Source organism: Saccopteryx bilineata, chromosome 3 (genome assembly GCF_036850765.1).
Source record: "Saccopteryx bilineata isolate mSacBil1 chromosome 3, mSacBil1_pri_phased_curated, whole genome shotgun sequence".
Taxonomy (NCBI): domain Eukaryota; kingdom Metazoa; phylum Chordata; class Mammalia; order Chiroptera; family Emballonuridae; genus Saccopteryx; species Saccopteryx bilineata.
In genome coordinates, this window is record NC_089492.1 from 311504723 (window position 1) to 311574444 (window position 69722).

The window sequence follows — 69722 nt, forward strand, 5'->3', positions numbered from 1 at the left end:
GGAAGTGGGGGTAGCTAGGAAAGGGAGTGACAAGGGATCCTAGTGATGAAAGCATCCTGTACCTGGACTGTATCGATGTCAACACCCTGGGTTTTGTAATGTCATTTTACAAGATGTTTCTACTGAAGGAAACAGGTTAAAGGGACACAGGACCCCTCTGTCTTATTACTTAATAACTGCATGGGAGTCTGCAATGATGTCAAAATAAAAAGTTTAATCTCTTTAAAGTGGAAACAGACAGTAATTTACAAACTAAAATGTCAAATTCCTCTGTGACCCCGTAGCCCGGAGGTACCCAAACAGCAATTCTCACCCTCGCCTTCAAGAGGCCTTCCTCACTCTTCTCTCCACAATCACATGCCATCTTTTTACTTAAAACTGTTTTAAAAAACCCATTTAAGGGACATTTTAACTTATTGTTTTTCTTGAAACCACCTCACTTACAAAAGCTTAATAGGTCCATCTACTTTTTATTTGTTCTAAACAATAATAACTTGGGAGATGCCAGTTATATTATTTTTTTCAATTCTCCATAAAATAAATACGTTCCTATTTTTGAAAGTTTAGAAGGCTTCCATTCCTCTGTATTCTGTGTCTCTAACGTCCTCTCTTCACCCCTTCTCTGCCTGCACCGACATGCTGCTGTCTGGGCGTTCTTCTGGTGTGTTGGTATCTCTTTGTTTTTCAAAGTCCTTAGATGAAGAGAAAGGTGTGTGGTCCCAGGAGGAAGTGTTTGTTGATCTTGGAAATGAGATGGAGGAGAAATCACTAAAACAGCTCCCCCAAGGAGGAGTTAAAATAAGCAGAAGAGAGTGGACCAGAAGGAAGGTGGAGCGGCAGGCAGAAGGTGGCCTGGGAGTCCTCCCCTCACACCATATGGCTCTTCTGGGCATTGGTGTCCCCCGTGGAGAGCGTGAAAGACTTGGACTCCCTGACCGTGGACTCCTCGGACAAAATATTCTGGAGCCTGGCAGGGAGGGACTTGAGGAACCGGGCATGGAAGCCCCGGGCGGCGACCACATAAATGATGGGGTTGATACAGCAGTTGATATAAGCGAAGGAGACAAACAGGGGATCCCATTTGGACAAGGTTTTGAACCTGCTATCCTTCCTGTCGAAGTAGGCCAGCAGCATCCCTGTCACCTGATAGGGCAGCCAGAAGACAAAGAAGCTGGTCACTACGGCCACCACCACCTTGAGCGTCTTGATGGAGCGCGTGGCGCTGCGGCTCCACGCCCGGATCAGAAGGAACGTGTAACAGATGCCAAGTGTGAGCAGCGGGCACAGGAAGCCCACGACCAGCCGGAGGATAGCCACCACCCTCTCTTTGTAGATACCACCGCTACCATAGTCAGTGACGCACTTTACCTTGTCTGAATAGGCGTCTACGTGCACCTTATGAAACATGAAGGAGGGTATGGTCAGCAGCAGGGCCATGCTCCAGGCCACACCGCAGGCCGCCCAGGCCATGCAGGGCCTTCGGTAGCTCTGGCACCAGATGGGTTTATACACCAGCAGAAAGCGGTCGGCACTGATGGTGGCCAGAAGCAAGATGCTAGTGTACATGTTGAGCAGGATGACCGAGGGGAAGATGTGGCAGGCAGCATTCCCAAAGATCCAGGAGTTATCCTGGAGGTTACTCACAAACAGGATGGGCAGGGCCAGGCAGGAAAGGAGGTCGGCCAGTGCCAGGTTGAGAAACCAGATGGCATTGATGGTTCGTCTGGCCTCCAACCCTGTCACCCAGACCACCAGGCCGTTTCCTGGTACTCCCACCAGGAAGACAGCTGCAAAGATCACCAGAGAAATCACATTTGGAGCACTCAGCTTTTTGGCGGGGGAATAATCCACTGGGGTGTCAGGCTCCATGCTGCCATAGGAACTGTAGTCGGGGGTGTTGTTACTCATGAGGTCCTAGTGGAATCAGAGAGGCAAGGAGAATTTGAGTCTGCACACAGGTGCCAGGGGGTCCATCAGAGCCACGGGGCTTTGAACCCATCACCCCACTTCTCTCAGCCTCAGGTTTTTTTCCCAGGAAATGGGGGACTGCTGAGGGCTGAGAGTCAGCAGGGGTGTCATACCACTTATTAAAATATTGGAAAGCCTTCCATGCTGATTGGACTCCCTGCCACCCTGCTGCCTCCCCATGAAGTCTCTGGACTTCCCCATGATTCAGCAATCAAATGATTAAAGCCTACATTTGCTGCAAGTTGTAGTCACTATCTGCCCCAAAGGGGCAGTACCTGCCTGTGTGATTTTTTTTTTTTTTTTTTTGTATTTTTCTGAAGCTGGAAACGGGGAGAGACAGTCAGACAGACTCCCGCATGCGCCCGACCGGGATCCACCCGGCACGCCCACCAGGGGGCGACGCTCTGCCTCTCCGGGGCGTCGTTGCGACCAGAGCCACTTCAGCACCTGGGGCAGAGGCCAAGGAGCCATCCCCAGCGCCCGGGTCATCTCCGCTCCAATGGAGCCTCGCTGCGGAAGGGGAAGAGAGAGACAGAGAGGAAGGAGAGGGGGAGGGGTGGAGAAGCAGATGGGCACCTCTCCTGTGTGCCCTGGCCGGTAATCGAACCCGGGACTCCTGCACGCCAGGCCGACTCTCTACCACTGAGCCAACTGGCCAGGGCCCCTGTGTGATATTTTTAATATCACCAACAAACTGAGATGCTATAACTAGAGTTACCCCACCACCACCGTCACCCCCTTCCTTTCTTTCCTAGTTAACTTCTTTTTTTTTAAAGACTTTATTTATTTATTCATTTTAGAGAGGAGAGAGAGAGAGTGAGAGAGAGAGAGAGAAGGGAGGAGCAGGAAGCATCAACTCCCATATGTGCCTTGACCAGGCAAGCCCAGGGTTTTGAACCAGCAGCCTCAGCGTTCCAGGTCGAAGCTTTATCCACTGCGCTACCACAGGTCAGGTCCTAGTTAACTTCTTGAAGCCCATTCCAAACCCTCGGTCTCGGAGCAGAGAAAAAATATTTGGGGACAACAAGAGGAAGAATAAATAATAGGCAAAAGAAATAGATCTTTACCTTGCTAGAGGGAGGACGGAAAGGATGAGAGGAATAGAGAAGGGTATGAGTTCAAGTTCAAGAACAAAGATTATGGTCATTACCATTGGTCATTCAAAGGAACCAGGATTCCTTGAAGAAGGGTTGACTCTTGTTCTGGGACAGGAAATAGATAAGATGAGCTCAGAACATTTCAGATTAGAAATTAAGAAAAATGTTAAGGGGAACAGGTCAAAGAAACAGCCTGAAAGGGCTCCCACTAGTCAAAGATGGGACAATTTGAGGTTCTGATAAAAATAAGAATTGCGATGGAATAAAACACTAATATATAAAGAGCTGAGTTCATAATGATAATAAAAACAAGCTAACCCATTAGTCACCATTTTGTTCTGGAAAGGGAAAGAGTCAAGCATTTATCCTGCCATCTCTATACAGAGTATATTTCAGAGAAATAAAGAGCCAGTGTGAAGGCCCTGGCCGAGTAGCTCAGTTGGTTAGAGCCTCATTCCGACAGGATAAGTTTGTGGGTTTGATCCCTGGTCAGGGCACGTACAAGAATCAACCAATGGTAAATAAGTGAAATAGCAAATTAATGTTTATCTCTCTCTTCTTTCCTCTCTTTCTAAAAACATCAGTTTAAAAAAAAAATTTTTAAACCCTCCAGCCAAAGAAAAGTGGGAGGGGAGGAAGGAAAGTATCAAGGAGGGAGGGAGACTCTGGATGACTGAGAATTATAGAATATTGATGACTATTGAAGCTGGGGGATAGGTACCCTCAGAATTCATAATATCAGTCTCTCTGCATTTGTATGTTTGAACTTTTCCATAACAAAATAAAGAACAGAGGGGTCCTGAGCACTTCTTCTCAGACAGAGCTCCCGGCAATTTCAGCCCCCCAAGACAGAAAAGGTACTGAGGTGGCAGCCCAGCTGGAGTGAGCCTTGCAGTCCATGCAAGGAAGGGAATGATCAAACTAAAGCAGCCAATATTTACTGAGCACCTAGTATGTGCCAGGCATGGCATTAACTCTTTCATTCCTGACCATCACCCTACAAGTGGGCACTAGTCATATGACCATGTTATTGATGAAGAAACAGAGGCCAGAGGGGAAGTAGTGTGTTCTGGGTCAAGTAGATAGGAAGTCAAACCTGGACAGGTGGGCTGCAAATCCAGGCAGACTGTCCCCAACCATTTCCAATGGGGGCTGTGGATGGGGTGCTTCTCCACAGGGGTGAGCTCTGTGGTCCTTGAAGCTAGTCCATCACTGGAGGCCACTTTTGTCACAAAGCCAGGGAAAGGAGACAGACATAGAAGTCACTCTTACAGAAATACTCAGAGCTGGATTTTTAGTGCACCTGAACTTGTGGGCTGAGGTTTATACCCACTGAAACACCCACCTCATGGATTAAATAACATAAAAAATGTTCAAGCAGGTGGCAGAGTGCCTGGCGTACTGTAGGGGACCAAGAAAGGGCAGCCAATGCTATTATTATTTATCAAAATTATGATTACTGAAGAACTGAGATCTTTCTCTGAACCAATAGTTTTTTATTTCTAGTCCCTTTGCACTACCCTAAAGTCAGGCAGGCTGATGGCCACGGGTACTTGCTGGTAGAGCCATACCAATGATTAAATAATTCAAGGAAGGATGCTAATGTCAGCAGATGAGCAGGGATGGAATATCTGTGCAATGGAATATTACTCAGCCATGAAAAAAGAATGAAATACTAATACAAGATTTGATGTGCTGTACCTTGAAAACATTTGCTGAGTGAAAGAAGCCAGACACAGAAGGTCACATACATTATAGGACACCATGAATATGAAATGTCCAGAAAAGTAAACTGATACAAACGGGACAGGTTAGTCGTTTCAGGAGCTGGAGGAGGGAGACATGGGGAATGACTGCTAATGGATACAGGGTTTCTTTTTTATTTACTTTGGGTTTTTTTAGTGAGAGAAAGAGACAGACAGACTGGAAGGGAGAAAGATGAGAAGTATCAACTCATAGTTGTGTGACCTTAGTTGTTCATTGATTGCTTTCTCATACGTGCCTTGACCGGGGGCTCCAGCTGAGCAGTGACCCCTTGCTCAAGCCAGCAACCTTGGGCTCAAGCCAGCGAGCATGGGGTCATTTTAATGATCTTACACTCCAGCCAGATGAGCCTGCCTTCCAATCAGCAATCTCAGGATTTTGAACCTGGGTCCTTAGCATTCCAGGTCAATGCTCTATCCACTGTGCCACCACCAGTCAGGCTTTATTGCCTTTGTAAAGAGAGAGGAAGGGAGAGAGAGAGAGAGAAAGAGAGAGAGAGAGAGAGACATACATCAATTAGTTGTTTCACTTATTTATGCATTCACTGGTTCATTCTTGTATGTGCCCAGACTGGGGATTGAACCCTTAACCTTGGTGTATTGGACAACACTCTAACCAACAGAATACCCAGCCTGAGCCTACAGGGTTTCTTTTGAGGATGTTGAAATGTTCCAGAACTAGCTAGAGGTGATGATTGCACAATATCATGAATGTACTAAATGCCACTGAAATGCAGACATTAAAAAGGCAAATTATAGCCTAGCCTGTGATACCACAGTGGATAAAGTGGTAAACCTGAAGCACTGAGGTTGCAGGTTCGAAACCCTAGGCTTGCCAAATCAAGGCACACATGACAAGCAATTAAAGTGAAACAACTATGAGTCGATACTTCTTGCTACCCCCTCTTCTGTAAAATCAATAAACAAAATCTTTTAAAAAATGGCAAATTACATATTATGTGAATTTTATTCAATTCAAAAAAAATGCCACTGCCATAAAGACAATAAAGGGCTAAGGGACTGTTCCAGATGAATGGGGACTAAAGAGCCAAGACCATGTCATGTCACATCCTGGTCTGAAGCCTGGAGCAGGAATAATGATTCACTCTAACGGGCATTATTCGGACATTGAGTTTGAATGTGGTCTGTAGATGAGATAATTGTACTGCATTGGCTGTTAAGTTTCTGACATTGATCATTGTGCTGTGCTCACATAGGTGAATTTCCTTGGTCTTGAGAAAAGACAAATTTACTCTCAAATGGTTCAGGAAAAAAAATGATAGACAGATGATAGATAGATAGATAGATAGATAGATAGATAGATAAACAGATAGGCAGACAGGCAGATAGATAGACAGGGCAAGCAAATTTGGAGAATCTAAGTTAAGAGTATAGGGGAGTTTTTTGTATTATTCTTGTAATTTTTTAAAAAGTGTGAAAATATTTCAAAATAGCAGTTTAAAATTGCTGAAATATTTCCATTGGTAAGTAGCCCTGCCCTGAGCCATCCACACTCCCCAGCCCCTGTACCCCCAGCACCCTGGCTTCCCACTCTCTACTCGGGGATCCTGCCCTTCCAGGCCCCCATGCTCCCATCAGGAAGGGTTAATGCCACACACAGCCGGAGGCCGACACCCTGCTCAAGGGGACCCTGCAGGTTGTTAAATATGTTGAATGTCCCCATGGGACACAATCCACAAAGCTAACATTTTCTCTCCCGGTTTCACAGACTATCTGCGATCCTTGGCTGCAGAATGAGTCAGACCCCAAAAAGGGAGCCTTCCTGCATGCTGACATCATCCTTCTTCTCATCAGATGACAAAGTTCACTCGTGAATGTAGAAAAAAATGCTGATTCAAACACCCTGTGGTTTCTACCCAGGACCTTGCACAGGGCTCACAAAGTTTGGCCATAACCGAAGTGTCCAGCAACAGGGGTCTGGCGAAATTAATGATGGCCCTACAGGATATGCTGTAGGCTTGGGAGCCTGACACTTGTATAATTACGTTAACCAGTGTCACTCCAATAAAGTCAATTTTGAAAAAGTAAGTCATATTAAATTTTAAAAAATTAAATGAATTAATAATGGCCCATCCAAGCAACAGAGTATTATGCAACTGCTAAAAACAATGAGGAAGTTTGTGCAATGATGTGGAAAGTGCTCTATGGTGTAGGTTAAATAGAAAAGGCAAGGACCACACCATGTGTAAAGCTACCAATAAAAGAGGAAACTAACTCTCTCTCTCTCTGCCCCTCTGCCCCTCCCTCCTCTATCTCTGTCTGTCTGTCTATCTATCTATCTATCTATCTATCTATCTATCTATCTGTGTGTGGGTGTGTGCGCACAGTCTAGCAAACAGAGGACTCCCGTAACAGTCGTCCCCTGGAAGGGGCAGTACTGGCCGGGGGCAGGCATCTGAAGGAAGCTTTTCACCATATAGTCTTTGTTCTTCTTGCATGTACAACCATACCAGTGAGTGCACTGCCCATTCCAATAAATGGACATTATATAGAATCTATGAACTAATTCATGATTCTAGGCCCTGACTGGGTAGCTCAGTTGGTTAGTGTTGTCCCGACATACCAAGGTTGCAGGTTTGATCCCAGGTCACGGCGCATATGAGAATTAAGCATGCCTGACCTGTGGTGGCGCAGTGGATAAAGCATCGACCTGGAAATGCTGAGGTCGCCGGTTCGAAACCCTGGGCTTGCCTGGTCAAGGCACATATGGGAGTTGATGCTTCCTGCTCCTCCCCCCCTTCTCTCTCTCTCTCTCCCTCTCTCTCTCCTTTCTAAAATGAATAAATAAAATAAAATAAAAAAGGCTTATCTTTTAAAAAAAAGAGAGAATTAAGCATGATGGCATGAAAAAGTGAAAAAACAAATCAATGTTTCTCTCTCTCCTCCTTCCTTTCTCTCTAAAATCAATTTTTTAAAGACTTTTTAAGGAAGAATTAGTGGTTCTACATTCTAGGAATTTCAGAAGATTCTAAGAATATGTCTTCACTGCATAAATATTAGCTGACACACCTGGCACCTGTCCCCAGAGAGGTTTCAGTCTGCTTGGGAGAGAAACTAATCCCAGGTGGCGAGAACTGGGGGTGTTCAATAGAGAAATAACATGACAGCGCCATCCATAGAACTTTCTGTGCTGATAGGAATGTTCCAGATGGGCGCTGCCCAAGATGGTAGCCTCCCATATGTAGCTGCAGAGTGTGTGAAATGTGGCCAATGCGTCTGAGGAACTGAACCTTTAATTTTGTCATTTTAATTAAATTTCAGGAGCCATATGTGTCTTCTGGCTGCTGTATCAATTGGTGCAAGTCTGGGGGCTACTGAGGCATTCCTAAGTGCCAGGTACTGTTCTAAGCACTTTCCAGGTGTTAGTTCATTCATTAACTAATTACAGTATTTATGTCACATTGACCAGAAGGACAGGGTACCGTTATTGTTTCTAAGTTCCCAGGCTCATTTTAAGAGCTCTTGTCTGTTGCGTAGAGAAAGGGTTCCAGAACAGGAACCAGGGAGAGGGGCTGTCAGGTGAGGTGAGGTGGTGGCCTGCCCTAGGGTGGTGGCAGTGAGAAGACAGGAACGGATCAGAGGACAGGGTGAAGGAGGGACACTATTCATAAGAAGAACAATTACATCTAACAAGATCTGTCCTAAGCCCTTTTCATGTATTAGCTCACCTAATCCACAGAACAACCCTCTGAATATTGTTGCTATTGCCACACCCATTTCACAGATGAAAAAACTGAGGCGACAGAGAGCTTAAGAGACCTTTCCAAGTCTTTGCAGTGAGCGGGTGGCAGAGAACTTCTGAGAGTCGAACACCACAACCTTCTCTGAGTGGCCACCAGGTCTAAAGTGTGATGGGAACGGGGTCATGGGTTCAAGGTCAGAGGGAGGGATTGGGCACAGCGGAAATATGAAAAGTCTGCGTGGCTGGCAGGTGGCCAAGATGAGATTGGAAGACCCACAGACACCATGTTAAAGACTTTGCCTTTATCCTGGGGTGATGAGCAGCATGAGTGGTCTTGGGGCTGCAGAGGAACTCAGCGTTCAGTTTAGAAAGCTCCCTCCGGCTGCTGTGAGCAGAGGAGACTAGAGGCTGGAGGACCAGAGAGGAGGCTGATGCAGGGATCCAGGCCAGCAAAGATGGCAGCTTGGAGTAGGGGTGATGGCCGGAAAGAGACAGAAAAATGGGAAGACTTAAGAGCACAGGGAAGAGTTAGGACTTGGCTTCTGTCCTTGAGCACCTGTGGGCTGTTTCTGGAAGGATCTACCTTGAACTAGTGTTCACTGTTGCCTTGAGGGTCAGTGACAAGGAGCCTGAGGCTCTGGGGAGGGCACATGACCTTTCACTCTATACCCTCTGGTGTTTCGAATATTTTGTAGAAAGAAAAAGAACTTGAAGCTAATGGTGGGCCTTGTTCTGAAGTCCTGTTGCCCAAGCTGGGTCTCACAAGTGGGATGAGAGGGATAAAGCAACAGCAGACCCTTCCGTGGTCCAGCCAGGGTGCTGTCCCGATTTCCCTTTGCCCAAGGTGAAGCAAGAGGAGACTGTTTAGCATAGCAGGTGCTAAATCACAGCCCTGCCTCAGCCTCCCGGGGCCTCGGGCGCAAGGGTGAACCTCAGGTAGCCTGGACAAGGTCTCCCTCTGACGCTCACAGAATCCATGGGACAGCCTGCTTTGGCCACTAACCACTGAAGGATCTGGGTGCTTAAATAGGAAGGACAAAGGTCTCACTGTCTAGGCAGTGCTTTCTAAATATTATTTTTGCTAATAATGTTAGAGAACAGCATTTAGAAGACTGGCTGTTAGCAGGGAAGCTTGACAGGAACCCCACCTGTTAAGTGGAGCCAGCTGCAAAGAAGAAATCAACATGCAATTGACCAAATAGTGTAGATAAGCGGCCCTTCCCAGAGGAAGAGCTTTGGATATAAATCGCATCTCCTTTACTTGCTGTAAGTAAATAAAACTATCTTGTGACAACCACATCTTGTTCTTGAATAGAGTACTCCCAAGCAGCAAACCCCTTGAGTTTAGTAACAGGGCCATCTCCACTCCTGCCTCAGTTTTCTCATCTCTGCAATTTAGAAGCCCTGAATGTCCGGCTGAGTAACTTAGCCATTCTCCCAAACTGGCTCTTTTCAGCCTCCCCACCTTCGCTCCTGCCATTCTTGTTGCCCAGAAGGCCTCTCCTGGATTCTCCACTGCAGGAAGAAAGTCACCTTATGAGACCCAAGGCACAAATTTCCTGCCTCAGGGACTTTTGGATCCCAGCCTCATGCATGGCCTTGAGGTGGCTCCTTGACAAACCCTTGACAGTCTCCTGAGCGCATCCCAGCCCAGGAGTGGGACAGATCGAGCTGAGGGCAATAGAAGGGAGGAGATGGAAGACAGGGAGAAGGAGAGAGTTGAGGGGGAGAGAGCAAAGGGTCTAGTACCCACTCCCCTTCTAGACTCACCATATTTAGGTCTCCCATGAGTTCTCCTCTGCTGATTGAAGGTCCTCCTGCCTGAGGGCTGTGGTTTTTAAAGCCCAAAGGGAGGGTGCAGATAGCCACGGAGGAAATGACCTGTGTTCTCCCTTAAGCTTCTCATTGGTCTGCACACTGGACACCCTGGCTGGGGTTCCTTCTGTGGGACAGAGACAGGAATCAGAGGAGGGAGATCAGGGCTCAGAAAACTGAGGAAGTTCCCTCCTGTCCAAGGTGGGAGAAAGCCAGATGAAAGGGATATCTGTCCAGATCTAGATTTGGCTCCTCTCGGCCTAAATTTCCCCATTTGAGACCATCTCCCTCCTTCCAGGGCCCCTGAGGGGAAAAGCTCAGGGATCCAACTGGCTTAAACTCCCCTGGGGTCCTGGAAAGTGGGGATGGTGAGCCCCAGCTTCCCAAATAGGTTGCTTGGAGGCCCAAAGAGGCTAAGCAGGTGTGTGGAGGTGGTCCAGTGCTTGGAGATAGTTATATCTCCCTCCCTGGGGCTTTGAACTAAGTATTCCCCCCTCCCCGAGGGCCATACCTTCCTATCCAGCCTCATTCTGGGCCCTCCTGGAACCGTGGGTTGAGGAAGGAGCCTACGTTAGTGTCCCATTGCTGCTGACACAAACTCAGTGGCTCTTAAAACAACAGAAATGTAATCTCTCCCATCTGGAGGTGGCAGTCCAAACACAGGCAGCCAGCAGGACCATGCTCCTCCCTCTGCAGGCTCCCAGGAGGCGGTTTCTGCCTCTTCCACTTTCTGGTGACTGTCAGCGTGCCATGGCTGGTGGCCATTACTCCAATCTCTGCCTCTGTGGTCACATCTTCCCTCCTGCTGTGTGTCACAAACCTCCCTCTGCTCCCCTCATATAAGGACCCTTGTGATGACATTTAGGGTGCCCTGAGAACCCAGGATTCGCTATCATTTCAAGATCCTTAACTTATCTGCCAAATCCCTTCTGCTGTATAAGTTCATGCTACAGGGTCTAGGAATTAAGTGTGGACATCAGTGGGGAATCCTATCCAGCCCACCACAGAGAGTATGGTCACAATGATGAGGACAGATACAGGCTCCTTTTCCCCACATTCTTCTGCAACTCAACAACCTGTCACCCACATCTTTCCAACACAAATAGTATTTTTCTACAGCAACCTCTAACTTTTCAAGATCTAGCTTTCCTTTTATAGCAAAGATAATTCATGCACCTTGCAAATTTGAACAATCAGAAATGCACTTCCCCTCATCAAAAAAAAAAAAAAAAAGCCCCTTCTGAAACTCCTCCCATTAGCAGTTTGGAGTGTGTTCATCCAGACTTTTTAAAATGTGGTGTTTGTGTTTGGGAATGTTCATGCAGTTTTACATTGTACAGCAAAGTTTAGGTCCACTAAATGAAGCCATGTAAGGATTTTGAAAGCTCATTTGTGGGGATTTGGTGCTGGTAGGAATGCAGTGTTGTTATACTGATCCTGACCTCAAGGGGGCGCTTGACTAGAAAGAGACTCAGGAGGCCAGGCCACATCCGGGATTTTTTGTTTGTTTGGTTTTAAGATTTTATTTATTCATTTTAGAGAGGGGAGAGGGAGAGAGAGAAGAGGGGAGGAACAGGAAGCATCAACTCCCATATGTGCCTTGACCGGGCAAGCCCACGGTTTTGAACTGGCTACCTCAGCATTCCAGGTCATCACTTTCTCCACTGCACTACCACAGGTCAGACCAGGCCACACCCACCTTGATATATATTTTAGGATTTGGGATCAAAGTTGAGTATTGCATTAATCATGGTTTCTTAACATTTGAACTGCTCTGGACTGTTGGTAAAGTTATGAATCGCTTCTCAGAATAATTTTTTTTGCAACTTCTTATTTTTATGTAATTTCAAACTTAAAGGAGAGTGGCAAGGATAGTGAAAGTGACTCCTGCATACCCTTCACCTAGAGTCCTTCATTGTTGCCTGTTTGCTTTAGTATTCTTCCACTGTATACTTGTGGGGGGCAAGGCTTTTTCAGAGAAACATAATCAATGGAGGATTGGAGGAGAGAGACAGAGAAAAATTTGTGGTAAGGAATTGGATCACGAAATTGTGGGGGCTGGCGACACCTGGGAAGCTAACACAGGAGCTCTATAGCTACATATCTATGTATCTCTTGGCATTGTCCCCTGAATCATTTGAGACTAAATTGGAAATATCATGCCCCTTTCCCATAAACTCCTCAGTGTGTATCTCTTAAAGGCAAGGCTATTATTATCTGTCATAACCTCTCTGCGATTTTGAAATAAGGAAATGTAATACTAATACAACACTTTTATGCAATTTGTAGTCCTTATTCAAACTTCATCAAGTGTTCTGATAATGCGATTCTATCACTATTTTTTTTTCAGAGTAACATTCTTTTGTAAATATATTTCAGAAACACCTCATTTTGTATTAACAGCATAATAAAAACCATTGTTCATTTGACAGCCATTTATTTAATCCCGGCCCTGCTGGTGGAATTTTAGGTGGTTTCCAATGTTTCTTTTCAGACCACACTGAGGCATCGGACATACGTCCCGGTGCCTGTGTACAGCAGTTATGGCCGCAGACTCTCTAGAGATGGGATTATAGCCTTTCTGTTGATGTCTCTTCATTCTCTTTGTCAAGACCCAGCCCACACTGGCCACCACAGCAGCCACGAGTCGCTGTGGCTACCGAGGAGATGAAATGTGGTGAGTCCAAAATGCGATCTGCCATGAGTATAACACACAGATTTAAAAGACAAGCCAAAAAAAAAAAGATTGTAAAAGATATCAATAATTTTTATATTGTATTACATGTTAAAATAATATTTTGGATAAATCAGGTTAAGCAAAATATATTATCAATCATATTGTTATTATTACATATGTATATGTCACTGTATGTAACAATATAATATAAATATGTAACATTAAAATTATTAATGACTATAATATACTAATATGTCATTAATATTGATATTAATCAAATATATAACAATACTATTATTAAGTATGTTACTATTATTATTTAATATTTCCTTTTACCTTTTTAATGCAGCAATTAGAAAAAAAATTTAGGATTTTATTTATTCATTTTTATAAAGAGAGAGAAGGGGGGAGGAGCAGGAAGCATCAACTCCCATATGTGCTTTGACTGGGCAAGCCCAGGGATTTGAACCAGCGACCTCAGTGTTCCAGGTCAACGCTTTATCCACTGCTCCACCACAGATCAGGCAGAAAAAAAATTTTTTTAATTTATTGATTTGAGGGAGAGAGAGAGAGAGAGAGAGAAACATCAATGTGCTCCTCCTGTATGTGCCCTGACCAGGGATCAAACCAACAACCCCTGCCTTGAGATGTTACTCTAACCAACAGAGCTATCCAGCCAGGGCCACTACTAGAAAATTTTAAATTGCACAGGAAGTTCACATTTGTGGCTTACATTAAATTTTTGTAGCACAGCACTGCCCTAGAGCTGCCACATGCCCAGCCAGAGCCTTTGTGTGAATTAAAAAGAAGTGCCCATGCCTGACCAGGTGGTGGCGCAGTGGATAGAGCGTCGGACTGGGATGCGGAAGGACCCAGGTTCGAGACCCCGAGGTCGCCAGCTTGAGCACGGGCTCATCTGGCTTGAGCAAAAAAGCTCACCAGCTTGGACCCAAGGTCTCTGGCTCCGGCAAGGGGTTACTCGGTCTGCTGAAGGCCCGCGGTCAAGGCACATATGAGAAAGCAATCAATGAACAACTAAGAAGTCACAACGCACAACGAGAAACTAATGATTGATGCTTCTCATCTCTCTCTCCGTTCCTGTCTGTCTGTCCCTGTCTATCTCTGCCTATGTAAAAAAAAAAAAAAAAAAAAAAGAAATGCCCTTTCTAGGCAGTTGAGTGTCTGAGCCAGAACACACATCATTAGACAAGGAGACTCATTTCTGACTGTTACCCTTAAGTTCATTTTTCTCTCACATACCATGTGCAACTCATGGGTTCCCCTTTAGAGTTTAAAGTGGCTGTTTGAGGTCTCACCACATGCCAATAAGAAGGGGGAAAGGTGTAAGAAGTACAGATGTCCAGTGTTTCAAGGGTGAAACTCAGAAGTGGCACGCTTTGCTTCCCACTAACAGCCCATTGACTAGAATATAGTCACTGGGCTGCCCAGCTGCAAGGGAGGCTAGAGAAACTAGTCTTGAGCTGGGTGTTCTTGTGTCCTATTAAAACTCTATTCCAAAAATTACCATGTGAGCCAGCAATTCCGGTCAGGTGCAAAGATTTTTAAAGTAGTTTTAGTAGCTGAATTTCTGGGCATTTTGGGAGCATATATTTTGTTTAATAAGATGAATACAGCCTGACCAGGTAGTGGCGCAGTGGATAGAGCATTGGACTGGGATGCGGAGGACCCAGGTTCAAGACCCCGAGGTCACCAGCTTGAGCGCAGGCTCATCTGGTTTGAGCGAAAAGCTCACCAGCTTGGACCCAAGGTCTCTAGCTTGAGCAACGGGTTACTCAGTCTGCTGAAGGCCCATTCACGGTCAAGGCACATATGAGAAAGCAATCAATGAACAATTAAGGTGTCGCAACAAAAAACTAATGATTGATGCTTCTCATCTCTCTCCATTCCTGTCTGTCTGTCCCTATCTGTCCCTCTCTCTGACTCTCTCTCTGTCTCCGTAAAAAAAAAAAAAAAAAAGATGAATACAAGCTAGGATTTCAGGCAAACAAAAGCAAGAAGTTTCCCTCCATCTTGGAAGTTTATTACAAATCCATGGAATATTCTGGAATGCATGGAGTCAGACAGCAAGATCAAGAAAAATGGTTGAACAGCAAAAGTTAAGTATTTGGCCACTGATCAAGGTTTATCTTATTTTTTAGTATCAGGCAAGGTAAAATTCCAAAGGTGACATGGATGGATTTTGGTATATTTAAGGCAACATGTAAATTCTAATTATGCCAGAGGTTTTATTCAGACTGTGAAGAAATTTATAGAAAGGTATGTTGATTATGTTACAAATAAATTTTTGTTTATACTACTCAAAAAAGAAAAGAAAAAAAAGAATAAGGATTAAAACCAGCCAAGGGAAGAGAGGCGTGGAGCAGGGGCCGGGAGAGCTCCGTCCCACGGCTTCGGTGTCCTCGCCCAGGTGTCAGGCACAGCTCTTTCCCACAGCAGTGCGCGACAGCACAGACGGGGCACTGCCGCTCAGGAAGCTCACCCCGGCTTCTGGCCCAGTCTCAGCTATGATTTGGTCACATAGACCTGGTTAGGTCACCAACATGGCTGGTCTTGGTCGCCAGCTCCCTCTGGAGGTCTAGCTAATACCACATGACCCAAAGTCCTCACTTTAAGTCACAGGAGCGGAGGGCAAAGGACAGAGCTCTCTTTGGGTAAAGTTAAATTTTTTACTACACAACAATCATAATGACAGCCTTTTCAGTGGTTAAAAAGTTACCTACAGCCCTGGCCAGGTAACTCAGTTGGTTAGAGAGTCATCCCCATACACCAAGGTTGTGCAATTCCTGGTCAGGGCACACACAAGAATCAAACAAGGAATGTGTAAATAAGTGGAACAACAAATCAATGTTTCTGTTTTCTCTCTTTCTCTCTCTCTCTCTCTCCCTTCCTCTCTCTCTCTAAAAAAAATCCCTAATAATATATACAGGGGCATTTTTATGATGCAGAATCATGTCTGCTTTCCTAATATCATGGAGGAAGAAGGAAACTCTTTTTCTTCTTATCTTACTAAAAATATTTTCACCAGAACCTAGAAAGACCCACAGCTCCAAAGTAATTAAAATGGAGCTCTTAGCTAGCACTAAGAGAAAAAAAAATCAATCAGTCTGACAACCCACAGGGTGGGAGGAGATACATTACATGTCTCCAGAAGAGAATTTGTACCTAAACTATAAAGAATTCTTACAGGCCCTGGCTGTTTTGCTCAGTGGTAGAGCGTCAGCCCAGGGTGTAGATGTCCCAGGCTGAATTCCTGGTCAGGGCACACAAGAGAAGCGACCATCTGCTTCTCCACTCCTCTTTCTTCCCCTTCTCTCTCTCTCTTTCTCTCTTCCTTTCCCACAGCCATAGCTCAAGCAGTTTGAGCGAGTTGGCCCCAGGGAACCGAGGATGGCTCCATGGCCTCCGCCTCTGGTGCTAAAAAATGGCTCTGGTTGCAACAGAGCAAGGGCCCCAGATGAGCAGAACATTGCCCCCTAGTGGGCTTGCTGGGTAGAACCCGGTTGGGGCGCATGCAGGAGTCTGTCTCTGCCTCCCCACCTCTCACATAATGAAAAAGGAAAGGAAGGAAGGAAGGAAGGAAGGAAGGAAGGAAGGAAGGAAGGAAGGAAGGAAGGAAGGAAGGAAGGAAGAAAAGAGGGAGGGAGGGAGGGAAGGAAAAGAAAGAAACCGAGTGTAACAAAGGACCACAAACAGGGTGGCTTAAAACAGCAGTGATTTATTTGATTTATTTCCTCAGAGCTCTGGAGGCCAGAAGCCATGAAATTGAGGCATTGGGGAGGGCCATACTCCCTTTGAAAACAAGAGGATCACACAGTGTGCCCTGACCAGGAATCCATTGTGGTCTCCTCCAGCTTCTGGTGGTCGCAGGCGTTCCTTGACTTGTGGCTGCATCACTCCAATCTTTGCCTTCATCTTCACATGCCTACTCTTTTGTGTGCCTGTGTCTCCTCTTCTGTTTCTGACAAGGACACTTGTCATTGGCTTTAGGACCCACCTGGGTAATTCAAGATAATATCATTGCAAGAACCTTAATTATATCTTCAAAGATTGTTTTCCCAAATAAATTCTCATTCTCAGGTTCTGGATGAATATATCTTTTGTCGAATGTATCATTCAACTTATTACAGTTTTCCAAAATGCCTGCACCAACAGATTCTCTTATTTTATTTTATTTTTTTTTTACAGAGACAGAGAGAGAGTCAGAGAGAGGGATTGGTAGGAATAGACAGAAACGGAGAGAGATGAGAAGCATCAATCATCAGTTTTTTGTTGCAACACCTTAGTTGTTTGTTCATTGATTGCTTTCTCATACGTGCCTTGACCGTGGGCCTTCAGCAGACCGAGTAACCTGTTGCTCAAGCTGGCGACCTTGGTTCCAATCTGGTGAGCTTTGCTCAAACCAGATGAGCCTGCGCTCAAGCTGGCAACCTCGGGGTCTCGAACCTGGGTCCTCCACATCCCAGTCCGACGCTCTATCCACTGTTCCACCGCCTGGTCAGGCAGATTCTCTTATTTTAAAGATCTTAAACAGAGCTGGGTTGGGGAAATGGGTCAGGATTAGTCATCTTTCAGGCTACCTTTAGCCTCTTGCGCCCTAAAGTGCAATCCCCCGTCCCCAACATAGGCATCTCCTTGATATGCAAGCAATGCAGGATCTCAGTTCCCGCCCCTGCCCTGCTGAATTAGATCCTGCATTCTAACCAGAGGCCCAGGTGATTCTGAGCACCTTAATGGCTAAGATGCGCATTGGAGCATGGCTACAAGAGGTCAGAGGCCTCCTGTGTGGATGTTTTAAGGCCTCTCCTATTCAGGGTCTATACAGTCTGCCTCTTCTGTCATTTGGTCATGAGTACGTACATCTGCAATCAGATTTTATATACTTCTCTAATTTTAAACTGTTTAGTATCCCCCCCAAGAAGAAGACAGTCTAAAATAAAATGCGTGAGGCCATGGCCAGTTGGTTCAGTGGTAGAGCACGAGCCCAGCATGTGGACATCCCAGGTTTAATTCCTTGTCAGGGCACACAGAAGCAACCATCTGCATCTCCACCCCTCCCCTCTCACTTTTCTCTCTCTCTCTCTTTCTTTCTCTCCCTCCCCCTCCTGAAGCCTTGACTCTATTGGAGCAAGTTGGCCCCTGGCACTAAGGATGGCTCTATGGCCTCCTCCTCAGGCATGAGGAAGAGCTTGGTTGCTGAGCAACGCCCCAAATGCATCACTCCCTAGTGGGCTTGCCAGGTGGATCCCAGTTGGGCCACATGAGGGAGTCTGTCTCTGCCTCCCCTCTTCTCACTGAAATTTTTTTTAAATGCATGAGAAAAACTAAAATAGAACAAGATCTAGAGAGAAGTGGCAGTTTTACTTGACTTTCCCAAAAACAGACTCTTAGAAAAAGTTTTGGGTAATGGTCATTTATTTAGGAGGTGGTCTCGAGTCTCAGGATTGAAGAGGGAGAGAACTGCCTGACCAGGCATTGGCACAGCAGATAGAGCATTGGACCAGGAAGCAGAGGACCCAGGTTCAAAACCCCGAGGTTGCCAGCTTGAGCATGGGTTCATCTGGCTTGAGCATGGGGTCGCTGGCTTGAGCATGGGATCATATACATGACCCCATGGTCACTGGCTTGAGCCCAAAGGTTGCTAGCTTGAAGCCCAAGGTCACTGGCTTGAGCCCAAGGTCGCTGACTTGAGCAAGGGGTCACTCGCTCTGCTGTAGTTCCCCTGGTCAAGGCACATATGAGAAAGCAATCACTGAACAACTAAGGAGCTGCAACGAAGAATTGATGCTTCTCATCTCTCTCCCTTCCTGTCTGTCTGTCCCTATCTGTCCCTCTCTCTGACTCTCTGTCTGTCTTTGTCAAAAAAAAAAAAAGGAGAGAACTGAGTCAGATTAGGGAGGAAAGTCAGTGATAGGTGTGTCTGTCAATGGGGTACCGCTGGGCACAACTGGGCTCAGTCCTGCTGGGGACCTACTGAGGAACCAGCAAAACATGCTTCCACTTTGGGGGCTGTACCGAGAGTCCAAGTAAGCTGAGTGGTACCAGAGAAAGCCACAAGGAGAGACATGGGTGCTGAGCCGAAAGGCTGCGCATGTGCCAGACTGCCAGCCCCAGTGGTAGATGAGTCTAGCTTGGTGCGGGGGGGGGGGGGGTGTCCACAGTGTTTACTATACACAGGGATGATCCTTGACAATTTCTTTTTTAACCAGAAAATCACCTTTACTCTGGCCAGAAGCAGTAATTCTCTTTCTGTCTTTTTTCTTTTCTTTTTTTTTATGAATAGAGATCAGTTTCTCGGCCCTGGCCGGATGGCTCAGTGGTAGAGCATTGGCCTGGCGTGCAGAAGTCCCGGGTTCGATTCCCGGTCAGGGCACACAGGAGAAGCACCCATCTGCTTCTCCACCCCTCCCCCTCTCCTTCCTCTCTGTCTCTCTCTTCCCCTCCCAGCAAGGTTCCATTGGAGCAAAGATGGCCCGGTCGCTGGGGATGGCTCGGGCGCTGGGGATGGCTCCTTGGCCTCTGCCCCAGGTGCTAGAGTGGCTCTGATCACAACAGAGCGACGCCCCGGAGGGGCAGAGCATCGCCCCCTGGTGGGCAGAGCCTCGCCCCCTGGTGGGCTTGCCGGGTGGATCCCGGTCGGGCGCATGCGGGAGTCTGACTGTCTCTCCCCGTTTCCAGCTTCAGAAAAATAAAATAAATAAAAAATAAATAAAAAGAAAAGAAACTGAAAAAAAAGAAAAAAGAAAAAATTAAACCCTGGCCACATAGCTAGGTTGGATGGAGCTTCATTCCTGAGCGTGGAGGTTGCCAGTTAGATTCCCTAGTCCAGGTACAAACAGGAGCGCTCAGTGTTCCTTCCTGTCTCTCTCCTTCCCTGCTTCTCTCAAAAAAAAAAAAAAAGAATAAAAGAGTGAAAAAAAAATCTTACATATTGATTTTAGAGAGAGAGGAAGGAGAGAGAAAGAGAGAAACATCTATTTGTTTTTCCGTTTATTTGTGCATTCATTAGTTTATTCTTATACGTGCCTTACCTGGGATGGAACTCACAACTTTGGCATATCAAGATGACGCACTACCCAACAAAGCTACCCAGACAGGGTGAAAAAATTTTTTTCTTAAGAATGACCTGATAAGAGATGATGACATCGGATCACTTACGGCAAAATGGTGGGATCTTGATAACATTATACGGAGTGAAATAAGTAAATAAGAAAAAAACGAGATCTGCAGGATTCCATACATTGGTGGGACATAAAAACGAGACTAAGAGACATGGACAAGAATGTGGTGGTTAGGGGGGGTGGGGGGAGGGATGGAAGGAGAGGGGGAGGGGGAGGGGTACAAAGAAAACTAGATAGAAGGTGACGGAGGACAATCTCTCTTTGGGTGATGGGTATGCAACAGAGTTGAATGACAAGATAACCTGGACATGTTTTCTTTGAATATATGTACCCTGATATATTGATGTCACCCCATTAAAATAAAATTTTATTTATTAAAAAAAAAAGAATTTTTTTGTAATCAGATCAAAAAAAAAAAAATGAATGACCTGACAAGTGGTGGCACAATAGATAGAGCATCGAACAGAGATGTTAAGATACCCAGTTAGAAACACCAAGGTCTCTGGCTTGAGCAAGGGGTCACTGGCTCAGCTAAAGCCCCCCCTCCCCCGTCAAGCACATATAAGAAGCAATCAATGAACAACTAAAGTGAAGCAACTACGAGTTATTGCTTCTCATCTGTCTCCCTTCCTGTTGCTCTCTCTCTCTCTGTGTGTCTCTGTCTTTCTTGCTAAATAAATAAATCAAAATTAAAATTAAATAAATATTCGTTGTTTAAGTCAATGGTTTTCTTGTGTGTGTGTGTGTGTGAGAGAGAGAGAGAGAGAGAGATAGAGACAGAGAGAGGGACAGATAGGGACAGACAGGCAGGAAGGGAGAGAGAAGAGAAGCATGAGTTCTTCATTGAAGCACCTTAGTTGTTCATTGATTGCTTTCTCATATGTGCCTTGACCGGGGTGACTCAAGCTGAGCCAGTGACCCCTTGCTCAAGCCAGCAACCTTGGGCTCAAACCAGCAATTTTAGGCTCAAGCTAGCGGCCTTTGGGCTCAAGCCAGTGACCATGGAGTCATATCTATGATCCCACGCTCAAGCCGGCAACCTCAGGTTTTTGAACCTGGGTCCTCTGCATCCCAGTCTGATGCTTTACCCACTGTGCCACCACCTGGTCAGGCTTAAGTCAGTGGATTTTCAACTGCCATTCCACAGAAATTTCATTCCAGTTCAGGAAAGAATTAACTACCCTGATGTTGTATGAAGATTATAAAGTCTATAATCACTAGGTCTATGATCTTCATACAACATCAGGGTGGTTAACTCTTTCATAGATCAGCACAATATTTCTGGTGGACCAGCAATTGAAAAGCACTGGTTTAAAGCTACCCAGTGTTATTTGTTACAGCAGCCCAAATTAGAGTAAGACCACTGGGTCTCATCCCCAAGTACTAATGGCTTAAAGCAGTACCTTGTGTTGTTGCTCATGTGTCTACAGGTCAGTTGGATGGTTCTTTGGTCCTGGATGAGCTCAGCCATACATCCCCCATCAGCTGTTGGCTGTGCAGGTGGCTCTGCTCCTGGGAATTGACTAGATACCAGGTGGGAGCTTTAGATGAACTTGGTGCCATCCCTCAGCCTCCAGCAGGCTAGCCTGGGCTGTTTCCCACGGCCGTGGGTACTTTCCAAGAGAGCAAACAGAAGATACAAAGACTTTTGAGATCTAGACTCACAACTACACAAGGTCACTTCTGCCATATTCTATTGGTCAAGGCCAGCCAGACTGACTCCATCCCTGGAGAGAAGGAACTACAAAGTCACAAATTAAAGGGCATAGGTGGAGGGACTATGGCCACTCTTGTTTTATTTTTCGCCCTAATGGGCAACTGTGACCCTATTGTTTTATATAAATATAAAATTAAAAAGCAAGCCCAGTTTCTAGTCCAAATTGGTGTCTTTCACAGGAGATCTGTAGAATGAGTGACTTGTGTCCCACACCCAGGAAACAACCCACCTGACACCGTCATTAGAGACGTCCTCAAACATTCAGCTCTCCTGGGCACACAGTAGGGATGTACACCCCTGCCTATTTGAAGTTGAGCAGAGCCAGGTGACTAACTTGCCTGGTAAAATGTGAGAAGAAGAAATATGCACCCCTTCAGTGTGGGAATTTTAAGAACTAGTACATGCTTGACTATATTTTGAATTTTCCCTTGGCCAGGGCAATGATAGTGGCCACTTTATTTCAAATCTTTACTCCATCCACTTCATCGCCTTGGAAGGAATGGGCTTGGTCATGTGACTTGATTGGCCAATAGGATGATGGCACACAACACACACACACTCACACACATACATACACACACACACACAGACTTGAAATGTACCTGTGCAGTTGGGCTCACACCTCTGTCTTCACCATAAAAAGAATATTCCTGGGACAGCCCTCTAGTCCCAAGCGTTGGATGCACCTGCCAAGGCCAGTCAAGATTCAGCCACCCACAAACAGTCAAGGGAGCCCAATCAAGATCAGGGAGCCACCTATTCATGACCAGCCCCAGTCAAGCCCTAGCTGACCTCAGACATACGGGAGAGCCCAGCCGAGATCAACAGAGCCACCCAGCCACAATCAGCTAACCCTCAGTCAAACCCCCAGATGCACAAGCTAGGAAGTGTCCATAGGTGCACATCACATAGGCTTTGGTTGTTTATTCCCAAAGATGGTTAACTGACCCATGGCCAGCGGAATAGCTGCAGACTTCATCATTATTACATACTTGCAATGTGAGTATATGACCGCCAGATAATTTTTTATTTTCTTTATGATCCAGGGATCACATAGCAAGATGGTGCTGGCAAAATATTAAGAAATTATACCCAGAACAAGATGTTAAATGCAGATGGCTTAAAAGACAACAGTCAGTTTTGCAACTACAGAATTTTCACGGTGATGTGGTTGAGGATAATCAGGCTTGAAAACTCCATATCAGGACTTCTCATGACTTGGTTGAAGTTCACCCAAATTTTTTTGGAAGCTAGATAACTTCTAATATTGCAGCAGAGCAAATGCAGAAGCAGCTCTGAGAACCCCATTGTCTTCTATTGAACAGATGTTAAATTTTCTCAAAAATGTAAAACAATGTCATTTTTCTCATGATTTTTCTTATTTTGGAAAATATAGCATTTCTAAGTGTTAATTATGTTCAAATGCAAGGTGTTTCCAAATGTGCATCAATAGATGAATGAATAAACAAAACGTGGCATCCATGGAATGGAATATTAGTGTTAAAAAGGAAGAAAATTCTGACCTGGCCGGGTAATTCAGTTGGTTTGAGCATCGTCCCCATACACCAAGATCGTGAGTTCAATTCCTAGTCAGGGGACATACAAGAGTCGGCCAGTGAATAAATAAGTAAGTGGAACAAAAAATTGATGTCTCTCTCTCTCTCTCTCACCCTCTCTCTATCTAAAATCAATAATTTTTTTTACAGGAAGGAAATCCTGACACATGCTACAATACAGATGAACCTTAAAAAATTTGTGCTAACAGCCCGACCTGTGGTGGTGCAGTGGATAAAGCATCAACCTGGAGACACTGAGGTTGCCGGTTCAAAACCCTGGGCTTGCCTGGTCAAGGCATATATGGGAGTTGATGCTTCCTGCTCCTCCCCCCTTTTCTCTCTCTCTCTCCCCTCTCTATAATGAATAAATAAAATCTTAAAAAAAAAACAACTTTGTGCTAAGTGAAATGAGGTAGATGCAAAAAGACAAATACTGTATGATTCCATTTGTGTGAGATAAGCAAAATAGGCAAATTCATAGGGGCAGAAAGTAGAATAGAGAATACCTAGGTGTGGGAGGTGGGAAAATGGGGAGTTATTGCTTAATGGGTACAGAGTTTCAGTTTGGGAAGATGAAAAAGTTCTTGAGTCAAATGGTGGTGATGGTTGCAGAACACTGTAAATTTACTTAATGCCACTGAATTGCACACTAAAAAATGGTTCAAATGATGGCCTGGCCAGTCGTGCCACAGTGAATAGAGCATCGACCCAAAAGCCGAGGTCGCCAGCTTGAATCCAATGTTGCCAGTTCAATCCCCAGTCAAGGCACATATGAAATGCAATTATTGCCCAACACATTAGCCTCAGACGCTAAAAATAGCTTGGTTGATTAGAGCATTTGCCCAAGATAGGTTTTCCAGGTAGGTCCCAGTCAGGGTGCATGTGGGACTCTGTCTCTCTATCTCCCCACTTCTTACTTTAAAAAAAAAGCAAGCAATGCACACCTATGTAGAGCAACAAATTGATGCTTCTTTCTCTCTCTCTCACTCTCTCTCTCTGAAAAAAAGAAGTGGTTCAAATGGTAAATTTTATGTTATGTATATTTTACCACGATAAAATAATTACCCAAATGCCATGAATTTTTATGGTTATTTTTAAATGAAATAAATAGTTTTTAAATTTATCAATCTTAATTTAATACATAAATATTAATAGAGATAACCTGCCAACACCAAACTCTTTGGGGTCCCTCAATAATTTTTAAAGGTGTAAAAGAATCCTGAGACCAACAAGTCTGATAACCGCTGCTCTATGTACAGCTGAGGTGAGCCTGAGCTAGCTGCTCTGGGCACTTAACTGCAAGGAGCGGCAAACTCTCAGGAATTAAATGGCAAAAACATGTAGTTTAAGTCTTTTCTGGCCAAGGTAGATAGGCGACCTCTAGTGGAAATAAAGGATATTGCTTGACAGTGAAAAATTTCTCCACTGAAAGTACAGTAATTGACATTGTCGAGTCCACTAAGATTTTCAAACAAAGTCCAAAATAGTCACCTGAAATGAGGACTTTATTTCAGCATATGAACTTTAAACCCTGAACATGTCATCTCTCATGCACATTCACACACAAACACAAACACACAGACCCACCATCATATTCACACATACAATTATGCACAACTACATGCCAGAAACACACAGTCACACAGACATAATCAATCGCACCCATTCAATCTTTCACACAGACCCACATATATGAAATGCAATTGCACACACATAGAAATACTGTCACACACTGGTCGGATACTCAGTTGGTTAGAGCGTTGATCCAAAGCACAGATGTTGCCAGTTCAATCCCTGGTCAGGGCATCTCTCTCTAAAATCAATAAATTAAAAATATATATATTGTCACACATACAGAGACACAACTTCACACATGGACACACCTTCATACAGTCACACACACAGACACTTTCAAATATAGACACACACAACACTAAAAATAATATAGCATTAACAAATGGGACCTAGCCCAGCCTGTGGTGGCTCAGTGGATAGGACGTGGACCTGGAACGCTGAGGTCGCTTGTTGGAAATCCTGGGCTTGCCTGGTCAGGGCACAGATCACAAGCAGTCAGTGAACAACTAAAGCGAAGCAAGTTTCCCCCAACCTCTCTTCTCTCTGTAAAATCAATAAATGAAATCTTTAAAAAGAAAACAAAGGGGACTTAGTAAATTAACGTCATTTTCTATTTTTAAAATACTGTAATGGAAAATTAGTTTCTGCCCAAAGCCATTAAATAAATGTTGAACAAATAATTAAGATGAATCTAGGTTTGGAAGCATGCCCAACTGGAGGTCCGTAATCCCTCAGTTGATGTCCTTGGAGACAGATGCATCTCAGAATTTAGAATTGTTCCAATTTAAGAAACATAATTCTGAGCAAATACCATATATTATGTAACACTCCCAAGGGCTGAAGCAGCCTCCTCTCCATCAGACATGTTAATATATTTGCAGCAAAAGGTGTGAAAATGCACACCAAAGAAGATAAATAATTCATATTAGTTGATATGCCACCTCATGAAGCTAGGCCAAAATTACCCCTCTTAAAAATATTGTTTGGTTGTCAGAGCTTTTTGGAATTTGGAACTGCAGCTAAAGGTTGTGTAATTCTAGTAGCAGGCCCCTCACAGGTGCATATATTCCTGCTCTAATTGTAAATCTTCAATTCCAGGGGTGGGCGTGGGAGAGAACAGCAGGCACCAGGAGGAAGGCTACTCTCTACCGCCCCCTCCTAGCAGTCCCAGGCCTTGCAGTTCCATTGCAGAGTTAAGTAAGATGCCTATTATCTTTGGCCAGATCCAGCGACTGATTCTAATTGGTCCCTTCAAAAATCCCGCCTTCACTTGCTAGTGAGTGGTTCAGGTTAGCCTTAACCAACCAGTACCTGACATCCTCCTGGCACAGGCACTGGTTCCAAGGTTGTCATGTGACCCAGGCTGATCCAATCAAATTAAAGGAAAGCCCCTTGGCTCGCCCATTGAAGCCAAGCCTGCTTATACCCATCCAATGAATGGAAATGAGGAGTTCACAGGTGTCTGGATCTGTGGGCACCTAGAGAAGCTGCTTGGGAATGAGGTTTGTCTTGTGCACAGAAAGAACTGGAAATACTTTAGGTTCCTGTGGTGGCCTTGGAAGGGTGCTGCTCAGATCCCTCTTTAAAAGATCCTACTGCCTGACCTGTGGTGGTGCAGTGGATCAAGCGTAGACCTGGAACACTGAGGTTGCCCCATCAAGGCACGTGTGGGAGTTGACTGCAAACCCAACTGTCTGACAGCTCCATGTCATTGGTGCCAAAACCATGCCTTCCTCGGGCTGCTCCCAATGACAAAACACAGTCGGGGCCCTGGCCAGTTGGCTCAGTGGTAAAGTGTCAGCTTCTTCTCCACCCTTTCCCCTCTCCTTCCTCTCTGTCTCTCTCTTCCCCTCCTGCAGCCAAGGACCCATTGGAGCAAAAGTTGGCCCAGGTGCTGAGGAGGGCTCCATGGCCTCCGCCTCAGGCATTAGAATGGCTCCGGTTGTAATGGAACAACAGCCCAGATGGGCAGAGTATCGCCCCATGGTGGACTTGCCAGGTGGATCCCAGTCGGGTATATGTTAGTCTGTCTGCCTCCCCGCTTCTCACTTTGGAAAAATACAAAAAATAAAAATACACACACACAGTGGGTACTAGTGCCAACCCATTAATGCCTGACCTAGGACTCCTCTGAGGGGCAACCTTTGCCTAAGGACCACTGCTCTCATGGTCACACACACCTCCAGACGCTCTCAGAACTATATTACCACCTGAGACTCCTCTCACCCAGTCCCTCCTTCCCTCTAACCCAGTGGTTCTCAAAGTATGTGCCAGGGCACACTGGTGCACCCTAGAAGATTTCCAGGTGCACCCTATGGTATTCCAGAGAAATATGTGCCTGTTGGGAACCAAAAAACCAACAGGGTTTTGGAGTTTAGATTTTTGGGGGACAGAGGTGTGGGAAATTGGCTGTAAGCTGACAGTCTGCCCAACCCCCCACCTCACTTGCCTGATTAGGTTGCAAAAGACTGTTAAGCTGTGGTGCTGGATTGTTTACACTACCCCTTATGTTCCCGGGAAAGACTGGAGGTAAGTTTCTTCTATCCTTTGTTTAGTGTAAAGTTAAGATGATACGTATGGTGGGGGTTTTTCGAGACCCCGAGGTCATCAGCTTGAGCGTGGGCTTGTCTGGTTTGAGCAGAAGCTCACCAGCTTTGACCCAAGGTCGCTGCCTCGAGCAAGGGGTTACTTGGTCTGCTAAAGGCCCACGGTCAAGGCACATATGAGAAAGCAATTAATGAACAACTAAGGTGTTGCAAGGATAAATTGATGATTGATGCTTCTCATCTCTCTCTGTTCCTGTCTGATTGTCCATTCCTATCTCTCTGACTCTATCTTTGTCTCTTAAAAAAAAAAGTGTAACATAAAAATGTTTTTTGGCCCTGGCCAGTTGGCTCAGTGGTAGAGCGTCGGCCTGGCATGCAGGGGACCCGGGTTCGATTCCCGGCCAGGGCACATAGGAGAAGCGCCCATTTGCTTCTCCACCCCCCCCTCCTTCCTCTCTGTCTCTCTCTTCCCCTCCCGCAGCCAAGGCTCCATTGGAGCAAAGATGGCCCCGGGCGCTGGGGATGGCTCCTTGGCCTCTGCCCCAGGCGCTAGAGTGGCTCCGGTTGCGGCAGAGCGAAGCCCCGGAGGGGCAGAGCATCGCCCCCTGGTGGGCAGAGCATTGCCCCTGGTGGGCGTGCCGGGTGGATCCTGGTCGGGCGCATGCGGGAGTCTGTCTGACTGTCTCTCCCGGTTTCCAGCTTCAGAGAAAATTCAAAAAAAAAAAAAAGTTTTTTAATGTCAGAATAAATTTAATTTTGTTGTATTTATTTCATTTAATTACCATAAAAGCACGCTTGGACTTTATATTTTTTCTTTAATATTTGATTTAATTATTATAACATATTTATCAGAAATTTGTATATAGTGTGCCTACAATTATTTGTAGGATTTTAAATGCGCCCCAACTTTAAAAAGTTTGAGAACCACTGCTCTAACCTTTCACAGATCTCAGACGGATCAATGGTGGTGATGGTAGCCCAACATTGTGAATCTACTTAGTGCCTTGAACTGAATGCTTTAAAATGGTAAATTTTATGCTATGTGTGTTTTACACACACACACACAGATTTTGACCACCCACTTCCCTCCTCTCTGGGCACCACCCTGGTCTAGCCAACATTGTGCCTCACCCGAACCATGGCAGTACCCTCCTCACTGGGCTCCCAGCTTCCACCCTTGCCCCCTACAGTTCACTTCCCACCTGGCAGGCAGAGGGCCTGTTAATAACTAAATTGGTTAACTTCCCTCCTCAACTCAGAAGCCTCCCATGGCTCCACCTCACTCAGAGAAAAAGCCAAGTCCTCACCATGGCCCATGAGGCTCAGTACGATCTCCCCTATTCCCTCCCACATCTCCTCCAACTCTCCCCCTCACTCACTCAGCTCCAGCCATACTGACCTCTTTGCTGTTCTTCCAACAGGCCAAGTACCTCCAGCCTCAGGGCCTTTGCACTTGCTGTTCCCACTTCCTAGAGCACTCTTCCTCCTCAATTCTCTTAGGCTTTTTCCCAATAATCAGCAACTCCAGCACTCCCTATCACCTTTTCTCTGATTAGTTTTCTCCTTTGTGCTTATTACTACCTGAGAGAACATATATTTAAGTTATTCATCATATTTCTTGTGTGTATCCCCACTCATGTCATCTCCATTGAGAGCAGGAATTTTTTTCCTGTTGGTTCACTGCTGTGTCCCCAGTGCTTAAAATAAAGCCTGGCACATAGTAAATGCTCAATAAATGTTTGTTAAATAAAAGATTAAAGAGAGTGTGAGAAACAGGAGAGAAGGGAAGAGGGACAAAGAAAGGGGAGGAGATAGAGCAGTGGGGGAGGCTGAACCAGGAGAGAAAGGGGAAAAGGGGGTGGGGCAGAAAAAGGAAAACATGGTGGGGTATTGGGGCGAGATGGGGGAGAGAAGTGAGGAAGGGAAAAGAAAGGAGAGAGAGCTGGGGTGGAGAGCAACAGAGATAAGAGAATGTGTCAGAGTAAGGGATAGAGAGACAATGTTGGGAGACATCAGGAAGAGACACAGAGACACACAAAGGTTGTGAGACACAAACAAACACAGACAGAAAGAGAAAAGGTGGAGAGAGGAGGGCAGAGAGGGAGACACAGACAAGAAGAGAAGCTGAGAGATCAGGAGTAATGGCGCTGGAAGAAAAGAGCTGGGACATAGAAATGGCAGCAGGGCAGTGGGAACGAAGATGAGGTCCCCTCTTCTAAACTCCTTTTGCTGATGGCTAATGTCCAGAGCTCTGGGCTGAGGACATGCTGGGTGGGATCCACGCTTTAGTTTTTGAAGCCCTGAGGAGTAGAGGTGGGTGGAGAGAAAGAATGTGATTCTGTTCTAAGATCACTAGCCTATTTAATCCCAGAGACAATGAGTATTATCACCTTCACTTTACAAGACCAGAGGTTGAGAGACCTGCACAAAGTGACACACAGCTAGAGAGAAAAAGGTGGGATTTGAATCTGAGCATCTTGGCCCCAAAGTCAGCCCCCCCCAACCACCATCTATGCTAACCATAGAGGGGTGCTGGCTTCCTGAGTCCCCCTTTCTTCTGGAGACAATCTCTGGGAAGTGATAGTGGAGGGGTAGGGGAGAGGGGGGGAGGTAAAGAGAATGACGTTCGCAACACAGTCGGTATCCACAGATACAGATATCAGTCAGAGAGTAGGCTCAGCGTCGCACTCCTGGGAAAGTCTCTAGTTTCAAGGAGGCTGGACAGGAAAACCACTTCCTGTATGTAGGGTCCTGTGCCTTGCCCAGAGCCAGGCCTCAGTCGTCCACGTAGGAAAATGGACTCAACTACCTCCGACTCTTTCAGCAGGACCAGCAGCATTGCAGCCCAAGGAGGTTGTGCTAATCTCCAAAGGCAGCATATTGCTTTGAGAACTTCCTCTGATTTCCAGGGAGGCAGAGCAGCCCCAACTTCAACACTATGTGCTGTCATCTCTCAGACCTCAGGAAGAAGGCTTCATTCCCTCCCAGCAGCATCCTGACATTTCAAGGTGATCTAGCCTCCCACTCTGACATTGTAATAATACTAAGTACAAATCTTAGAACCTCAGTTATTGCTTGAAATCACCCCAACTCTCCTCTTTTTCCTGTGCTATGACAGGAGGGCAGACCCTCTGTTTCTCTTCTTGGCCTCTGCACTTGTTCTCTGCCCCAAGCATGCAAAAAACTGTGAAATCCTTCACACAGTCTGACCTTCAACTGCCCTGCTGCAGATAAGCCTCTTTTTCCCATCCCATCCCAAAAATTACATGAAGAGGCTGGAAGAACTAGGAAAAGGAAGAACACACCCAACGCACCCCAGCGCGAGACAAAAATCAGATGCCAGGAAAGACTTCCCTCACAAGCTTGAGAGCAGAGGCACCTCTGCAGACAAGACAAACAGCACAAGGCAGTTGGGTCTGGAGTTTATTGCAAGTGGACGTAAGGACATCGAGATTCAGGGAGGAGGGGGACGGGCTGTGGGCTCTATGCTCAGAATCCTATGGAAGAAGGGTCCGGAGAAAGAGACCACGATGTGGTCTGCCAGAGGTGGAGGATCCAGCCGGACGGTGAAGGAGCTGCGAAGGGCGAGGCCCCAACCCAGCTCCTTTTCACCCCACATTCTTCAGGATGACAGCTCCGGAGACGCTAGGCGATTTCACAAAGACGGAGTCCTGGCCCAGCCGGGAACGGGCATCCACAGTGGGGGCGCAGGCTCTCGAGGGCCAGCTTGAGGTGGAAGGGATGGTTACCCCGGTCCTCGCCCCCTCGCGACCTCCGGCATCTCTCTGGTCATCTGATGGCTCGGGTGGCGGCTGGGGTCGCTGTGGCGGCGGCGGCGGCGGCGGCTGCGCGGCAGCTCGAGCTGGGGTCGCGGCCCGCCAGGGACTCCCAGGAAGCAGGAGACCGAGGCAGGGGCGGGCGCCGGGACAGGCGGCGCACCCGGGTGGGCAGCGCATGGAGGGGACGGTGCGATTGGCGGCAGGCCAGCAGGGGCCGCGGGGGGCCGCGTGGGAACCCAGATGAGACCGTAGTAGACGGCAAGCAGCACCGCAGCCAACGAGACGCAGAGGAAGTAGGCGCAGACAGGGGCCAGGCGCAGCCAGCGACCCCGCGGGCCTTCGCTCAGCGCGGAGCCACCAGGGCTCTCGCCGCCGCCGCCCACGCAACTTGTACCCCGCATCTCCGCAGCCTAGTCGGCCCCGCGCTGCCGCCCCCCACAGGCCCCACCCCTACATCCTAGGCCCTGCCCCCTCGGAGGACAGCCTCCATGCTCTAAATCTCCCTGGTCCAACCACAACCCGCTGGCACGGTCACGCCTCCGCGCGGACCTGCATCCTCCGCCTTATAGAGTCACCCCTCTGGCCAACCATTAACAAGCCCAGGTTTAACCTCGCTGTCCTGGCCCCGCCCCAGGAAAGCAATACCCGTTTTATGCTCAAAAGCGGGTCTCGGTCCAGCCGACTCCTGCCAGGCTTCGGTGTTATATCCACGTTTCTTAAATGCAAGCTCGCCCCAGCACTTAGCTCCTCTCTGCTCTCTTCGAGGCCTCGTCCCCGCACCCTAACCCTGTCCTCTTTCGGGACTTAAGACCTCTTCCAGGCCAACAGTCACGCCACCAAGCCCTGCCAGCTTGCCAGGCTCAGGCCTCGGAGGCCCCGCCCCGGTTCCAGCTTGATTTTTCTCTGAACCAGACTGTATATACGCCAGCTTTTGATTCCGTCCTCTTCTCCCCCTGGCTTCACCCCTCTCTAGTCCAGGATCTACCCCTTTCCCCCTCCGCACTCCACTCCTTCCGCACCAAATTATAACCACTCCCTCCACTGGTGGCTGCGCCCAACACCAGCGTTAGGAATTCCCAACTAAGCAGGCCCCACCCCATATCCTAACGCTATCCCAGGTTTAGCCCCGCCCACCAGGATTCTAGCAGGCCCAAAAACCTTAACCACGCCCCTCACGGGACCAGCCTCCCCCTCCCCCTCCTCCTCCATTATTTTTGTCCCGAGGTCTAAACTCAGGCCCAGAAGTTGCAGCTGCATCACACACACTAATCTTGTCCCTTTCCCAGCCACCATCCTCAATTTCTCCTTCTCCCTAAGTCATGGGGTCCGGAGTGGGCTCCAGGGAGGAAAGAGCACAGCCCGGAGAGCCAGACTAACCCCCTCCTGCCGCCCCCTCCCCATCAAGGCCAGGAAGCTTCAGTGCCCTCCCAGCAGCGTCTTCAGGTATTCGGGGAGGCCTGCAGGAGGGGGGGGGGGAGACGTATCAGGGAAGTGGAGGAAAGTAGACCCCCTTCCTCCCGCTTCTTCCGCCATGGAAAAGCCTGCCAAGCACAGCAACCCAATCTGCCCGGGCCAGAAACATTGTTCAAAGGTTAGCGAAAGCGCTGCGTTTAATAGAGACAACTGGTGGCGGTGTAATTCAAGTCCTTCGAAGAGTCACCGGCTAGTCGCCATGCCTTAGATATAACCTGGAGGCGGGAAACTCATCCCGGAGACTAGCACCTACCCTCCATGGCCTCCATAAGTGGGTAACAGCCATCTAGATGCCACAACGCCCCCATATGTGAGTCTGGACTACGACCCTGGCTCCTCCCTCCCTTACTTTTAACCCTCTCCTGGCTGGAGTGTGGCAGAAGCAGAGGACAGAGGAGCGAGGCTGCGGGAAGTTAGTGCAGAGTCGGTGGGCGCGGTCAGCGGGCGGCCCCCGGTGGTGAGGCAGCCGCCACCACCTTGCAGAAACGCACCCTCTGGAAGCTGGTGATCTCCGCAGTCTCCTGGCCCTCGGGGCCTGCCTCTGGGGAGAGAAAGGGGGGTCAACAGAGGGGAACAGACCCCAACTCACCTCCTCCCAGACCCAAGACACCCCCTACCTAGCTTGGCTCATCATCCCGATTAAGCCTGGCTACCATCACACACACACACACACACACACACACACACACACACACGCGCGCTAAGTGGTTTAAGGGCTTCAGGCTCTTTTAATCCTCACAGTGGATCCATGAGGCAGCAGGACCCTGTTTACATCGAGAAAATAAACTGGTATTCCGAGATCACAGTCACTAAACCAACACGTGACCCAAAGACAAAGTACTAGAGCACCCTGGCCTCACCTACCACCCTACACTCTGTTCTCTCCGACCACCGCCCACTCCCACCTCACAGGTTTAAAGCTACTGTGCCCTACTGCGCCTGCGCTCCTTTGCCCTTGCCTGCATCCTGAGTTCCAAACTTTCCTTGGTTCCATCCCCAAATCCTAATCCCATTCCTGGAGGAAGGAGCTTGGTCGCAACCTGGTTTCCACCGGGTGGAGGTGGTGAAACGGGGTTCGGGCTCTTGCTCCTCCTCCCTTGCACCTAACATTCCAATAAGGTCCGCATTCCTATTTTAATTTACCCCACCGGGTTACATCTCAAAAATCTAATCCGGCAGAGTTTAAATCCATTTTACACTGCCCCTCCCCATTCTTTATTTAAATTTCTAATCCTGCCTTTAGCCCCACCCACTAGACCTAGCCATGCCCCTTACCTTTAAATTCCTTTGGACAATTCCTGAGGTCCACCTTTAAATCCTAATCCCGTCATGATTCCACCTCCATACCCCTGGGCCTCTCATACACTCGATTCCCAGTCGCTTGTCGCCATAAATCCTTTCCTTGGCTCCATTTCCTATGCTATCCCAGCACTCTACGGTCACCCCCAGGTCCAGCGCTACCCCACAGCAGTGATGGAACCCAGCTCCACTCCACCCTCCTTCCGCCAAGTCCTCCAGGGCCCATCAGCTCCCGCACCTGGAGCTGCCTCAGACCCCTCCTCTTCAGTTTCCTGGGTTCCCGGGAGGCTGGGCCCACTCTCCAGGGAGGTCGGCGCTGGCCGATCACCTCCTGGGGAAGGGGGAGGCCCAGTCAAGCCCCTCCCTCTCCAGGCAGTCTCCCACCCCAAGACAGAAGGCCCTCAAGGAATGCCAGGGGATTCAAGGACACAGGTGGGGAATGTTATCTGAATGTAAATGTCATTGAATGTGAATTCTTTATTGGGGATGGAGCTCTGGAATGGCCCAGAGCAGGGGCAGTATCTGAGGGTGGGCATTCCAGAGACCCGTGGGGGCAGCACACAAAGGGACATGGACTGTCCTCCCTAGCTGCCAGGGCAGCGGGGCACATGAGGTTCCAGGGCCCAGCCCAAGCCCCCCCACCCCCACCCCATGCACCGGGAACACACACACAAGCAGCCAGCTTCATGCATTTCCAAACGGCCAGGCCTCACCCGGAGAGAGGACATCAGCCGGGTGGGTGGTCCGGGGAGAATTCAGCTCCATCTCTTCACCCCAGTCAGACACAGGCTGGTGGCCTCCAGGGGGTGAGAAGGGGCTGGTGGGTGTGGCAGGAGCCTGGGGAAGAGGCAGGGCCTCCTCTGGCCTGGATGGCTCTTTGTTGGCCTGCTCACTGCTGGGGCTCCCGATGGGCTCCTGCTCTTGGGCTGATTCTTCTTCCTCTTCCTCTTCTTTCTCCTCCTCCTCCTCCTCCTCCTCGTCCTCCTCCTGGTCCGCCTCTTCTGCCTCCTCAATCTCTTCCTCATCCTCACTCACATCTTCCCATTCCTCATCATCCCCTTCATCCTCCTCCCCTTCGTCTTCCTCCCCCTTGTCCTCCTCCCCCTGATCTTCAGGAGGCTGGTGGGCAGGGGCTGGGGTCTCAGGCAGCTGTGGGAACACAGGGCAGGTGGAGGAGAGGGTGCTGGCCCTGAGCAGCCCCGCACCCCCTGCCCAGAGATGACAGTCCACCTAACCTGTGTGGGCATCTCCTTGCGGGGGGTGGGCTGTGGAGCCTCAGGGGCAGGGGACACTACCTCCTTCGTCTCCCAGCGGTCATCATGGTCACTGGAGAGGTCAGAGGAAAGGATCATGAGGCCTCAGGGAGACAGGAGGAAGGAGCTTCCACTTCCTACGCCCCCCCTTCCAGAAGAGGTTCAAAATTCAACTTGGGGAGAGAAATAGGTTGCAGAATTTCCTAAGAAGATTAGCATGCTGGAGCACCCAGAAGGAAATGGTGGGTGTGTCTCTTCAGGTGTCCAAGACAGACAGATGGAGAGAGGACCAGGTTGCAGAAGAGGAGATGGGTGCGAGAAAAGGAGGGGACAGATGAGGGTAAAGTGGAGAGAGAGGCCCCAACCCCCCCCCCAAACCAAGCACCTGACCCCACAGAGAGACAAGGCTCAGAGAGACAGACAAAACCACAAATACACAAGTCAAAGAACAACTGGGTATAGGGCCACATAGCCCCACCGGGAATGCACACATGCCCAGGGAAGGGGTGCCCCCACCTGTAGGCACGGGGGACTGCCTTGGCCTGGGGTCGGCTGCTCCTCTTCTTCCTGCGGCTAACCTCAGCTTTGTGCTGAGACAGGAATTCCCTGAAAGTGGGGGGCTTGGGGGGCCGGGCCCAGGCCTGGTCATCTGCAACAGAACCCCGGAGGGGTCAAGGGTGGGGAACACAGCACAAACCACTGCCCAACACGTGGCCCAGCCAGCAACCTCACCCCATTCAGGAACACCCACTCACCATAGCGATGGGATGGTTCAAGGGCAGCGGCTGGACCATCCCTGAACCTAGGGAAATGAGAGAAGGGGTGAACAAGAAGCTGGAGAAACAGTGCAAGCAAGAGGGGTGGGAATAGATAAGAGGGAAAGATGGGGGCCAGGGTCAGATATCAAGATCATAGGAGGAGAGATGGTTAAGAAGATGGGGGATTAGAAATGGGATAGGATCAGGTGATGGACAAGAGGCAAATTTGGCCTGACCAGGCAGTGGCGCAGTGGATAGAGCATAGAACTGAGATGCGGAGGACCCAGGTTCGAGACCCCAAGGTCGCCAGCTTGAGCGCAGGCTCATCTGGCTTGAGCAAAAAGCTTGCCAGCTTGGACTCAAGGTCACTGGCTCAAGCAAGGGGTTACTTGGTCTGCTGAAGGCCCGCAGTCAAGACACATATGAGAAAGCAGTCAATGAACAACTAAGGTGTCACAACAAAAAACTGATGATTGATGCTTCTCATCTCTCTCCATTTCTGTCTGTCTGTCCTTGTCTATCCCTCTCTCTGACTCTCTCTCAGTCCCTGTAAAAAAAAAAAAAAAAAAAAAAAGAGGCAAGTTTGACATCATATGACAAATATAGAAACAAAAATTTCAGCATTTTTGCCTGACCTGTGGTGGCACAGTGGATAAAGCATCGACCTGGAAATGCTGAGGTCGCCGGTTCAAAACCCTGGGTTTTAAAAAATTAAAAAAAAAAAAAAAAAAAAAGCCTGACCTGTGGTGGTGCAGTGGATAAAAGTGTCGACCTGGAAATGCTGAGGTCGCCGGTTCGAAACCCTGGGCTTGCCTGGTCACGGCACATATGGGAGTTGATGCTTCCTGCTCCTCCCCCCTTCTCTCTCTCTCTCTCTCTTTCTCTCTCTCCTCTAAAGTGAATAAATAAATAAAAAATTTAAAAAACAAAACAAAACAAAACAAAAAAACCCTGGGTTTGCTTGGTCAAGGCACATATGGCAGTTGATGCTTCCAGCTCCTCCCCCCTTCTCTCTCTCTGTCTCTCCTCTCTCTCTCCCTCTCTCTCTCTCTCTCTCCCTCTCCTCTCTAAAATGAATAAATAAAAAATTTCAGCATTTGAAACCCCAGAACAAAAATTTGAAAAGTACATGATTCCTAGCTTACTGTCTGGCCTCATTTCCTATTACTATCTCTCACCTTCCCAGTGAAATAGGTTCTCCTACCACAAGGAGCTCCTGCCTCAGGGCCTTTGCACCTGCTGCTCCTGGGACACACTTATCCAGATCCTTCAGGAGCCAGTTCCCTCACCTCCTTCAGACCTCAGCTCAGAGGCTTTCCTAAGTCCTCATCTAAAATAATATCTTATGTATATTATTGAAGTCTAAAAGAAGCCTCCATCCCACGGCACAATCTGCTTCATTATTCTTTACAACTTAATATTAGATCTAGTCATGACCCATCTTTCCCACTAGACTGTAAGTTCCATGCAGCGAGAAACGTTTTCACCCCAATTACCTAGAACCTTCCATGATACGCAGGAAGGACTCAAAAAAACATCTGCTGCCTGACCTCTGGTGGCACGGTGGATGAAGCGTTGACCTGGAACACTGAGGTCACCGGTTCGAGGCCCCAGGCTTGCCTGGTCAAGGCACATATGGGAGCTGATGCTTCCTACTCCTCCCCTACTTCTCTCTCCTCTCTCTCAAAATGAATAAATAAAATTAACTTTTAAAAAAAACCAAACATCTGCTAACAAAGTCAATGCACATGAGACTTGTTGCAAGCTTCTTTAGGGACACAAGAGAAAAACAATTATTTTTTTTTTTTTAGAGAGAGAGGGACAGGAAGAGGAAGAAAGAATGAGAAGCATCAACTTATAGTTGCTTTCACTTTAGTTGTTCGTTGATTCCTTCTCATACCTGCATTGATGGGGGGGGAGAGAACACCTAAAGCTGAACCAGTGACACCTTGCTCAAGCCAGCGACCTTGGAATCATATATTAATGATCCCGTGCTCAACCTAGAGACTTTGGCATTCCAGGCAGCAATCTTTGGGCTCAAGCCAGCGACCCTGGGATCCTGCACTCAAGCCAGCGAACCCATGCTCAAGCTGCCGACCTCAGGGTTTCAAACCAGGGACCTCAGCGTTCTGGGTCAACACTCTATCTACTGTGCCACTACCGGTCAGGGTACTTTCTCATTCTTTAATTTTTTATTTATTTATTTATTTTTTTTACAGAGACAGAGAGAGAGTCAGAGAGAGGGATAGACAGGGACAGACAGACAGGAATGGAGAGAGATGAGAAGCATCAATCATCAGTTTTTCGTTGCACGTTGCAACACCATAGTTGTTCATTGATTGCTTTCTCATATGTGCCTTGACCGCGGGCCTTCAACAGACCAAGTAACCCCTTGCTCGAGCCAGCGACCTTGGGTCCAAGCTGGTGAGCTTTTCGCTCAAACCAGATGAGCCCGCGCTCAAGCTGGTGACCTCGGGGTCTCGAACCTGGGTCCTTCCGCATCTGAGTCCAACGCTCTATCCACTGCACCACTGCCTGGTCAGGCACTTTCTCATTCTTAACCCCTGAGAACATCCCCCCCCACAAGAGCCCAGCTGCCTACACTTTAGAAAGATCAGTGACAATACCTATGCAGATATGTATGTCTCATAGTTGCACAAGCTTAGTTCATAATCCAAAAATAATTGCTCTAACCAGGCACATAAACAAGATCCACCTTTTTCTCAAGCCAGCATCAACAATAAAACTAGGTGTGAAATCTTCCAAGGCAAGAGGACAGAAGATGGTGTAAAACTACAGCTACTGAGGCCTGGCCAGATGGTTCAGTTGGTTAGAGCATCGTCCCAATATGCTACGGTTGTAAGTTTGATCCCTGCTCAGGGCACATACAAGAATCAACCAATGGCCAGACCAGGCAGTGGCACAATGGATAGAGTGTTGGACTGCGATGCAGAGGACCCAGGTTCAAGACCCTGAGGTTGCCAGCTTGAGCGTGGGCTCATCTGGTTTGAGCAAAAGCTCTCCAGCTTGGACCCAAGGTCGCTGGCTCGAGCAAGGGGTTATTCGGTCTGCTGAAGGCCCGCAGTCAAGGCACATATGAGAAAGCAATCAATGAACAACTAAGGTGTTGCAACACGCAATGAAAAACTAATGATTAATGCTTCTCATCTCTCTGTTCCTGTCTGTCTATCCCTCTCTCTGACTCTCTCTCTGTCTCTGGAAAAAAAAAAAAAAAGAATCAACCAATGAAACCAGTTAGAAGGTGACGGAAGACAATTGGACTTTGGGTGATGAGAATGCAGCATAATCAAATGTCAAAATAACCTAGAGATGTTTTCTCTGAGCATATGTACCCTGATTTGTCAATGTCACCCCATTAAAATTAAAAAAAATCAACCAATGAATGCATAAATAAATGGAACAACAAACTGATCTCTCTCTCTCTCTCTTAAATCAATAAATTTTTTTAAACCTAAAAAAAAAACTACAGCTGCTGATCTTAAGACTGCTGTTTGTTGGCTCTTTCAAAAACTTCTCCATCTTTGATATGGAAGCTGGTCCTACTATCAGTGACACAAAGATGCCTTCACTTAAAGTTTGACTAACTGGGATTTTCCTGGACCTTTTCAGGGACAGAGTCAGATCTGAGGGGTTTGGGTTGGTGAAAACAAATTACACAGATGAAGAGAAGATACAAAGGTCTAATACTGTTAACAATTCTTCCTGCCCTCCCTGTGTGAGAATTTACATCCACGCCTTTAGCCATGAAATCACGGCGGTACTACCCACTAGAACAGGGGGCCCCAAACTAAGGCCCATGGGCCACATGCGGCCCCCTGAGGCCATTTATCCGGCCCCCACCGCACTTCCGGAAGGGCACCTCTTTCATTGGTGGTCAGTGAGAGGAGCATAGTTCCCATTGAAATACTGGTCAGTTTGTTGATTTAAATTTACTTGTTCTTTATTTTAAATATTGTATTTGTTCCCATTTTGTTTTTTTACTTTAAAATAAGATATGTGCAGTGTGCATAGGGATTTGTTCATAGTTTTTTTTATAGTCCAGATCTCCAACAGTCTGAGGGACAGTGAACTGGCCCCCTGTGTAAAAAGTTTGGGGACCCCTGCACTAGAACAAGCAGTTTGAGTTCCTACCCAGAGATGCTGGGTCTGTTGGCTAACAGAATAGAACTCTTCCTTTTGCACATCTGCTAATGTGATGACCTACTCTTTCCTAGGCTGCTGCTCCCCTCAGCCTGATCCCCAGAATGAACAGACATGGAGCAGAACTGAATTCAAGAAGCCAAGCCTGCCTGCCTGCCTTGGTGCAGTGGATAAAGCGTTGGACTGGGACGTGGAAGACCCAGGTTCGAGACCCCGAGGTCGCCAGCTTGAGCGCGGGCTCATCTGGTTTGAAGCAAAAGCTCACCAGCTTGAGCCCAAGGTCACTGGCTCGAGCAAGAAGTCACTCATCTGCTGTACTCCCCCCCGCGCCCCCCCCCGTTAAGGCACATATTTATTTATTTTTTTATAGAGACAGCGATAGAGTCAGAGAGAGGGATAGACAGGGACAGACAGACAGGAACAGAGAGATGAGAAGCATCAATCATTAGTTTTTCGTTGCAACACCTTAGTTGTTCATTGATTGCTTTCTCATATGTGCCTTGACTACGGGCAGGCCTTCAGCAGCCCGAGTAACCCCTTGCTCGAGCCAGCAACCCTGGGTCCAAGCTGGTGAGCTTTTGCTCAAACCAGATGAGCCCGCGCTCAAGCTGGTGACCTTGGGATCTCGAACCTGGGTCCTTCCACATCCCAGTCCAATGTTCTATCCACTGCACCACCACCTGGTCAGGCAAGGCACATATGAAAAAACAATCAATGAACAACTAAGGTGCCACAAGGAAGAATTGATGCTTCTCATCTCTCTCCCTTCCTGTCTGTCCCTATATGTCCCTCTGTCTGTCACCAAAAAAAAAAAAAAAGCCAAGCCTGCCAGACCCACAGCTGAAAGTCCAGCATGTAGCTCAGTTGGAAGAGTGTCATTCCAATGCACCAAGGTTGCAAGTTCGATCCCTGGTCAGCGCACATACAAGAATCAATCAATGAATGCATAAATACGTGGAACAACAAATTAATGTTTCTCTCTCTTTCTCTCTCCCACTTCCTCTCTAAAATTAATTAATTAAGTATCTGTGTTTAACAAATAACTGCATTCATTATTTTTTCCATCTATTTTTTTTTTTTGAAAGGAGATAGTGCGACAGATTCCCACTTGTGCCCTGACCGGGATCCACCTGGCAACCCCCCATCTGGGACTGATACTCAAAATCAACCAAGCTATTTTTAGCGCCTGAGATTGATCCTCTAACCAACCGAGCCATCCCCAGTTCCCAGGGCCAATGCTCAAACCACCTGAGCCACTGGCTATGGGAAGGGAAGAGGGAGAGAAGGGGGAAAGGGAGAGAGGGAGAGAAGGGAGAGACGGAGAGGAGGTGGAGAGGGAGATACAGGGGAGAGGGAGAGAAGGGGGAGAGGAAGAGAAGGGGGAGAGGAAGGAGAAGCAGATGGTTGCTTCTCCTGTGTGCTCTGCCCGGGAATCGAACCCAGGAGATCCACACACCAGGCTGATGCTCTATCCATTGAGATAGCCAGCTAGGGCCTACTTTCATTTATTTTTTTTTAAATGTCCTCCCTGACCTGTGGTGGTGCTATGGATAAAGTGTCAACTTGGAATGCTGAGATTACCAGTTCAAAACCCATACAATGCTGAGGTCGCCGGTTTGAAACCCTGGGCTTGCCTGGTCAAGGCACATATGGGAGTTGATGCTTCCAGCTCCTCCCCCCTTCTCTCTCTGTCTCTCCTCTCTCTCTCTCTCTCTCTCTCTCTGTCTCTCCCTCTCCTCTCTAAAAAAAAATGAATAAATAAAAAAAAATTAAAAAAAAACCCCATACAAGAAGCAACTAGTACAAGTTGATATTCCCGTTCCTCCCCCTCTCTTTTCTCTCTCTTCTCTCTGTAAAATAAATAAATAAAATGTTAAAATTAAAAATGCCTCAGCTGGGTGTCTAAGTGGATAGAGCATCTCCCCAGCACACTAAGGTCGTGGGTTCAATCCCTCATCAGGGCACAAAGAGAGATAATCAATGAGTGCACAAGTAAATGCAACAATTAAGTGGACAACGAGTTGATGCCTCTCTTCCTCCCCCACTTCAAATCAATGAAAAAAAAATGTTTTTAGATGCTTTTTTGTGACACTGAGATCTGGTGGTTACACAGCATTGCCGTAGTGATTGCTGATACACAGGATGAGAAAGTCAGGTCCAAGATCACAGAGCCAAACAGGGGTAAGACTCACATCCCATCGGTCTTCTCAGCATCCCACTCCCGCCGCCACTGGCCGGTGGGCTTGCGGTGTCTCTGCAGCCGCTCCTGGTCGATCTTCTCCCTCTCCTGCTTCCAACGCAGGTACTCGGACCGCTCCCGGCCCGTCATGGAAAGTGTCATGTCGCTGGCACCACCCAGGCCAGCCCGGCGGCCCTGCTCCACAGCAGATAGTCAGTCAGGGCCCCATCCCGCTGCCCACCCCACCCAACCCCATGTCCTCCAAGCTCAGAGGGAGAGTCACCTGCTCAAGGTCACAAGGTCTGTTCACGTGGCACCTTCTCAGAGAGGCCATCCCAGATCTCTCTGTCCCACTCCCCCTGCTGGATTTTTCTTCACATTTGGTATTACCTGACATCTCATTACATATCCATTCATTTATCTCCCACCAGAATAGACTTCATTAGGGGAGGAGCTTTGCCTTATTAAAAACCCTTAGCCCCAGTACCTAGGACAGCGCCAGGCATCCAGGTGGGCAGTAACCACTATTAACATTAAGAACTAGAAGAAGCCATTGCCAGAAGGCAGTGTGGCCCTGGCACTGGAACCAACAAGTCATCTGGGGCAAAAGCCCGGGGCAGGCTGCCTCCCCTTAGGGCTGCGCCTGGTGCTTGGCACACACCTAGGAACATCGGCTGCCGAAGGGAGATTCTGGCTGAAGCAGGCACGTGGCCCAGCATGCCCCACCGCCAGCACCCACCTGCCGCTCCTGCTCAAGGCCACAGCGCACGCGCTCAAAGTCGGGACCCCCCCAGTTGCGCCCATGCCTGCGGCTGCCTTCCCGGCGGTCCCGCTCAGGCTCCTCCAGGGGCCTGCCACGCCGTCGCGGGTCGTCCAGGAAGTTGCGCACAGGGTTAGGCTCCAGCACACCTTCCTGAGGGCATGGAGATCGGGGGTTGGCATACTCACCCGGCCCAGGTGGCTCTGCCCCACAGCGGGACACCCTGGCACTGACCCGCTGGTTACGCTCATACTCTGCAATCTTCTCCATCTCTTCGTTCATCTTCTCGATGTTCTGCCTGCGCCGCTCCTCCCACTCCTTGAGGGGGAGACAGAGACACCAGGTGTCAGGGGGAACCACTCAACTCTTCTGTGCTCAAGAGTTAACATGACAGCCCTGAGTGTCTCCTCAGACAGACCCGCTTTAAAAGCCAGCCCTTGGCTGGCATCTGGGAATCTGGCTCCAGCCTGTTCCCGGTCAACAGTTAGTTGATAAGGGGGATGCTCATCACACCTCGACTGTGCATGCCATCAATATGGTGTATGCTGAATGCCCACTTTCCCTCTGGGGTCGGGGTTTTGGATATCTATCAAGCAGAAGGGACCTACATGGCCAGCCACCAATAAAAACTCTGGGCACTAGGTCTCTAATGAGCTACTGGAAGACAGCCTTTCATGTATGTTGTCACGACTCTGCTTGAGGAAGTAAATGCAGCCCATATGACCCCACTGAGCGAGCTGGTCACCTCCAGATCTCAGCCCAGGCGCCTTTCTACTCTGATTTTGCTTTGAGTTCTTTTACTGTAGTAAATCTTGGCCAGGGGAATTTCTAGGAAAACAGTGAATTTGAGAGAGGGGTTGGGGACCCAGACACACCAGGGTCGCCACCGTAATAATGTCAGTTTAACAATAATAACTTGGCAGTTGACTTGGTCACCCTCCCCACAATCCATTCTCCTTTCCTCTGTGGTAAAAGAATTTTATATGAGCACATAGCCAAGCTGCTGAGATGACGTTTTCATTCCCAGGAATCAGCATACAAGAGAAAAATAAACTTCCATTGGATTTAAGTGGAGTGTTTTCATTACATGCTTTAGTGCAGGGGTCCCCAAACTACGGCCCACGGGCCGCATGCGGCCCCCTGAGGCCATTTATCCGGCCCCCACCGCACTTCCTGAAGGGGCACCTCTTTCATTGGTGGTCAGTGAGAGGAACATAGTTCCCATTGAAATACTGGTCAGTTTGTTGATTTAAATTTACTTGTTCTTTATTTTAAATAGTGTATTTGTTCCCGTTTTTTTTTTTACTTTAAAATAAGATATGTGCTGTGCTCGCTTCGGCAGCACATATACTAAAATAAGATATGTGCAGTATGCATAGGCAATGTTCATAGCTTTTTTATAGTCCGGCCCTCCAACGGTCTGAGGGACAGTGAACTGGCCCACTGTGTAAAAAGTTTGGGGACCCTTGCTTTAGTGTGTACAAATGATAAACATCCACAAGTCACACCCTCTGAGCACTTACTCTGGAGAGTTTATGTCACAGAATGTTTATAATAACCTTTAAACCAGATATTCTTCCCACTTAAGAGTGAGAACTCAGGCTGACCAGTGGTGGTGCAATGGACAGAGCATCGACCTGGGATGGTGAGAACCCAGGTTTGAAAATCCGAGCCTGCCAGCTTGAGTGCGGGCTCTTCCAGCTTGAGTATGGGATCATCAACATGATCCCATGATTGCTGGCTTGAAGCCCAAGGTTACTGGCTTGAGCCCAAGGTCACTGACTTGAACAAGGGGTCACTGGCTTGGCTGCAGCCCTTCAAGGCATGTTATGAGAAGCAATCAATGAACAACTAAAGTGTCACAACTATGAGTTGATGCTTCACATCTCTCTCCCTTCCTGACTCTCTCTCTCTAAAAAAAAGGAAGAGGAAGGGAGAAAGGGAAGGAGGGAAGAAGGAAAGGAAAGGAAAGAAAAAAGGAAGGAGAGAGGGAGAAAGGTGCAGGGAAAGTACACACAGCACTGGTCAGCATGGGGAGAGAGGAAAGCGCTAGATGGAGGGACTGAAACAAAGACAGAGACACAGAAAATTGGACAAATAGGCCAACGGTCCATCTGAGCAGAAAGAGAAAGAAATAACAATGGAGAGCTCAGCCAGAGGCCTCTAGCCCCTTCCCGACTCCTACCTTGGATCTGCGGTCAGCAGTTGAGGCATCTCCAGTTCCAGGGAGATGAGGGGACCCTCTGCCCCGGCCTCTCCGGCCACGGCCACCAGCTCCTCCTCGAGGCTGCTCCCCAGGACTGTCCTCCCAGGTGCGGGATGCTCGGCCCATCCCTGCACGGCCTCCCTGCTGGGGGGGAGTCCGACCTCCCCTGCTGGCCCCTTGGGGCCGAGGGGTGCCAGGAGACCTCCTGGAAGGACCTTGGTTCTTCTCCTGGAAGTAGGGAGGAAGGAGAAGTCCAGTCACTGGGGCTGGGAGACTAGGACAGCCCGGGCCCAGGAGCAGCTGCCAGGATGGAGGCCACCCACCAGTCTAGGGCCGCTGGGAGGGCTCTCAGGCCTCAGCTCTTTCCTCTCCCTGTCCTCAGGTGTCCCCAACCCCAGTGTGGGGCTCACCATCTCAACTGCTACATTTTCCTTCTCCAGGGAGCGGCCCTTCCGGGGAGCTGTCACAGCCACACCCTCAAGTTCAGCTTTTTTACGGTCTTCCTCAATCTCCTAGGACCAAACATCAGAGGTAGGTGAGTGTCAGGGGTCCTGTGTGTGTCTGGACTCCCACAGCCCCCTAAATCTCTCCCAAGTCTGGCTGCAGCCCAGGTCTCTCTCATGAGCTCTAGATAGAAAGCCAGTCACCTCAGCATCTTCCCCCAAACTACAGCAGGCTGCTCCCCAGCTAAGAACCCTCCTATGTTGTCCTTAGCAAAGTAAGAGCCAGAGGCTCCCCCACAGCCCACGGTCTAACCTGCTTACCATCCAGACCTCATCTCCCACCCTCACTCCCTTCACTAACTCTAGTCTCTCACTGCTCCTAGAAAATACAAGACTCAGACCTGCCTCAGGGCCTTTGTACCTGCTGTATCAGTCCCTCACTTTCTTCAGGTCTCTGCTCATAGGTTCCCCTTATAGAAACTGGCTCTCCTGTCATCCTTCTTCCCCTTCCCCTGTTCACACCTGGCATTATATATATTTTACCTACTGTCTGCTTCCTCCTGCCAAAGAATCTGCCTGAAGACACAGACATCTCTCTGTTTTGTTCACTGATGTATATCCCAAGCCTAGAACACTTCCTGGCACACACACACAAAATTCAATATGCTTTTTCTTTTAATGAATGAATGAAGAATGAATAAATGAAACCCCATCCTCCTCCTAGCTCGCATCTCTGGAATAGCCCCACCACCTACTCTGTTACCTTTAGAAGGGACCTGGGCCTTGTCCTGAATTATCCCCCACTCTTTCCCACCTCCCACCGCTGCCCATCAGACACTGAGTCCCTCCAAGCAGCCCTCTCCTAAGCCAAGCACCTCCTCTCTCCCCAAGGTCTCTGCCTCAGCTTCCTCTGTGGGGTCTTTGGTGTTCAGTGTCACCTCCTTCCATATACCACTACACAGCAGTCAGAGGTATCTTCCTAAAAAGCTATTCTAACAAGGCCTCACTCCTCTCAAAACCCTTCATGGCTCCTCAGTGCCCTCAAGAAAAAGTCCAAACTTTCAGCCTGGCCCCTACTGATCTCTCCGGGTCAATATTCCCCAAATGACCCTCTAATTTTAAGCTCCAAGTATTTATACAAACTGTTTCCTTGCCTGACCTGTGGAGGTGCAGTGGATAGAGCATCGACCTGGAATGCTGAGGTCACTGGTTCAAAACCCTACACTTGTCTGGTCAAGGCATATATGGGAGTTGATGCTTCCTGCTCCTCCCCCCTTTCTCTCTCTCCTAAAATGATTAAATTAAAAAAAAAAAAATGTTTCCTCTGCTTGAAACATATTCTGCTCTCCTTTTGAATTAGCTAATTACCATAATACCTAATCACCCTTCAGATCCCAGAATCCCCTCTTCCAGGAAGTCTTCCCTAATATCCTCCAGGTAGGGGGAAGAGCCTGCTCTGGGGTCCCAAACACCCTCTCAACTCCCTGATCCCAGCCTTGCCCACTCTGGGTCATCAATGACTGACAACAGCGCTATAGCCCCAATAGACCGTCAACCCTGCATGGGCAGGTCCAGGGCTGTCTCAGTCACAGCTGTTTTCCCAGTACCACTCAGCACAGGTCCTGGTACAGTGAAGACCTTGGTAAATATTTGTGAATGAATGATGTGATAATGGCATGAAGTAAAGAATGCCAGGCTAAGGCTTTTGGCTTTTATCCTAACAGTGAAGGGGAACCATGAAAAGGTTTTAAGGAAGGGAGAGGTGAGGGAAACTCACTGCGGGGAGGAGAGGGGATGGGATCTCCCAGGGCAGGGCTAGGGCACCTGGTAGCGCCGGATGAGAGCCTCATTCTTCCGTCGTAGAGCCTCGATTCTCTTGTCCAACTCAGCATCCTTCTCTTCCTTCGATTTCAGATCCAGCGTGGCTGACTGAAATAGGGAGACAGTTAGAGAGCAAGAAAAACCTATACCCACCTCAGTGCCTTCAATACAGGGTCTAAGTCTGGCATCCCTCCTCCCAAGCCCCCTGCACCAAAGCTCAGATTCCAGACTTGCCACCTCACCATTCTGCTGGCTGGGTGGGGCAATGGTCCCAGCAAACCTTCCCTGCAGAATTTGGACACAGCACTAAGGGTTCCTGAGGGCAGAAGGAACAGAAGTAAGACCAATGCCCTCCTCCCATCTGCTTCCTCCTCTCCCATCCCAGGCCCTCCTATTTCACATACGCATACACGCACACACAACCCTGCACCCCAAGAGAATTCTAGTCATCACTCTCAAGTTCTCTTGAAATATTATCCCGCCCCTTACCTGGAAAACTTTAGGCTCCGCCCCCTGTGCACATTTGGACCCACCCATTTCCATGTAAACACTGGAGTCAAACCTCCCTTGGGAAAGTTCTGGCCTCACTGCACTGCTTAAGAAATCATCTAACACAGCTTCCCTCCAAACGAAGTTCCCTAGTCCAGACTCCACACTAGTGCTGAGAGAGAGTTTTAGCCGGGCCTCCATCTCAAGTAAACTTTAGCTACAGCCTGTACCCCCAACCTGTACAAGAAAGTTCTAGGCCCACCTCCCTTTGCCCATTCAGATGCCGCTCACATCCCTGTGAACATTCTAGATCTGCCCCTTACCCAGGAAAGTTTCAGAAACAGCCCATAACCCCATATTCAAAGAAAAAAGCTCGAAACCCAACCCTCAGAGCGCACTCTAAGCCTCTTTCAGGGTTGTCCTAGCTGCGACCCCGCCATCCCGAGAAAGGTGCTCCTGCCTTCCCGCAAAGATTCCAAAACAGGCACGGTACCTACTGGAGAGGCTTCTTGGGCCTGGCCCGGCCTCTCCAGTGAACACTATCCCCGCCCCGACACGGACAAAACTTCCCGACCTCCCCGCGGCTTTCCAGGGAAAAGCTCTAGCTTCGACCTGGTTCGGGACGTCCAGCACCTGCCCCAAGCCAGGACAAACTTTCTGGCCCCGCCCACACACTCACGTCATTGATCTGGCCCGGCTTCCGACGTTCCCAGCTAACACTCCTGGCCACGCCCCCCGGGTTTCAAAGCAACAGCTGAAACCTGCCCTCTCCTCGAGCTTGAGACCGACCCCGCCCCGGGCTCGCCAGCGCACACCCTGACCACGCCTTCGGCTTGCCCAACCAACCTTTTAGCCACGCCCCTTGGCTCCCGCCCCGCCCCGTCCCGTCAATATCTGGCCTCGCCCCGGGCACATCCAGCCAAGATTCTGGCTGTGTAGCCGGCTTCCGGGCCAATGTTCTAACGTTGCCCTTAGCTCTAGCAAAACTATCAGGCGCCACTCCAGCATTCCCCTGCAGGACCCTGGCCCCGCCCGTGTAACCGCCGTAACCTTTTTACCCCCCTCCGCCCTCGCCTTCACGTCAGAGTATGGGTCCGCCCCTGACTTCCTCGCCAACAATCTGGACCCACTTGCAGATAAGGCAAAACTTTCGGCCCCGCCCCCAGCGTTTTCGGCCAGGGTTTCAGCCCGGTTCCCCAGCTCTCAGCGCCACACTTTGGCACCGCCCCCAGCGCGGGCACAACTTTTCGGCCCCACCCCCAACTGCCCACCCACGTCCCGGCCCTGCCCACCAGCCGACGTCCCGCCCTGCCAGCGCCCCTCCAGTTTCCCATGTGGGCGTCCAGTCCCCGCCCCCTGCAGAGTACTCTGACCCCGCCCCCACGGGCTGCTCGCTTCCCTGATCACGCTCGCTCCCCCTACGTGGGGCGTCAGGCCCCGCCTTCTCCGGGCGCGTTCCCGGCCCCCTCTCCCGGTCACCTGTCACGGAGACCCCGCGGCGTCCGCGACTCCCGCTCCGTCGGCCTTCGCGTCCGCAGCTCCCGGGCCGTGTGCGTCACTTCCTGCCTGCACCACGTGAAGAGGGGAAATAAAGAGGGCCACTTCCGGTCCTGTCGACCCGTTTCCGGGATCCTTAAAGGCGCCGCGCCCCCACGGGTGGGTGCTGGAGCGGACCGAGCTGGTTTCTTCAAGCTTGTTCAACTTCCTTCTGCCTGGATTGCCTTCTTCCCGGGAAAGGAGACACCATACCCTCTCTCTGGCCTGTACCATGCCCCTTTTATTTTCTGGTTCCAATAAATAGGTGCATGCCAGGCGCTGGTCAGTGACTCCAGGAAACCGAACCTGCTAGGCTTGTCCTGGGGGAAATGGGGGAGAGGGGGAACGTCAAAGTGATGCGGGAGGTAGACCTCATGCCTGTTCTCATTAAGTCACAGGTGAATGTGAACCAACCAAAAACTATCAGAAATGGAGAGGCCTTGTTAGAGGAGCAGGAGAGGACACACAGCCTGTGACAAAGGCCTGTGGTGAGTGAGCTTGGCGTATTCCAGAAACTGGAAAAAGCTCAGAAGAGGATCAGCTGGATTTGGCTATAGAGTCCAGGAAGTTATGCATTAACCAAAACTGAGAGATAATCAACCAATAAGCAGTGATAAATACTATATAATACCCTTACAGGAGGTATAAGTAGGCAGACCAGCTTCCCTGAGGTTGCCAATAATTTTATTTTGTGATTTAAAACGGGAACCGGAAGTACCTAGTACTGTAGTCCCTTGCCCTTTATATGGCTACTCAACAGCTTTTCAGAGTCTTTCTCTACACATACAACTTAATTCTCATAATTCCCCAAATACCTGCCAAATTCACTGCAGCACTTTCTGCAGCTCCTTTTATTTATTTTTTGTAGTGAGAGAGACAGGAAGAGAGATGAGAAGCATCAACTTGTAGTTGCGGCACTTTAGTTATCGATTGCTTCTCACATGCCTTGATGGGGGGGGGGGGCCTGCAGCTGAGCCAGTGACCCCTTGCTCAAGCCAGCGACCTTGAGCTTCAAGCCAGCGACTATGGAATCACGTCAGTGATCCCACACTCAAGCCAGCGACTTCAGGGCTTGAACCTGGCACCTCAGCGTCCAAGGTCAACACTTTATCCACTGCACCATCATCAGTCAGGCTGATTTTGAGAGAGAGAAATATTTGCCTGTTGCTGTATGTGCCCTGACTGGGGATCAAACCCACAACCTTTGTGTACGTAAATGATGCTCTACCAACCGAGCTATCTAGCCAGGGTGCTTCTGCTTCTTATGTAACCTCCTCATAGGGGTGCTCCTTGACACCATTCATTTAAAATTTGCAAAACCTACCATCCCTTTTCCTCTTCCAATCCTATTTTTCTATTTATTGTTCACCTTCTAAACTAACATATCTCTTACTTATCTTGTTAACAGTTGGCTTCTGTATTACATCATCTGTTTTATACTGTGCTGTGTCCCCAGGACCTCCAATGGTGTCTTGTACCTAGTAGGCTCTCAAAAAATAGTTGTTGAATGAGTAAGTCTTTATAACTACTTTTTCTTGCCTTTTTATAAAACAAAAGGTATACTGCACTGAAATTCTATATCTTTAACTTAAAGAGGTCTAGTTCACAACCTCTTAAACTGCTGGGTAATCTTCCATCCTATAGATGGGCCTTAATTTACCAAACTCGGTCTCCTGGATGTTTGAGTAGTTTCAGTGCAGCCCACAATGCTTTGTGGGTACATGATCTGTTAACTTTGCTCAGAAAAGACTCATAATGTTGTGGTTAAGACTGTGGACTCTAGCGCTGACCAGTTAGACCATCGTCCCAAAGTACAGAGGTTGTTGGTTCGATTCCTGGTCAGGGCACATACAGAAACAGATTGATGTCCCCCTGCCACCTCTCTCTATCCCTCTCTCTTAAGTCAATAAAATAAATATTTTTTTGTGTGTGTATTTTTCTGAAGTTGGAAACGGGGAGGCACTCAGACAGACTCCCACATGTGCCCGACCGGGATTCACCCGGCATGCCCACCAGGGGGTGATGCTCTGCCCATCTGGGGCATTGCTCTGTTGCAACCAGGGCCATTCTAGCGCCTGAAGCAGAGGCCATGGAGCCATCCTCAGCGCCCAGGCCAACTTTGCTCCAATGGAGCTTTGGCTGCGGGAGGGGAGGAGAGATAAAGAGAGGAAGGAGAGGGGGAGGGGTGGAGAAGCAGATGGGCGCTTCTCCTGTGTGCCCTGGCCGGGAATTGAACCCGGGACTCCTGCACGCCAGGCCGACGCTCTACCACTGAGCCAACCGGCCAGGGCCTAAAATTTTTTTTTTTTTTTTTTTTTACAGAGGCAGAGATAGACAGGGACAGACAGACAGGAACAGAGAGAGATGTGAAGCATCAATCATCAGTTTCTCGTTGCACATTGTGACTTCTTAGTTGTTCATTGATTGCTTTCTCACATGTGCCTTGACCGCAGACCTTCAGCAGACTGACTAACCCCCTGCTGGAGCCAGCGACCTTGGGTCCAAGCTGGTGAGCTCTTTGCTCAAGCCAGATGAGCCCGCGCTCAAGCTGGCGACCTCGGGGTCTCGAACCTGGGTCCTTCCGCATCCCAGTCCGACGCTCTATCCACTGCGCCACCACCTGGTCAGGCTAAAATAAACATTTTTAAAAATTAGAAAAATAGAAGACTGTGAACTCTAAACCCAGAAAGCATGGGTTTGAATCCTGGCTCTGTCACCAACTGTGTGACCTTGGGACTTCCCTAGATTTCAGCATCTTCACCTGTAAAATAGAGACTGACACCTCCCTAGGTTTATTTTGCAGAATTCAATGGATCGATGAGTTAATACGTATAAAGTGCTTGGCACAAGGCCTGAAATACTGTAAGTTCTCAATAAATGGAGATCACTTACGACTTCTAAAAAGACAAATTGCTGGATCAAAGATTAATTTACTATAAAGTAAAAATGGGCTGACTGGTGGTGGCGCAGTGGATCAAGCATTGACCTGGAACGCTGAGGTCGCTTGTTCGAAACCCTGGGCTTGCCTGGTCAAGGCACATATGGGAGTTGATGCTTCCTGCTCCTCCCCCTCTTCTCTCCTTCTCTCTCTCTCTCTCTCTCTCTCTCTCTCTCTCTCTCTCTTATCTCTAAAATGAATAAATAAATAAAAATAATTTTAAAAAAATGAACAGAGGTGACCCACGGTTCTGTAGGGCCTGAAGTCTACACAAATTGGAAGCCCTCTTGAAGAAAACAAATTTAAAAACTGCAAGACTTCCAGGGCACCTCCCAGGGTGTCAGGCAGAGCCATAGAAGTGAGGGGCCTGGAAGCTGACACGTCCCCTGCCTCCCTGTAAAGCCACCATTTTATTTTTTGTTTTATTTTATTATTATTATTTTTTACAGAGACAGAGAGAGAGTCAGAGAGAGGGATAGACAGGGACAGACAGGAACAGAGAGAGATGAGAAGCATCAATCATCAGTTTTTTGTTGCAACACCTTAGTTGTTCATTGATTGCTTTCTCATATGTGCCTTGACCGCGAGCCTTCAGCAGACCGAGTAACCCCTTGCTCGAGCCAGTGACCTTGGGTCCAAGCTAGCGAGCTTTTGCTCAAACCAGGTGAGCCCACGCTCAAGCTGGTGACCTTGGGGTCTCGAACCTGGGTCCTCTGCATCCCAGTCCAATGCTCTATCCACTGCACCACTGCCTGGTCAGGCATCTTTTGTATTTTTCTGAAGTGAGAAGTGGGAAGACAGAGAGACAGACTCCCACATACACTCGACCAGGATCCACCTGGCATACCCACCAAGGCGCGATGCTCTGCCCATCTGGGGCATTGCTCCGTTGCAACCGGAGCCATTCTAGTGCCTGAGGCAGAGGCCATGGAGCCATCCTTAGTGCCTGGGCCAACTTTGCTCCAGTAGAGCCTTGGCTGCGGGAGGGGAAGAGAGAGAAAAGAGAGGAGGAGGGGTGGAGAAGCAGATGGGCACTTCTCTTGTGTGCCCTGGCCGGGAATTGAACTTGGGACTTCCACACGCCGGACCAATGCTCTACCACTGAGCCAACCAGCCAGGGTCTAAAGCCACCACTTTAGACAGAAAGAGGCTACCTGGGGCACAACAGAGCCAACGTGAGAAACCCTGCTTTAGCCACACCGAACAATATTTTTGGTTCCTTGAAGACAACATTCTTCCTTGTCTGGGCCTTCACAAAGCCTGTTCCTCCTGCTTGGTACAGCCTTCCCAGCCTTTTATCTAATTAAGTTCTCATCCTTCTGACTCAAATATCACCTCTTCCAGGAAGCCCTCTCTGACCCATGCTAGGGTAGGTGGCCCTCTGTCTTACTATCCCCAAATTCCTTCATCCCAGCCCAGGCCCTTCAGGGTTCTCCCTGTGCAGGAACAGGTTTGTATCCCCCCAGACTCTGAGCCCTGTAGGAGCAAGGCTGGGTTGTCTCGGTCACTACTGCATCCCCAGCATTGTCCAGCCCACGGCCATGTACACAGTAGCTCTCATTACATATTGAAACTAAAGCAGCCCGGTTCTCCTGGAGCCTTCACAATCTCCCCAACCCATTGGACCAGGAAGTCTCAACCTGGTCCCTTATGACTAAACTATTTTTATAACAGTTTCCCAAATGCCCCTTATGACTAAACTATTTTTAAAACATCCATCTTACTATACTGAAATGAAATGCATAGATAGTATGTTCTACCTGCATACAATTTTTAAGTAAGAGGAGGGGAGGGGAAATAGACTCCTGCATGCACCCCAACTGGGATGCACCTGGCAGGCCCCGTCTGGGGCCGATGCTCAAATCAACCAAGCTATCCTCAGTGCCTGGGGCAACTATCAAACCAATAGAGCCACTGGCTGTGAGAGGGGACAAGGGAGAGAAGGGGAAGAGGGAGGAGGAAAGAAGCAGATGGTCACTTCTCATGTGTGCCCTGACCAGGAATCGAACCCAGACGTTCACATTCCAGGTGGATGCTCTATCCACTGAGCAAACAGGCCAGGACCCATTTGGGTTTTTTTGGGTTTTTTTAAAGATTTTATTTATTTATTATAGAGAGGGAAGAGAGAGAGAGAGAGAAGGGGGGAGGAGCAGAAAGCATCAACTCCCATATGTGCCTTGACCAGGCAAGCCCAGGGTTTTGAACCGGCAACCTCAGCATTTCTAGGTTGACACTTTATCCACTGCGCCACCACAGGTCAGGCTGTTTTTTGTTTTTAATCAATGTAATAACCTAACTGTAACATAAAGGAGAAATAAAAGTAAATTATAATAAGGAAAACGTGAAAAAATGTATTAGTACAACTACACTGGAAAAAAATGATTGAATGCTTTCACCTACTTATAATGAATATGTTTGAGTATAAGATAATTTGAAAAATTGCTGATGGAATATTGACACTACTCTTGTTATATTTGAAATTTTGAGAAAGGGGTGTGTGTGTGAGAGAGAGAGAGAGAGAAAGAGAGAGAGAGAGAGAGAAGCAGCTGGGACAGCAGATTGACACAAGATACTGTAGTGAAATACTTCAATGTGACTTTGAAATCAGAAGTGGTGTTGCAGTGGGCATGTGATTATCAGAAGTAGTGCATAACCCCTGGTTGATTTCCTTACAAAACATGGTACAATTTTCCCTAGAAAGAAGTAGTTGCATCCCTGGAAAAATTCAAACTGTATTAAAATCATGCAAATATTATTCTGTGTTTGCCAACTACAGAATGTCTCAAATTCAAGGGACTGACATTATCACGTCCTGACAAGGATGTGGGGCAGCCGGAATGCTCGTCCACACCAGAGACGGGGTGTAAAGTGCTCCAGCTGCTTTAAGAACTGCTTGGCGGCCCTGGCTGGTTGGCTCAGCAGTAGAGCGTCAGCCTGGCGTGCGGGGGACCTGGGTTCGATTCACGGCCAGGGCACATAGGAGACGCACCCATTTGCTTCTCCACCCCCACCCCCTCCTTCCTCTCTGTCTCTCTCTTCCCCTCCGGCAGCCAAGGCTCCATTGGAGCAAAGATGGCCCGGGCGCTGGGGATGGCTCCTTGGCCTCTACCCCAGGCGCTAGAGTGGCTCTGGTCGCAGCAGAGCGACGCCCCAGAGGGGCAGAGCATCGCCCCCTGGTGGGCAGAGCTCTGGTGGGCGTGCCGGGTGGATCCCAGTCGGGCACATGCAGGAGTCTGTCTGACTATCTCTCCCCGTTTCCAGCTTCAGAGAAATACAAAAAAAACAAACAAAAAAAAAAGGAACTGCCAAGTTCTACTCCAGTTCACCCAAACTCATACCCTATGAGCCAGCCAACCCAGTCCAAGGGAGATGCCCTGCAGAAATGCATACGTGTCCACCGAGTGACATGTCACACATGAGAATATTCATAAAAGCTTTAACATGACAGCCCCTCTTATGACCTGATTTGTGCCCCCCCCAAATTTATATGTTGAAGTCATAAGCCCCCATACTTCAGGATGTGACCATACTTGGACACAAGCCTTTTACAGGGGGAATTAAGTGAAAATAAGGTTACCAGGGTGGGCCCGAATCCAGTATTACTGGTATCCTTATTAGAAGAGATTACCCCTGGCCGGTTGGCTCAGTGGGAGAGTGTTGGCCTGGCATGTGGAAGTCCCGAGTTTGAATCCCAGTCAGGGCACACAGGACAGTCGACCATCTGCTTCTCCACCCTCCCCTTCTCTTTCTCTCTCTCTCTCTCTTTCTCTCTTTCTGAAATAAGTAGATGGATGGATGGACGGACAGATAGGTAAAAGAAGAGCCCTTGCCAGATAGCTTGGTTGGTTGGAGCATCATCCAAACCACTGAGGTTGCCCATTCAATCTCTGGTAGGGGGTAGGAGCACATACAGGAACAGATCAGTTTCTCTCTCTCTCTCTCCCTAAAATCAGTAAATGCCTGACCTGTGGTGGCACAGCAGATAAAGCATCAACCTGGAACCTGAGGTCACCAGTTCGAAACCCTGGTCTTGCCTGGTCAAGACACATATGGGAGTTGATGCTTTCTGTTCCTCCCTCCCTTCTCTCTCTCTCTCTCTCTCTCTCTCTCTCTCTCTCTCTCCCTCCCTCCCTTCCCCTTTCTAAAAGAAATAAATAAAACCTTTAACTAAATAAATAAAATTTTAAAGAGAAGAAGAGATTAGGACACAGACCCACACAGGGAAGGACCCTGTGAGGACACATGAGGAAGAAGGCAGCCATCTACAAGCCAAGGAGAGAAGACTTGGAAGAAACCAACACCACCAACACTAAAATTATGAGAAAATAAATTTCTGTTCATAATGGCAGCCCTACCAGACTAATGCAGCCCCAAACTGGAAACGGCTGGAATGTCCATCAACAGCAGAATGAATATTGACACCGTCCATGGTGCCTGCACACCATGAAATACTATAGAGCAACAAAAATTAAGTCTGTACCTGCATACAACATAGACAAATCTCACAAACATGCTAAGTGATAAAAGCCAGACAGACATGAAGGAGCACACACTGTGTGGTCCCGTTTATATAAACTTCTAGAGCAGGCAAAACCAATCTCTGCTGTTAGATTCCAGGGTGATTATCCAGGGAAATAGTGACTAAAAGGTGCCTGAGTAGAGGTCCTGGGGACTTGTAGGTTCTATTTCTTCCCCGGGATGCTGTTTACATGGAGTTTTTCACTTAGAATTTTTAAAAAGTTTTATTTATTGATTTGAGAGAGAGAAGGAAGGGAGAAAGAGAGTAAAAAAACCTAATTTGTTTTTCCACTTATCTATGCATTCACTGGTTGATTGTTGCATGTGCCCTGATGCAGGGTCAAACCCACAATCTTGGGTCATGGGGTAGATGCTCCAACCAGCTCAGCTACCTGGCCAGGGCTTCACTTGGGATTGTGAGTTTTAAAAAGTATGGCAGTTATGCCCCTATTTAAACATTAAATTTTTTGTGTGTGTGGGAGAGACAGAGAGAGTCAGAGAGAGGGACAGATAGACAGGAAGGGAGAGAGATGAGAAACATCAATTCTTCGTTGTTCATTGATTAATTTCTCATATGTGCCTTGACCGGGGGGCTACAGCAAACCGAGTAACCCCTTGCTCGAGCCAGTGACCTTGAGCTCAAGCTGATGAGCCTTGCTCAAACCAGATGAGCCTGCGCTCAACCTGGCAACCTCAGGGTCTCGAACCGGGTCCTCCGCATCCCAGTCCGATGCGCTATCCACTGTGCCACCGCCTGGTCAGGCTAAAAAATTTTTTTAAATAAAATTTGCCTGACCAGGTGGTGGCGCAGTGGATAGAGCGTTGGCCTGAGATTCTGAGGACCTGTACAAAACCCGAAGGTAAAAGAAAAAGAAACCCAAGGTTCCCAGCTTAAGCACGGCTCATCCGGCTTCAGTGCAGGGTTGCCAGCTTGAGCGTGGGATCATAAACATGACCCCAAAGTCACTGGCTTGAGCCCAAGGTCGCTGGCTTGAGCAAGGAGTCACTGGCTTGGCTAGAGACACTCCCCTCACTCTCACATCAAGGCACATATGAGAAAGCAATCAATGAACAATTAAGGGACCACAGCTGTGAGTTGATGCTTCCCATCTCTCTCCCTTCCTGTCTGTCTCTATCGCTAATAATAATAATAATAATAATAATAAAATTTGACCTGGTCAGGTAGCTCAGTTGGTTAGAGAATCGCCCTGATACACCAAGATTGGAGGTTCAATCCTCAGTCAGGGCACATACAAGAAGAAAGCAATGAATGCACAACTAAGCAGAACAACAAATGGATAAATGGATGCTTCTCTCTGTCTCTACCCCTCTCCCTCTCTAAAATCAATTTTTTTAAAAAAAGAAAAAGTTGAAATTTCAGAAAATAAAATATTTGTGTGTACAGTTAGTGCTCGACTTACAACCACGATTGGTTCCGACAGACCGGTTGTAACATGATTTGGTCGTAAGTTGAGTAGGCTATATGTACAGTACTGTAAAATGATGTTATAAAAATCTCTAAGTCATATTTTATCATAATTTTCTTTCATTATTGTTATATATCATAATTTTCTTTGTTCATTTTATGCCATTTGTATCATCTCTACACCATTTTGTTTCTTATTTTTACATTCGTCAGGTTTAAGTAAAACACTGCATTACCAGTACAACTGGTTTGATATTTACAAAGACAATTTCCTCTTGGGAGGGGTTTGATGAAAAATATTCAAGACACAAAACACAAATTGCTATACCGAGTCTGGGATAACAGTTGAAATGGTGCAGGCGGAGATGATAGTGCTGCCGGAAGCTGGTCCGCACTGTCGCACGCCCAGCTGGGCAACACTTGCGCTGCCAGACGCGGAGCAGTCGTGACTAGCGATTGTGGTCATAAAGTTGAATGGTCTTAAGTTGCATAGGTCGTAAGTCGATTGATATTTGCATATGTGAAATGGAGTTAAAATATCGGATTAGTCCATAATTATCAGGACACATGAAGAAGATCTGGTAGAGGCCCTGGCCGGTTGGCTCAGCGGTAGAGCGTCGGCCTGGCATGCGGGGGACCCGGGTTCGATTCCCGGTCAGGCACATAGGAGAAGTGCCCATTTGCTTCTCTAACGCCCCCCCCCCCTCCTTCCTCTCTGTCTCTCTTCCCCTCCCGCAGCCAAGGCTCCACTGGAGCAAAGATGGCCCGGGCGCTGGGGATGGCTCCTTGGCCTCTGCCCCAGGCGCTAAAGTGGCTCTGGTCGCGGCAGAGCGACGCCCTGGAGGGGCAGAGCATCGCCCCCTGGTGGGCAGAGCTTCGCCCCTGGTGGGCGTGCCGGGTGGATCCCGGTCGGGCGCATGCGGGAGTCTGTCTGACTGTCTCTCCCCGTTTCTAGCTTTAAAAAAAAAAAGAAGAAGAAGATCTGGTAGAACTTTGATAGCCAAGCAGGTAACCTTTCCCAGTGCAAGTTTTCCATTTGCCACTAGAGGGCGACGTGGCACACTCCTTGCCGCTTTATGGGACAAGCATTCATTCAACAAATAGTCCCTAAAGATAAGACCTACTTCGTGCCGAGATGCGTTCTGGTTTTTAGATTGTGAAGTGGAGATTTGAATGTACAACTGTGCTGGAAACACGTCCCTGATGCCATAGAGCTCATTTTCTCCAAGAGGAGACAAACAATAAACAGCTAAACAAATTAATATGTTATAGAAGTGCTGTGGAGCAAAATGACGTCCGGGAAAGCTTCTTTGAGGAGGTAACATTTGAGCAGAGACCGGGGTGAAACACAGGAGCACGCTAGGTGAATATGGGGGCTCCATTCACCAGCTGTAAGGTAGAAAGTGAGACTGAGGCAGGCCAACCCAGCCCCTATAGGAGGCAAAGGATAGCACATTTTCTGAGGCAAGCTGCACAGTCAGACGTATAGACAAGATAACCTCCCATGCCTGGGGGAGACCGGGAGGCAATCAGGGAACCCTTCCAGAGGAGGCAGCACAGGTATCAAATGCTGAGTGATAAGTAAAGTGCTGAGAACAGTACCAGACACACATTATATGTGTTTGTTATTATTGCTATTATCCATCGAATTCACAACTAGCTACTGAGCAGTCATGTAGAGTCTACTTTCAAAATAAATAAATCCAGCCTGACCAGGTGGTGGCGCAGTGGATAGAGCGTCGGACTGGGATGCAGAGGACCCAGGTTCGAGACCCCGAGGTCACCAGCTTGAGCGGGGGCTCATCTGGCTTGAGCAAAAAGCTCACCAGCTTGGACCCAAGGTCGCTGGCTCGGGCAAGGGGTCACTCGGTCTGCTGAAGGCCCGCGGTCAAGGCACATATGAGAAAGCAATCAATGAACAACTAAGATGTCGCACCGAGAAGCTGATGATTGATGCTTCTCCTTTCTCTCCATTCCTGTCTGTCTGTCCCTATCTCTCTCTCTCTCTCTCTCTCTCTCTCTCTGTCCCTGTAAAAAATAAATAAATAAATAAATCCAAACTCTGACCACATCTCCCACCTCCACCTCCCACCTCTCAGGATAGTCATAAGGATTTTCTTTTTTTACAGAGACAGATAGATGGGGACAGATAGACAGGAACAGAGAGAGATGAGAAGCATCAATCATTAGTTTTTCTTTGTGACACCTTAGTTGTTCATTGATTGCTTTCTCATATGTGCCTTGACCGCGGGCCTTCAGCAGACCGAGTAACCCCTTGCTCAAGCCAGCGACCTTGAGTCCAAGCTGGTGAGCTTTGCTCAAACCAGATGAACCTGCGCTCAAACTGGCGACCTTGGGGTCTCGAACCTGGGTCCTCCGCGTCCCAGTCCGACACTCTATCCACTGCACCACCACCTGGTCAGGCTAGTTATAAGGATTTAATGAAGTCAGGCACAGAATAGGTACACAGAATGTGAGAGCTACCATTATTATTATTACCTCGGCTCCTTCATTCTTCCAGCTGCTCAGGCCAAACTCTGGAGTTCCCCATACTCTTCCCCCACATCCACGCCCAGTGCCTCAGCTAATCCCATTCACTCCACCTTGGTGCAGTGGCCACCACTGCAGCCTGAGTTATTACTCTCCCTCTGGCTCTCTGCTCTTTGCTCACAGCCTGTTTCTCACTTGGCCGCCAGAAGGCGCCTGTTAGAACTAAATTAGCTCATGTTCCTCCTTGGCATGGAAACTTCCTGTGGCTTCCATTTCACTCAAAGTAAAAGTTCAAGTCCTCACCGTGATCTAACATTCTTTTCAACACCTCCTCTCTTCCCTTACTCATTCACTGCCAGCTTTTCCAGGCTGGCCAATAGCTCCTCACATTTTTGGACACACAACCACTCTGGCCTCAGGGCCTTTGCACCTGCCCTTCCCTCTATCTGGGCACTCTGTTCCTTCACCTCCTTTAAACCTTTACTTAATGATCACTTTCTCAGGAAGAGCTTCTCTGGCTATCCTGGAGAGTAAGATCACCTTCATCACTCTCCAGCCCCCTTCCCTGCTTCTCTATATTTTTTTACTTCAAGACTCACTTTGAGTTTTTTTGTTTTTAACTTTTTTTTATTTTAGAGAGAAGGGAATGGGGAGAGAGACAGAGAAACATCAATTAGCTGTTCCACCCATTTATGCATTCACTGGTTGATTCTCTTTTTTTTTTTTTTTTTTACAGAGACAGAGAGAGAGTCAGAGAGAGGGATAGATAGGGTCAGACAGACAGGAACGGAGAGAGATGAGGAGCATCAATTATTAGTTTTTCATTGTGACACCTTAGTTGTTCATTGATTGCTTTCTCATATGTGCCTTGACCACGGGGCTACAGCAGACCAAGTAACCCCTTGCTCAAGCCAGTGACCTTGGGTCTAAGCTGGTGAGCTTTGCTCAAACCAGATGAGCCTGCACTCAAGGTGGCAACCTTGGGGTCTCAAACTTGGGTCCTCCACATCCCAGTCCAATGCTCTATCCACTGCACCACCGCCTGGTCAGGTCACTGGTTGATTCTTGTATGTGCCTTCACCGAGGATTGAACCTGCAACATTAGCATACTGGGACAACACTCTAACCAACGGCTACCTGGCCAGGGCTTGAGACTCACTTTGGGGTTTTTTGTTTGTTTTTAGCAAGAATGAGAGAGATTGAGAGAGAGAAAAAAAGACAGGGAGAGAGATGAGAAGCATCAATTCATAATTGCATCACTTTAGTTGTTCATTGATTGCTTCTCATACATGCTTTGATGGGGGAGGCTCTAGCAGAGCCAGTGACCCCTTGCTCAAGCCAACAACCTTAGACTTAAGCAAGCAACCTTAAACTTCAAACCAGGGACCTTTGGGTTTAAGCCAGCAATCATAGAATCATATCAATGATCCTACACTCAAGCTGGTGACCCCACGCTCAAACTCAAGCTAGTGAGCCTGTGCTCAAGCCAGCGACCTCAGAGTTTTGAACCTGGTAGGTACCTCAGCGCCTTAGGTCAATGCTCTATTCACTGTGCCACCACCAGTCAGGCTTACTTTGTATATTTAAAATTTTTTTATTTATTGATTTTAAAGAAAGAGAAAAAGGGGAGGGGAGCAGGAAGCATCAATTCATGGTAATTGCTTCTCTTATGTGCCCAGACTCGGCAAGCTGGGTTTCCAAACTGGCCACCTCACCATTGCAGGTCAACACTTTATCCACTAGGCTACCATAGGTCAGGTGAGACTCACTTTGTATTGTTGCATGTGTTTTCCTTTTTTTTTTTTTTAACTGAATAGTTTTAGAGAAACAAAGAGGAATGGAGAGAGAGGGAGAGGGAGAGAGAAAGAGAAGCATTTATTTGTTGTTACATTTAGTTGTAGGTTCATTGGTCTCTTCCCATATGTGCTCTGACCCAGGATCGAGCCTGCAACCTTGGTGTTTCAAGAGGATGCTCTAACCAACTGAGCTAACCAGCCATGGTTGTTGCTTGTGTTTTCCATTGTTCATCTCCCCAGACTAGAGTATCAGCCCCATGAGGGCAGGGATTTCGCCTGTTTTATTCACTGCTGTATCCCCACTGCCCACAACAGTGCCTGGCATGGAGGACCCCTGGTAAGTCTTTACTGAATGAATGAATGAATGAATGACCACTGGAATCTTGTTGGTTTCAAGCATCCCCTTCTCCTCCATTTACCCGCTATGTGACCTTAGGAGGCTGATCTCAATTCTCTAACCTCAGTTTCCTTATTGTAAACGGGATTTAAAATAGTCTCTGTCTCATGGGATTGTTGTGAGGATTAAATGTATTCAGATGTGCAGCATTCCTGAGTTGGTGACACCCTAAGTAGCAAAGGTGGGCCTTTTTTTGTGGCGCCTGCGCTTCCGCCTTCGGCCACTCGGGGGCAGCAGGCGTCCAGCGGATTCGCCCGAGCGGCCCGCGCAGGCTGAGGAGCGGGGGTAACTCAGGCAGAGGAAGCTGATGAAATCCTAGCCAACTCGCAGTGAGCTCATCCCGCCCGGGCGCCTCCGGAAGCCACGAGGCCGCCCGGCCTCCGCCTGGCCCGAGTGATAAAGCCCGGGTGCTGAGCCAAGGCGGGAAGTCCTTCCTGAAGTCTGCCCTGCGTGGGGCCTGCTGCCAGAAGCCGGTGCCTGCAGGAAGGGGCGAAAATGAAGTAGAAAGGGCTCCCCTGGCTATCTCTGCAGATTGAAAAGTGAATTCTGAGCATGGAAGTGGGAGTGAGAGTGAAAGGGGATGGGGGAAGGAAGGGAAGGAGAAACAGAGACAAGAAGTGGGAGAGACAAAGGGAAGGAGAGACAAAGATGGGGAGACTGAGGTAGAGGAGAGGGAGACAGACACAGAGAAGAGACAGCCAGGGAAAGTAGATGGAGGGACAGAGATGGAGAGAGACAGAGAGTTGGTGGAGACTAGGAGAGATAGAGATGGTGGGGACAGAGACATGGGAGAGAGAAAGATAGGAGGTGGAAGACAGGAACAAAGATAGAGGGACAGGCACGCAGAAATAGGGAGAGGCATACATGGGGAGACAGAAACCTAGCCGAGTGGCAGAGATGGGGGAAGCAGGGGCAGAGAGGCAAAAGTGACAGAGATGGCATCAAGAGGACAGAGTTGTAGGTTGGGGAGCCAGTGGGAAGAGGGGGAGCCAGGGGAGAACGCCCAGAGTTGGGGTCGCCTGCAGAAGTGCGCCCTGCGGAGAATGGGGAGTGGCCTGCATCTCCCCCGCCGCTCTCCCCTCCCAGTCCCCAGCCCCCAGCCCCCAGCCCCGAGGTGGCGGCGGCGGCGGCCGCAACTGCGGCCGAGTCCTGAGTTACCAAGTTACCGCAGGATTCGCCAGCTTCTCACTGGCGAGGCCGCAGCCAATCAGAGCGCAGCGCCGCTGTTCTTGGGCAGGAGGCCTGGAGACGCGTGCACCTTCCCCCCGACACCGGCGCAGCACGCTGACACACAATCGCGGTGGCGCGCGCGCGCGCGCACACACACACACACACACACACACACACACTGTCCCAGACACTTAGTATCGTTCCCTCCCCCACCCCCATGCAATTACAGTGAATAAACACGGTCCCGGGAACACGCAGAGACACAGCGTCACACAGACACCTAAAATCTTGGGGACACACATGCAGTCTCAGGACACACAGCACTGCCCAGACCCACAATCACAATGACACACAGCATTACCCTAACACCTAACCTCACTGACACCAGCATCAACCAGACACATGTAGTTTTGATTACTTTAGTCCCTAGAACACAATATCAGTAACAAACGTGATCACAGTGACACCCTCATAATCCACAGCCAATTTGTCCCAACACACACTCTATCACAGTGACACACACATTACAACAATGACACGATCATGGTGGCTCAAAACATTTCACGCACAACATCATTAATATATCTGTATATTCGATCCCATGAACATACAATATCACCCTGACAAACACAACCACAGTGGCACATCTTTGCAATGACACACATTTTCAGTGACACACAGCATTGCAAGATACTCATACTGTCTGTAACACAGTCCCAAGACACACATTTCAGGTATAAGGACATCACATACACAATCTTCTATACAGCACTGTCCAGACACACAATAACAATGGCACACAGGTGCACCTCCCAACAACACACCGCAAAGCTCATATAGCACTCATTATCACAGTGACACACAACATGATCACCACATACAATATAAAAATTCCACTGACATGCACAGTGGCACATACACTCCCATGGACATGCAGCATTGTGTGCGCACACACAACCACCCTGGCATACACACTCAATCCCACTGACACAGCATTGCACGAATCATAATGACACAACTACATCAACACAGCATTACACTGATCCATACAACCACACTAACACAATACAGTGACAGACCATGTCCACAGATTCCCACACTTAAACAATCCCAATGTCACACAAACACAATCACATAGACACACTGTCTCACCAATGCACACCAGCACACTGCATGAAACAGTATGCTGACACAAACTACACACATCAATACACCATTACACTCACACAAGACACCAGAGCATCATACAGCAGCACATGACACACACAATCACATAGTCACAGCTGCCCCATGACACATGGGACAAATGTAACACACTGACACAAAAACACCATCCTACCGACACATACAACCAACTGATATACAATAATAGCACACTGACACAGTCACACACACCACACCCTGACACAACCACCACCCTCATATGCCAACACCCTGACATACAGCACACTAACTCCACAAACTTACAGAGGACTCTCCAGTACACAAACACACAGCCACACAAACAATCCCCTCATCCCTGCCCTTGTCCCAGTAAGATGTGTGTGATGTGGGATACTGGGAGAGGGGATATTGAGTGGACTTGTGTGTGTTTGTGTGTGTGCACATGCTTCACCCTCTCGGCCTTTCCCCGGGGGCGGGGCCGAGCGGCAGCCGCTGTTACCGGGTAAACTTCCCCGCCCCCCGCTCCCCCCCCCCCCCCCCCCCCCCGCCCAGCGCGCGGCCATTAGTCAACTTCCCCCAAGATGATGTCATCGCCTCATTCTGGAGGCTGAGTAATCCTCGACTCCGCCCCCCCCCCCCCCCCAGGTACCAGAGTAGGGGCGGGCCGCACCTGGGCTCACCAGGGTCTGGAGCTGGGGGAGCTGGGCTACTTTGAGTCTCCCTGGGTTGGGAATGAGGAATCTGAGCCTCTCTGGAATGTACTAGGGGTTCACAGCAGGGTCTCTTGAAGCTGGGGGCTCCCAGCTCAGGATCCCTGTTGTCCAACTAAGGGTGCTGGGAGACTGGATCTTTCAGACCTAGAGTCCTAGGTAACCCTGGACACCCCTGGACTACTTTGAGAGGCTGGGTCACCTGGCCAGGTGTCCGGTGGGGAGGAAGAAAGGAGAGGCTCTAAGAGACTCTCTGGTACTTTGAGGCCTGAAACGCTGGAGTCAGATGTGGGTATGAAGTACCAGGCAGTAGAGGAGTGGTAGTGGGTCAGGGTCAGATACCTGGGAGATCAACAAGCTGGAGCCTGTGGAAAAGGACTCAGAGCGGAGGGGAGCTGGCAGGTCTACTCCCTGGGCTGGGCAGGTGGTCATCTGGATGAATTGGACAACTGAGAGTCTAGTGACTTGCTAGGAGGGAAGGGTGGAGGGGATGAAGGTCTTCCAGTATAAATACAGCCAGGGATGAGATGCCCAGAGGCTCTGAGACAGTTTCCCGTCAAGGTAGGGTGCTTAGTCCTAACTTTAGTAGGACCAGATAGGCCTTTTGGGGGCACCCTCAGCCCTTGTTTCCTGGGGCTGGGAAACTAGGATCTCCTGGGGGGTGGGGACTCATAGCCTCCTTGTCACCGGACAGGGAATGCCTGGATCCTTTGGGGAGGTGTGAGAGCATCCCTCCTTTTACGGGGTCAGGACGCCTGGGTCCTTTTCTGGGAGATCCTCAGTTCCTGTTTTCAAGAGCCACGATGCCTGAATCTTGTTTGGGGAGGTTCAACCAGCTCCTTTCTTCATGGGGTAAGGATGACCAAGTCTCCTAGGAGGAAAACGCTGGTCCCCGTTTTCCCAAGGCCAACTCCAGCGTACCTTCCTGGGGGGAGGGACGAAATGCGCAGCCCTTGTTTCCAACCCATCCTAAGTGCTCATCCTCGTCTGAGAGTGCGGGGAGGGGCGGCGGCAGGGGGGGTGGCGGGGAGACGGTGGCCAGTACCGGCCTCACCCCGGCCGGCCGCAAGCTTACAGGCCGTGCGCTCCGCAGCTCCTCGGGGCCCGGCTCCCCGCCCCCCGCGCCGAGAGCTCCCCCAGATCCGGGCGGGCGCGGTAGCGGCCAATGAGAGCGCTCGCCGTCTCCGGGAGCCGGGCCGGCTCTGCCAGCCTGGCATTGGGCACGCGGTGGGCAGCGGCGGGCGGGGTCTGGGGGGTCCTCGCGCCTGGTTGGGCCAGGCTTGTTGCTGGGTAACGGGGCGGTGAGTTTCCCCTGGCAACGGCGGCGGGTACCGCTCACTGGCTGGCCGCGAAGGAGGGGGGGCGCGGGCGCAGGCAGGCCCCGCAGACCCCAGCAACAGCGCGCGGCCCCCGCCCCGCCGGGAAGCGGTAACCTTCACACGCGCCGGCCTCTCGGACCCTGCGGACTCCGGCGCCCCCGCCCAGCCCCCACCGGCTTGGGTCCAACCCCCGGGCCTGGGAGACTGGCTACACCGTGGGGACGCGGGAGGCCTCCTTTCCACCACGGAGAGCTAGGACCCAGGCCCTGCAGTAAAAAGTTAAGTCCTTCCGAACTCCCTCTTGCTGTGCGGAGAAGACTACTTCCCCAGAATGGCAGATAGGAGATTGGAGAAGGGTGTGGGTCTGCAACAAACTAGCTGGCACATTTATTTCTTTTACCACTCCCAAAACTTCACACGGAGGCTACTTCTGCAGGGCACTGCTCGAAGTGCCTTACAAATATGCACTCATTTACTCTTCATATTTAATTTTGGTGCCTGGTGATCCTCTTTGTACAGATGAGGAAACTGAGGCACAGGGAGGGAAAGCTACTTGATTAAGGCCATCATGTGAACCCAGGTAGCCTGGCTCCAGAGTCTGGGTGTTTTATCACTTCACTGTACTGAATGACCCTTTCAGAGGAATTAATATTCAAAATAAGACACCGTGCAGATCAAGCAAAACACACTAGTGGCTGGCCCTCAGGCAGCTACTTTGAAACCTCTGCCCCAGCCTAAAGATCATAGCTTCAAGTCCTTGTTCAGATTCTCAGAGTCAGTAGACTCCTACATGGGTAGTAGTAATTCTGGGTAACATATAGTAAACACCTACAAGGCCCTAGTGCTTTATTTTTATTGATCTCACTCTGCAAAATCCTGTGAGATAGGACCCTTTATTTTCCCAACTCACAGATGAGGAAATCAAGGCACAGAAACATGACCACTTGCCCAAGGTCACACAGCCAGGAGGTGGCAGAGCTGGGAATTCTAACTCAGGCCATGTAGACCCAGAACCCTCCTTGGTCAGCTCCACCTGCAGGCCTTGGGGGGGTTGGGCCACAGCTGTGGGTCTGCTCTGGGAAGATAGGATCCCATAATTTGGAACAGGATCTGGACTAAAGAGAGGGAGGGATCTTGACTGATGACACTGCTTATGGCCTGGTGACTCTTGGCCTTCTCCTGCTCTCTCCCACCAAGCAGGTTCCTCCTATCCTTCACACTCATTTTCTTAGAAAATTATTCCAGCTGGTTTGGCCTCCTGGTATTTAGTACTAGATTGGGCAATTTGAGGGCACTGATCAGCAAATGAGGGATACAGGCTGAACTATGAGCTAGCACAGGGCTGGGGCCTGCCTCTCTTCATCACTGCCAGCAAACACTGATAATAACCAGTTACATGACTGATGTACGCTAACATTTATTTATTTATTTTTTATTCATTTTAGAGAGGAGAGGGAGAGACAGAGAGAGAGAAGGGGGGGAGGAGCTGGAAGCATCAACTCCCATATGTGCCTTGACCAGGCAAGCCCAGGGTTTCGAACTGGCGACCTCAGCATTTCCAGGTTGACTCTTTATCCACTGCGCCACCACAGGTCAGGCTACGCTAACATTTATTAGGCGACTACTACATATCGACACTGCACTCAATGACTTCCATGTAGGATCTCATTTAATAAATGTCTAAAGTGGCATTTCTCAAACACCTTTAAACTTGGTCTTTCAAGTTAAAAATACACTTTCTTTGTGATCAGATGTGTACTCACTACATATCAACAAAACTTTAACAAAATAATATTTTCCTTTGGCTTCATGATTTTTTATTTTTTCCCCCGAAGTTAGAAGTGGGGAAACAGTCAGACAGACTCCCGCATGCGCCCAACCAGGATCCACCTGGCATGCCCACCGGGGACTATGCTCTGCCTATCTGAGGCGTCACTCCTTTGCGGCTGGAGCCATCTTCAGCACCCAGGCCAACTTTGCTCAAGTGGAGCCTTGGCTGAGGGAGGGGAAGAGAGAGATAGAGAGAAAGGAGAGGGGGAAGGGTGGAGAAGCAGATGGGCGCTTCTCCTGTGCCCTGACTG

The 69722-nt window shown here is 48.7% G+C and overlaps 3 protein-coding genes across 13 annotated transcripts; all 3 read right to left on the reverse strand.

Moving 5' to 3' along the window:
- Nucleotides 1–204: 204 nt before the first annotated feature.
- Nucleotides 205–10406, reverse strand: C5AR1 (complement C5a receptor 1). Its single transcript, XM_066265304.1, has 2 exons — nt 10302–10406; nt 205–1914 (listed from the first exon to the last, which is right to left on the reverse strand). The coding sequence occupies exons 1-2, from the start codon at nt 10317–10319 to the stop codon at nt 868–870; spliced, it is 1065 nt and encodes a 354-aa protein (XP_066121401.1). The 5' UTR covers nt 10320–10406; the 3' UTR covers nt 205–867.
- A 20556-nt stretch (nt 10407–30962) lies between these two features.
- INAFM1 (InaF motif containing 1) lies at nt 30963–31743 on the reverse strand. The gene has a single exon (XM_066271710.1). It carries the CDS (start codon nt 31734–31736, stop codon nt 31302–31304), a length of 435 nt encoding a protein of 144 aa, XP_066127807.1. The 5' UTR covers nt 31737–31743; the 3' UTR covers nt 30963–31301.
- Nucleotides 31744–32654: 911 nt separating this feature from the next.
- On the reverse strand, nt 32655–49766 carry CCDC9 (coiled-coil domain containing 9). 11 transcript variants are annotated; one of them, XM_066271705.1, is made up of 15 exons: nt 49657–49766; nt 47931–48004; nt 47692–47796; nt 45835–45936; nt 45404–45652; nt 43453–43536; nt 43198–43371; nt 42472–42653; nt 36116–36162; nt 35877–36009; nt 35343–35433; nt 34821–35256; nt 34346–34438; nt 33300–33349; nt 32655–32792 (listed from the first exon to the last, which is right to left on the reverse strand). In XM_066271705.1, exons 2-15 carry the CDS (start codon nt 47931–47933, stop codon nt 32775–32777), a joined length of 1767 nt encoding a protein of 588 aa, XP_066127802.1. In that variant the 5' UTR covers nt 47934–48004; nt 49657–49766; the 3' UTR covers nt 32655–32774. The 11 variants fall into 11 exon arrangements, with proteins under 11 accessions (XP_066127802.1, XP_066127804.1, XP_066127795.1 ...); XM_066271707.1 differs by lacking the exon at nt 34346–34438; XM_066271698.1 differs by lacking the exon at nt 32655–32792 and having other exon boundaries at nt 32928–33349.
- Between the last annotated feature and the right edge of the window lie 19956 nt (nt 49767–69722).

Coding starts and splice junctions, on each gene's coding strand:
- CCDC9 (XM_066271698.1), bottom strand. Junction 43,537..45,403: donor CTGCTGACCGCAGATCCAAG/GTAGGAGTCGGG, acceptor CTCCCCCTCAAG/GAGTGGGAGGAGCGGCGCAG. Junction 35,257..35,342: donor GCAAGGAGATGCCCACACAG/GTTAGGTGGACT, acceptor GTGTTCCCACAG/CTGCCTGAGACCCCAGCCCC.
- INAFM1 (XM_066271710.1), bottom strand. CDS start 31,736: ATGCGGGGTACAAGTTGCGTGGGCGGCGGCGGCGAGAGCCCTGGTGGC.